Consider the following 72,089-nt stretch of genomic DNA (forward strand, 5'->3'; position numbering starts at 1 on the left):
ACACACCACATGGCCAGATAAGGTTGTAAAATGTTAAAATGACATTTCCTGGTGAATGCATTTGTCTTGGTTGAAAGCAATTCAAAAGTGCAAAAACGCATCAAAAACGTTACGTGTGAACATAGCCCAAGGTGTGGAGGAGTATTTTTGTTTTTGCTTATCTATTTTGCCTTATATACAAGTCATTACCCTGGAAAGAATGTTCCTTAACATATTTCCCAGGAAAATCCATTTTGTTTTTGTTTTTGTATGTTTTATTGTGAGTCCATAAAAGTGGCGTAATACTCTGACCACTTTGCTGACAGCAGTGAACTGGGAGTCAGACATGCTTCCAGGGGTCTTCCCCATGCTGTCCCCATGTCATTTGAGCACTGTTCCCATCGATTTGGCCAATTTTTAGGCCCTTTGCAGACCGCCGGGGGGAGCCGCCTGAAAAATGCTTGAGTTTCCCATAGATTTACATTGGGCTCGTTGCTTGGGTCGAGCACCCGAGTATTCCAATGTGCTCGACCCGAATGGGGGGAGCATTGAATATTTCTGTTCCTTTTGTTCTGTAACCTACACCCCGAAGCCATACGCTACCAGAACCAGGCCTCCAGTCAGTCTGTATAAAACCCGACTTGTGGTGGGAGCTAACAATCTTTCTTGGGTTATTGTGGAGTTACCAGTGACCGTACGGGGTATATACATATATTCCATGTGTTGGGATTCAGAGGTGTTTATATCATACGTGCACTGTTAGTTTTCCAATAACTGGCAGCTGTGAGCTGTTTGCTCAAGAGATCACAGCGGATGACCTACCCGGGCTGCGATAAACTTGACACACTCCAAAATACCTCACCCACCTGTACACCCCATAATACCTCCCCCACATGTGCACCCCATAATACCTCCCCCACATGTACACCATAATACCTCACCCACATGTACACTCCATAATACATCATCTACATGTACACCCCATAATACCTCACCCACATGTACACTTCATAATACCTCCCCCATGTGTACACCCCATAATACCTCACCCACATGTACACCCCATATTACCTCCCCAACATGTACACCCCATAATACCTCTCCCACGTGTGCACCCCATAATACATTATCTACATGTGCCATCTGTTTGCCATCCGGTATGAATAAAGAAAAAATGAAATTACAAAGCTTCCCCTATAATTTCAATATTAAGCACGTACAGCACACGGATGGCACACAGCACACTAATGCCATCCATGTGCTGTACATGTTTTTCACATACCCATAGACCTGTATTTGCCCTTGTCATTTGTGCTGCCTGAAAAAAATGGACATATGCAGCATAGGTTATATTGGGTACGTTTGGATATCAAACTTACCGGAAACACGTGCACGTGAAGGAGGCCTTAAAGAGTTTTTTCACCCCTTTTTCAAAAAGAGGGAATGTCCTCTTGTAAAATACAGAAAGAAGCATTACTTACCTCTCTGAACCTCCACTGCCTCCAGCTGGACTGGAAGTAATGGCATCTCATCCAATAAGGCCACTGAGTGGCTGAAGGACTGACGGAACAAGATGCCATCACTTCTGTTCCAGGGAAAACCACTGGCGGTGGCGCTGGAGCTACAGGGTTCTTTTTTTTTTTTTTGCAGTGAGCCCTTCCTTCTGGCCACTTTTCAAAGATGGATATAAAACACCTTTAAACCATAGAGCAAGCATTTTTTGGCAGCACAGTGGCTCAGTGGTCAGCACTGCAGCCTTGCAGCGCTGGGGTCCTGGGTTCAAATCCCACCAAGGTCAACTTCTGCAAGGAGTTTGTATGTTCTCCCCATGTTTTTGTGGGTTTTCTCTTGGTTCTTTGTTTTCCTCCAGTATTCCAAAGACATACTCATAGGGAATCTAGATTGTGAGCCTCAATGGGGACAGTGATGATGTCTGTAAAGTACTGTGGAATTAATGGTGCTATATAAGTAAACATAATACATACATTGTTTCTGATGGTCTTCACCAAAAATCTACATCTCCCAGCCTTGTAACCTGACCGGCACTGATGCTATGCCCATGGATGGATACAACTTTAGTTCCAGCAAATGTTTATAAGTCAGTCGATTGTTTCTTTAAGTTAATTTCAAACTGCTAGATGAGCCAAGCCATGTTCCTTGAGAGCATTTAGGGTTCATCTGGACCTCCTTTCATGGTTCACCGATGCCCATCCACCATTACAAATAGTAAAAAAAAATTGCAATTACAGGATACAATAATGAAGTATGAGCGATACATCTCATCTGATGTTGTTTGGATTTCTTAAATCCCTTTATTTGAACAGCTGGAAAAGGTATTGCTAATATGTTGGAGAGGTGAGCCAAGTTATAGACATTAACTTCAGAGAGGAGAGGATAGCGGGCATGATAAAGTATTGGTTTTGGGCACTATTCACCTGATAAATATATAGTGAGCACATTGGGCACTGGCGAGTGTTTATGTATGCGTGAGCCGGCTCATGTGCAGACTACATTATGCAAGACTTTGATTGCTCCTTCAGGATGTGGCTTTATGATGGATGAGGTTAGCTTTGGAAAATGTAAACAGCTGGGCTACTAGGAGCAAGCAAGCCGTAAACTTTTTAGAGGAAGCCAAGCCAAAGGTTCAACTTTGGCTCATGCAGAAAACACTCCGGGCAAGCGTGCACTAGAGTGCGGAGATCTGGAAACCTTTATGTGTTAAGCATGTGTGAAGGCGTGTAAACAAGAGCAAGGAATATATCTTCTTCTGGACACTGCAGAACTTTTTTTTCTCTTAAATTGTAATGACCCAATCTATCAACATTAAAGTATAAACCATCTGTGAGGCAAACACATTGGCTCAAGACAAGACTTTTATGGCTAGAGGAGTAATATGAGATTCGAAAAACAGGATCACTCGTTTGTCAATCAGTAATTTCTCCCGAGTCCCCCATACATATATATATATATGCTGGATTGAGCCGAGCGTGCATGTGTTTGCAATGGGGACTGAGAGCAGAGGAACCCTCTGCCAGGAAAGAAAAAGTATCATAAGTTGCATAGAAAAAAATGTGAAATTCCTCCCCTTCCACCAAAATCATCTGTCTTGGCAAAGCCGTGAGGTCGCCAAATCTATTCTGTTATTCCCACCAAGGATCCGTGCTTTGTTTCCCTCACCTTGGTCCTCTAGACTTTCTTGTGCTCCAAATCGGGCTTGGCAAGTAGCTCGGTGTGCTTCCAATATGTTGTATTTCCTAGGCCTATATAAGGCCTCCCAAGACACACACCAGTGTCTTGGTATTAAGATTTACTAATAACTGTTTTAGTTGTCTGTGCACAGTACCTATCAGGACTTTACCTGTTTGTCTGCCACATCCAGTAAACCTGCTACCTCTCAGTGGTCTCCAGGACTTCACCTGTTTGTCTGTTGCTTCCAGTAAACCTGCTACCTCTCAGTGGTCTCCAGGACTTCACCTGTTTGTCTGTTGCTTCCAGTAAACCTGCTACCTCTCTGTGGTCTCCAGGACTGCACCTGTTTGTCTGTTGCTTCCAGTAAACCTGCTACCTCTCAGTGGTCTGCAGGATTTCACCTATTTGTCTGCAGCTTCCAGTAAAATTGCTACCTCTCAGTGGTCTCCAGGACTTCACCTGTTTGCCTGCGGTTTCCAGTAACCGGCTACCTGTCAGTAGTTTCCAGAACCTCACACATTTATCTGTGGCTTCCAGTAAGCCTGCTGCCTCTCAGTGATCTCCAGGACTTCACCTTTGTCTGCGGCTTCCAGTAAACCTTTCCACCTCTCAGTAGTCTCCAGGACTTCACCTGTTTGTCTGCAGCTTCCAGTAAACCCACTACCTGTCAATGGTCTCCACGACTTCCCCTGTTTGCCTGCGGTTTCCAGTAACTGGCTACCTGTCAGTGGTTTCCTGAATTTCAAATGTTTGTCTGTGTCTTCCAGTAAACTTGCGACCTGTCAGTGGTTTCCGGGACTTCACCTGTTTGTCTGTGGCTTCCAGTAAACCCGTTACCTGTCAATGGTTTCCAGGACTTCACCTGTTTGTCTGTGGCTTCCAGTAACCCCGCTACCTGTCAATGGTTTCCAGGACTTCACCTGTTTGTCTGTGGCTTCCAGTAACCACGCTACCTGTCAATGGTTTCCAGGACTTCACCTGTTTGTCTGTGGCTTCCAGTAAACCCGCTACCTGTCAATGGTTTCCAGGACTTCACCTGTTTGTCTGTGGCTTCTAGTAACCCCGCTACCTGTCAATGGTTTCCAGGACTTCACCTGTTTGTCTGTGGCTTCCAGTAACCTCGCTACCTGTTAATGGTTTCCAGGACTTCACCTGTTTGTCTGTAGCTTCCAGTAACCTCGCTACCTGTTAATGGTTTCCAGGACTTCACCTGTTTGTGTGTAGCTTCCAGTAACCCCACTACCTGTCAATGGTTTCCAGGACTTCACCTATTTGTCTGTGGCTTCTAGTAACCCCGCTACCTGTCAATGGTTTCCAAGACTTCTCCTGTTTGTCTGTGGCTTCCAGTAACCCCGCTACCTGTTAATGATTTCCAGGACTTCACCTGTTTGTGGCTTCCAGTAATCCCACTACTTGTTAATGGTTTCCAGGACTTCACCTGTTTGTCTGTGGCTTCCAGTAACCCTACTACCTGTGAGTGGTTTCCTGAATTTCACATGTTTGCCTGTGGCTTCCAGTAAACCTGCTTCATGTCTGCCTGCGAATTCCAGGATGTCTCCTTTCTGCTTGTGGCTTCCAGGACTTTATTAAGACTTTTGTTTGCTTTGCTATGTTTTTGCCTGTGACTTCCAGAATGCACCTGCCAACTGCACTTAAATCCATGTGAACACCCAGACCTTGGGCTTAGAAGATCCACCTTACCCAGTGAGCCCGCATTATGTAACACCCCAATTCTAGTCTGCTAGTGGGGACTGCTAATCCCACTAAAATTAGAGCAAATCAGCAATACCTGACAGCAAAACCCAGTCACTCAGCCATCCAAGATGATAAGATGCCCATAAAAGCCCGGCAATTTAAGGGGAATGTATCACTCATAGTATTTGTAATAATTAAAACCAGTCATTACTTCTTTTCTTTCTAATCTGTTCTTATTTAATTATTGTAGATTTTTTTATTTGATTTTCTTTGCACAGTTATGGGTATGGCCATCTTGCCTGACTTTCTGTTTACAGCCTTTTCAGATATGCTTTCCAGCAGCCACAATGACCATAGACAGCAATAGACAGGGCTGTGACTCAATGACTTCTATGGGACAGTGTTATGGGCATGCTCTGTGATCTATGCAGAGGTCATTTTAGAGGAGGGGGAGGTGGTAAATGCTGGATTCTGTGATATCTACTGCACTGTATCACTGTATATATGGGTGTTATCTGTTTTTTTAATCCTGCCTGTGACGATAATGAGACTGCTGAAAAGTGATCTCTGCAGATCAGGAAGCATCAGCTGAGTATTAGACTTATTGGTCAGAGTGAAAATTGCTAAATATAGTATTTCACTGTCATGATATTGGTGACCTATTCTTAGGTTAGATTATCAATATCGAATCGGTGAGGGTCCGACCCTTGGTACCCCCACCAATCAGCTCTTCCAAACTCCTGTGGCGCCTGGTTCTAAACAAATACAGCAACAAAGCTCCGTCAACTGCTTATTAGCCACAGCTGAGTCCTCCAGAACGACTCCTATTCATGTGATAATTGAACCTAAAGTATCATGTTCCTGTTGAAATAAATGCAACAAGCTACCGACTTATTATATGTTGGAGGAGTTACAATGCAGTGCCAGCAGATGGCGATGTTGTATCTGTTGATGCTTAATAATATGTTGGGTATCTAACTGTTTCTCTTGTTTAAACTGACACTCCCTGGTATAGCAGCCATCTTAGGCTAAGCCTTGTTTGTCCTCTCCGTTGATGATTTGTCTAGTTCCTGTATGTCACAAGTAAACTCTGGTTTGTCCCACAAATGTCTTATTGCTGTTACTTCTGCTGAAGTCGAAGAAATCATATGGAAGTTGAATGGTGTAATTCCAAACTACAACTCATCTGGCAAAATTTAAGCCCTTATATGGCTCGATGGAGGGAAAAAATTATCTATTTTGAAAAACGAGGAAGTAAAAACAAAAAATGGAGGTTATATACTTAGTACTTCTTTGATAAAATATCCTGGTTGCAACACCGTATATTAATTCTAAAAATGATTGCATTACTATAACATCTTTTTTATTACATTTTCTGTTTCAAAACGTGTATAAATAATTCACGCCAGTAAAAAATAGCCACAACCAGAAGATAAATATGTGTCATTCATCCCTTTCTTGAGGGATGGTTTCTCGGAAATGATTAGGGTGGATCCTCAAGAATTTTGTTGGAAACGCTTAATTTCCACATAGGTCAGATCTTCCACTCCGAAGAGTTAAATGTGCCTGTGATTTCAGCTCATACCCTCTAGGTGGCGCACCAGGCCTGGCAGAAATGGGCTGCGTTCCCCTATGCAGCAAAAAAAATAAAAAATAGACCATGAAAGGCTATCAAAGCAAACATTTGTAGCTCGCTCCACTTAATGTCACGCAGGTTTATTTAATTGTTGGCATAACTTCGTTAATGAATTCTGCCAAGATATTGTTTTAAAAGGTGCTTGCGGGAGTGAAAAAGGGGGGAGAGTCATGAATAATTGATGTGCTTTACAGTAAAGCTAGACAGATTGGGACATCTTGTATATTTTTCTTTACCTGTAGGACATTTCTATGCATTTCGATTACGAGCGCAGGTATCGAAAACCGCCTGAACTCCTAGAAGCTGAAACACCTACTGCTAAGGGCAAGGGTGACCGACTGCAGATAATACGGTGCTGAACTGCAGGTAATAAGCTTATTAAGGTTTCAGCAGATGTTACTGCTCCTGTATGCTAATGGCAACTTTATGAAGCATTTTCTTCCCCTTTGAGAGCAGCTGTGAATATGTAAAAAAAACCAGCTAATTCTTTATATCAAATGCAAATTAATACTAAAGTGGGTTACATTACAGCAGAATTATGCAGCAATTCATCACAATGCAGGACGCTAACCATAAAAGGTCCAGCCGCTTCTTTATTAGGTTGTTGCATAAAATATTGTGCCATTTGCTTGGTTGTTTAGGTGCAAGAAGGCATTGAAATTTGCATTTGCCATTTTTGCTGCCTTAAAGAGGTCGTCCACTACTAGGACAACCCCTTCTTGAACTAAATGTTTGGCCCCAATAAACTAAAACCTTTACTCACCTCCGTTGCCAGCTCCATTCCAGCGGTGTCGTCATTCGCGGTCCCGGAGCTTTGGTGCAGCGGAATGACATGTGGCCGGCGCCCAATCAGCGCTGGCATCGCTGTCCCCACCTTCGAACAAATCGAACATGAAGAGGAAGTCTGGGCCGCAGCTGATCCCTGGCTTCCTCTTCATGTTCATTTCGACAGGAGGTGGGGATAGTGATGCCAGCGCTGATTTGGCGCCAGGCACCAGTTGTCATTCCACCGCCCCGGGACCGCGAGTGTCGACTACGCTGGAACGGAGCCGCATCGGAGGTGAATGTAGGATTTTTTATTTTATCGGGGCCGAACATTTAGTTCAAGAAGAGGTTGTCCTAGTAGTGGACAACCCCTTTAAGGTATGCGCACATGACGTTCTTCTCTTTCACACTTCTGGACTTACTCCTTTTCTTTGTAGTTTTGGAAACCTGAATCATCTTTTTCTTCTTTCCGGACATTTTTTTAAAATCTATTAAAAGATGAAGAAGATATTTGCAAAAACGGTCAAAAAAGGTGCCCAGGCATATTCCGGATGTTTTCTGAGCCTTCCATTGATTTTTATTGTAAGATATGGATGGTCTGCCTAGTGGAAAACTCCTGAAGCAAAAATGGTCAAAAAGGTGCCTAGGCGTATTCCGGATGTTTTCTGAGCCTTCCATTGATTTTTATTGTAAGGTATGGATGGTCTTCCTAGTGGAAAACTCCTGAAGCAAAAACGGTCAAAAAGGTGCCCAGGCGTATTCCGGATGTTTTCTGGGCCTTCCATTGATTTTTATTGTAAGGTATGGATGGTCTTCCTAGTGGAAAACTCCTGAAGCAAAAACGGTCAAAAAGGTGCCTAGGCGTATTCCGGATGTTTTCTGAACCTTCCATTGATTTTTATTGTAAGGTGTTAGGCGTCAGTCTGTTGCTGGATTTGAAATGGGTCCAGAACCTTCTGTGGTCTCCTCAACGCCTAGCTGGTCCACGAGGTGTGCAGATTGTCTCCCAGGTATTTGTGCTTAGCAATGTTAAGCATAGGTTGCAGAGGGAGACAGGGCTTTTGGAGTCTAAGTCCAGGATTCGCCGCACTGAGCATGCCCATGACCTGGCGGATCGTGATTGGTGGTTTGGCACCCACCTGACCTGGCACCGCCTGATTGGTCCACGGGTGGCATCACCAATGGCGCGTCGGTGGGCAGGGCTTAGTCTTTAAAAGGCCCGCCCACAAACATGGCGGCGCGCTCTGATCATTGAGCAGTGATGCGGTTGTGTGGACGACTGTGTTCCACGAGTAGTTTCTGTCAGGCAGGCTAGTTCCATAGAGGCGGGTAGTTTCGTCTAGCAGTCTGGCTCAGCCAAAGGGGTCGCCTAACACCCCGAGCAGCCTGCAGACATCCTATCCACGACTATCGCCTGTCAGCCACGTGGAGTAGTACCCTTCAGTCCAGTAGCACGCCGGCTGGAGGCACGTGTACCCGTCGGCGTAGTCACACACGCATCCTAGCGCCGCCAGAGTAGTCCCTGTGCAGTAACAGGGCTACCGATAGTTTTCCGGTCGCACATCTCCTGTGCTGTCAATGGAGATTGAGCGAACCGCGATACCCGTTCCTGTGTGCAGTAACACGGAAGGGTTTATCATTTAAGTTGGTTGCTTTCCTTCTCACGCGGAAAGTGTTCGGCAGCAGTCCACCAGGCTTCATCGCGGACCCCGGGGTCGGTTGCATTCCATTATATTAAAGTTGTTTGCAACCGCCCTCCTAACAGTATCAGAGCGCCAGGGTCTTGCCGAACATGGCCGACAACCAGCAATTGCTGCAGTATATACAGCGAATTGAGGCCAGACTTAAATGTCTGGAGCAAGCTGTCCCGGTCGCTGATATCACTGCAGTAGCTACCCAGGCGGCTACTCTAGCAGCCAATATTATTAACTCGGCTGCGGTGAATACTGCAACTGACGCGCCCCCGGGCCTGTGCCGCGCTGCGTCGCGCACGCGGGAGCCCACCCGGAGCCGGATCTCTTGAGGGTTGTAGTCTCGTGGCGGTGATCTGGTCCGTGCCCAGGGAGTCAGACTAAGTGGCGCTGTATCAGCGGTAGATGATGGACGACTACGCCACCCGTTGAATGCAGCTATGGAGCTGCCGCTGCAGGGCAGACCGCTGAGGCCGGTGGAAGGATGGTGCAGCGTGGATGGTATAACCCCCAACGGGAGGGGTATGGCCTCAGGGCAGCCGACGTGGATGATGGGGGTAGCAGGAACCACTCAGAGACGATGCGGTGTAGTTCAGGGTCTTTACTGGTGACAAAGATAGACCCTCCCGGAGTACTGGCTAGCGGTTGGGGCCTGGTCAGTCCTTGAGCAGATGGGATCTCCCCTGGCCAGGCGGAGTTGTAGGCCTCCCAAACTAACGATACTCTTCTGGCTACCTTGCTAGAAGCGGGTAAAAGTAGCCCACGTCCCTGAGTGTACCGTGTGGTGCTCACCCGTATGGCCGGTGACTCGGGGCCTTCTAATGGCTTCCGCTCCACGACGGCGGTGCTGGTCCCATGCGTGTGACCGTGCCTTCGGGTTTCTTGGCCAGAGGACCTGAAATCCCCTGCCTGACGGATTCTGCTGCTGGGTAGGAGTTAGTCCCCACAGCCTCGGACTCCGGGTCCGGCAAGAAATCCTCTCAGTCAGGGCGAGCCCCGCAGCTGCCAGCCCCCGACTCCCTGCAACACCGCTCCCACAGAGCTCCTGCTGCTTCCTCCCACAGCTGCCTCTCTTCTCCGTCTCTGGCATGGCCCAGGAGCTGGGCCCAGCCGGAGCCACAGCTCCCTGTCAGCCCTCCTGGCCGAACTCTCCCCCCGAACTCTCTAACCCTGCCTCAGCCCCAGGTTTATATAGGGGAAGTTCTTCCCCTCCCAGGACTGGGCAGGAGGTGTGGCATGCACAGGATCCCTGACCAAGAGACCTCCCACCTGCTCTCAGACATAACATTGCCGTTACTGTGGAAACCAGACCCCTGGGGTGCCACACAACCACTGCAAGTGCTCCATTACCCCGGTTTACTCTCCCGGAAAAATTTTCTGGGGACAGTAAATTCTGCAGGGGTTTTATTAATGTATGCTCCATTCATTTGGAGATGATGGAGGCACGGTTCCCCTCCGAAAGAGCCAAAGTGGGATATGTCATCTCATTACTCTCTCACAGGGCTCTGGAGTGGGCTACTCCTCTATGGGAGCGGAAGGATCCGGTTGTAGTAAATGTGGGTCTTTTCCTTAAGACTCTAAAAAGTGTATTCCTAGGTCCTCTGGTCACGCATGATACGGCTCTTAAGCTTCTTGCGTTGATCCAGGGTTCGGCTACCGCCAGCCACTATGCCATCCAGTTCAGAACCCTAGCGGCTAAACTGGATTGGTCTGAGAGGTCGCTTATCCCGGTGTTCTGGAAGGGTCTGGCTGGGAATATTAAAGATGCTCTATCTACTAGAGAGATTCCAACCTCCCTGGAGGAGTTAATATCTCTCGCTGACCGTATAGATTTGCGTCATGCGGAACACAAGTTAGAGCTGGAGTTTGCCAGACTTCAGTATCAGTTGGCACCATCCTTCTCTAGACCCATTTCCAAACCCGAGACTCTCGACCCGGAGCCTGAGGCTATGGATATATCCCGGACTGATTCTAGTCCTTCTCGTTCCCGACCTGCACATCTCTTGGAGTACCCCGTAAATAAGGGTTCCAAGCAGTCAGGAGAATGAGTTGGTCTTACCACCGTTGGAGGAGGTGTATTAAATTCTGGGACTTCTTCCTCCAAATTATTATATAATGTGACATTGTCCTTTGGTACATCTGCAGTTTCTGCCAAGGCGTGGGAGGACTCTGGTGCTGATGGCAATTTTTTATCATCTACGTTTGCCCAGAAGCATGCCATCCCTATAGAGTTACTCTCAAGACCAATGAACATTAGTGTTGTCAATGGTTCACTCCTGGACGCGCAAATCACTCACCGGTCGATTCCCCTCACCATGTCATTTCCTCAGGGCCACCGGGAGGTCATCTCATTTCTTATCATTCCCGGTGGATTAGACGAGGTGTTATTGGGTCTCCCCTGGCCACGTTGTCATACTCCACACATTGACTGGAATACGGGGAGAATTTCTTCCTGGAGTGAGAATTGTGCGTCTCAGTGTATGGTCAAAGTCACCCGGAGGGTAGTCTCTGATCCCTCTACCGTTGTGGCTTCCGGTACAGATTCTTTGTCTGTCCCCAGGACCCGGGTCTTGTCAGACTATGTCGAAAAGAACTCTCAGGAAGAGAGGGTGGCTGCAGTGTCCTCTAACCCGGTTCCGTCAGGGAAGACGTTTGTTTCCCCTAATTTACAGAATATGGTGCTCTCCTGGGCTCATGCCCCCAAGATCGGAGCCCACCTGGGGGTCAAATGTACCACTAAGTCCCTTCAAAGGTCCTATTGGTGGCCCGGTGGCGCCAGGACGTCAAGTACTTTGTTCTCGCGTGTCCCGTCTGTGCGAGAGATAAATCTTTCCGCCAAAGTCCGGCGGGTCTTCCCCATCTGTCACCCGTGACGGACTCCACACATAGAGAGTCAGTTGTCACTTCTCGTTGTCCCGTATTCTACCCGGGCGACAGAGTGTGGCTCATGGCTCGCAATACTAAAGTACGCGGGGAGTCTGCTAAGTTTGCCCCCCCGCTTTAAAAAAGGGTATCCTGTACACCGGAGGGGTCACGGTTCTGTGAATCCTCTCTGTGATCCGGTGGACCACATTTTTGCCCCCTGGCTCATGGAGGAAAATGAGTGTCAAGTGGAGGGGGATAATGTTAGGTGTCAGTCTGTTGCTGGATTTGAAATGGGTCCAGAACCTTTTATGGTCTCCCATTTCACTCCAGCCAGGGTTGATGCTGCTCAGCATTGTCATCAGCCTCAACGCCTAGCTGGTCCACGAGGTGTGCAGATTGTCTCCCAGGTATTTGTGCCTAGCAATGTTAAGCATAGGTTGCAGAGGGAGACTGGGCTTTTGGAGTCTAAGTTCAGGATTCGCCGCACTGAGTATGCCCATGACGTGGCGGATCGTGATTGGTGGTTTGGCACCCACCTGACCCGGTGATCTGGCACTGCCTGATTGGTCCACGGGTGGCATCACCAATGGCGCGTCGGTGGGCAGGGCTTAGTCTTTAAAAGGCCCGCCCACAAACATGGCGGCGCGCTCTGATCATTGAGCAGTAATGCGGTTGTGTGGACGACTGTGTTCCACGAGTAGTTTCTGTCAGGCAGGCTAGTTCCATAGAGGCAGGTAGTTTCGTCTAGCAGTCTGGCTCAGCCAAAGGGGTCGCCTAACACCCCGAGCAGCCTGCAGACATCCTATCCACGGCTATCGCCTGTCAGCCACGTGGAGTAGTACCCTTCAGTCCAGTAGCACGCCGGCTGGAGGCACGTGTACCTGTCCGCGTAGTCACACACGTATCCTAGTGCCGCCAGAGTAGTCCCTGTGCAGTAACAGGGCTACCGATAGTTTTCCGGTCGCACATCTCCCGTGCTGTCAACGGAGATTGAGCGAACCGCGATATCCGTTCCTGTGTGCAGTAACACGGAAGGGTTTATCATTTAAGTTGGTTGCTTTCCTTCTCACGCGGAAAGTGTTCGGCAGCAGTCCACTAGGCTGCATCGCGGACCCCGGGGTCGGTTGCGTTCCATTATATTAAAGTTGTTTGCCACTGCCTTCCTAACAGTAAGATATGGATGGTCTTCCTAGTGGAAAACTCCTGAAGCAAAAACGGTCAAAAAGGTGCGGAGGAGTATTCCGGATGTTTTCTGGGCCTTCCATTGATTTTTATTGTAAGGTATGGATGGTCTGCCTAGTGGAAAACTCCTGAAACAAAAACGGTCAAAAAGGTGCAGAGGCGTATTCCGGATGTTTTCTGAGCCTTCCATTGATTTTTATTGTAAGGTGTTTTCATTTTTATTCAGGAGTTTTCCTGCTGGAAAACTCCTGAAGACTGACTCGCTCACTTCTTTATATCACTTGACATTTTTGGAAACCTGAAGTGATTAAAAGGTGCTCAAAAGCCGGAACTTATGAACAGACTATTTTACATAAAACTTAATAGGAAGATTCTTTTGAGGGCTTTCTGAATGCTTTTTCAAGCAGTTTGTGGAGTCAAAACCGCATGGAAAGAAAGGTTGTGTGAATATAGATTGGATTATACAGTATATGAGTGGATCTTTTTGAATTTGAATTTGACGGTTTTGTGGAATTTATCAAACAAATTAGATTTGCTGTGAAGGTTTTTTAATTGCTTGGAAAATACATGTGGGGGAGAGGAGAGAAAGAGAGGGGACCTCACTGTTTATAAGCGCTTACACTCTACAGGAGAGACTGTCCCATAAGGGTTGCCGTGACGTTGCGGGATGGCTTTTACATGATTTTGATCAAAATTATGTCAACTAAATACCCTTTCTTATTTATCATTATTTTTGCACTGTGCGATTTATCCATTTACTTCCAGTTATTTGGGTATTTTGCTTGTCTTTGGTTTTTCTCTTTCTAGTGGCCTTATGTGAACATACATTTACATTTTGCATGCACATCAATTTACGTTTCAGTTCACACTTCCAGGTTTTTTCTTTGTAGTTTAGTGTGCTTCAGTGCATATAAGGGTGTGGCCGCCCTTTGTCTGAGCTGAAAGATTCATTCTGCCTCTCAGGTCTATGCTTCTACTAGGGGTTCAATCTCTCTGCCCTTATCCATGTGTATGTCACTTGACAAACGGTAAGGTTTTAATATTAGAGTTAGGACTGTCCCATAAGGGTTGCCGTGACGTGGCGAGATGGCTTTTACATTATTTTGATCAAAATTATGTTAACTAAATACCCTTTATTATTTATCATTATTTTTGCACTGTGCGATTTATCCATTTACTTCCAGTTATTTGGGTGTTTTGCTTGTCTTTGGTTTTTCTCACTCTACAGGAGAGAGTAGACCCTGCTGACCATAAGAGCTTACATTCTACAGGAGAGGGAGAGAGGACCCCGCTGACTATAAGAGCTTACGCTCTACAGGAGAGAGAGAGGACCCTGCTGACCAGAAGAACTTACACTCTACAAGAGAGAGAGGAACCCGCTGACCATAAGAGCTTGTACTCTACAGGAGAGAGAGAGAGGACCCCGCTGACCATAAGAGCTTACACTCTACAGAAGAGAGAGAGAGGAACCCGCTGACCATAAGAGCTTACGCTCTACAAGAGAGAGAGGAACCCACTGACCATAAGAGCTTACGCTCTACAGGAGAGAGAGAGGACCCAGCTGACGATAAGAGCTTACGCTCTACAGGAGAGAGAGAGGACCCTGCTGACCATAAGAACTTACACTCTACAAGAGAGAGAGGAACCTGCTGACCATAAGAGCTTACACTCTACAGGAGAGAGAGAGGACCAAGCTGACCATAAGAGCTTACACTTTACAGAAGAGAGAGAGGACCCTGCTGACCATAAGAACCTGTACTCGACAGGAGAGATAGAGAGGACCTCGCTGACCATAAGAGCTTACACTCTACAGGAGAGAGAGAGGACCACACTGAGCATAAGAGCTTACACTCTACAGGAGAGAGAGAGGACCCCACTGACCATAAGAGCTTACACTCTATAAGAGAGAGAGAGGACCTCACTGATCTTAAGAGCTTACACTTTACAGGAGAGAGAGGACTCCACTGACCATAAGCGCTTACACTCTACAGGAGAGAGAGAGGACCCCACTGAGCATAAGAGCTTACACTCTACAGGAGAGAGAGAGGACCCCACTGAGCATAAGAGCTTACACTCTACAGGAGAGAGAGGACTCCACTGACCATAAGAGAACCGTGAATCGAATTTCCAAGTATTCAACTCAAACTCGATGCTTCGCAGATTGATATGCTCATCTCTACCGTAGATGCCACTCTGGGGATTGCAGGAACTGGCGTTATAGCCATTGTCATATGCTACTCAAAATTACAGGATCATGAGTCTTTGTGTTGGGGTAAAGGTCTCTATGCCTTAGATAGAAGAGCTGTCCATAGGCTTTGTCCAATATTGTAGCTCATTTGAAGGACAAATGGCCATGTGTAACATACTTGCCCTGCTGTGCTCCAGTCCATAATTTTGGGTAGTACCTGTGCAGTGTGCTCAGCCATCCCCACAGGCTCACTTGCATTTTCCTTGGCCAAATGGATCAGTTGGCTGATTTGTTAGCCAGGGAGCCTAGTTAGTGGACCAATGAGAGGACTGGCTCGGTGGTCATATGGCATGGCATTCCCCTCACCCTTTTTTCTTAAGGGTCATTCTAATCCTTATCATCAACCTATCAAAAGGACGGGTGATCGGTAGGGGTCCGACCAAAAGGACTCTTGTTGATCCTGAAAACGGAGCTCTGCAGAGCCCCATCTGAATGGACCAGTGGCCGAGCATTCACTCTTTTCTCTCCATTCATTCTGCTCCATTCCTGAGACTGCCATAAATACTGATAATAGCACTCGGCTTTTTCTGGCAGTCTCATAGAGCAAGAATGAAGTGATGGTGCATGCTTGACCACCGCTCCATTCATATGGCGCACACCAGAGCTCTGTTCTGGGGATAGATGAAGATCCCGGTAGTCAGGACCAACTGATCAGCAAGTTATCACCCGTCCCATTGATAGGTGATAACTTCTAAAGATGAATTAACCCTTTAAGTTTATTATGTACACAGCCCAGAGCCAGTTATTGTATTGTCTAATACCACCTTGTGTGCTGTTCTTGATTAATTGCGTTTTCTGACCTGGCTACTGTAAGATTACTGTTCTCAATTAACTCTTTGACTCCCCTGTTTGACCATTTGTTTGCCTGTTTTTTCTACCTGTCCTGGATCTCCTAGGTGAACCCAGGAGTGCGACTTACACATTCATCTTCTGCCAACAGCAATATTTGTAAGTATCAGCATCCTGGGGTGATGCACATCAAAAGCATGAAGTAAAGCACTGTTTTTATTTGCCAACATTTCTTGCAGTCAAGGAGGTCTTCAATTTTTAGGGAACCTCTTGAAATTTCAAGAGAATTTGGTTTAGCTCTAGTTGATATATTTTAAACTCAGGTTATGGTGTGATGTCTCACCTGGAGAGGTGAATCCACAAAGCCTTTGGTGCAGATGAGCAGTTCAGCAGTACAGCACGGACAGATGGCGTTGGTGCAGCAGGAGGGTCCAGCTGGAACAACAGAGGCAGATGTGGCAGGATAGGAGCAACAGCAACAAGTATGGCCGTGTTGTAGAGCAACTGACAAGAGTCTTTTTCAACAGTTTAAAAGTGGAATTTAATCTGAAGCACGGCCAGTGCAATTCAGGGATATTACAGCAAAAATCTTCATTACAGTACAGTTTAATGAAGCAGGCACAGTAATGTCAGTCTCTTCAGTAGCATAATTCAGCACAGATTACATCTCTTAGCAGCACACTTCTATGCATACACAACCACAGGCTTTTCCTTCACAAGGACTCAATAGTACACAGTGTAACATACCTGGCAGCGTCCTTGCATAGTGGTCCATCTCCCACTGTGCAAGAGCGCGCACTTGATCTCCAGTCCAGTCTGCTAGCCTGGCTTCCCTCCATGCTGTCTGCTTGCCTCTGTTTCTGCTGCTTAACGGCGGCGCCCGATCACTTCCTGCTTCTTGTAGCTGCTGCAGGCACACCCCTTGTGCGTCCACAGCCTATTGCTGTCTGTCACCTGGTATTTAACCCAGCTCCTCCCTGGAATCCATGCCTGAGCATTGTGTTCTGTCAGTTGGCATCTGGTTGCTGACATGCCATGTCCTGTCTATGTTTCCTGCCTATCGGTATCAGTTCCCGTGTCTGAATTGCGTCCTGTCTGTGCACTCTAGCCAGCTGTCTGTCTGCCTTCCTGAGGCTGTTTTTCCAGGCCTGTCTGCACACTCCTAGCCTGTTCGTCTCGCCCTCTGGGGGCCGCATACCCAGACTCGTTCCTGTATTTGTTGCAGTACAGTTCCTGTCTGAACTGTCTCCTAGCTTTCTACCTGTTTTGTCTTTATGTCCGTTTGTTCCCTTTTTCTGCAGTGTCTGAACCAGCACTTGGCTTTACCTAGGCTCGTTCCTGCATTTTGTTGCAGTAGCTGTTCTTGTCTGAACTGTCTCCTAGTTTCTTATCTGTTTTGCCTTTATGTCCATTTGCTCCCTTTTTCTGTAGTGTCTGAACCTGCACCTAACTACTTCTCGTTGTCGCTGTACTTCCGTTTGTGAGTTGGAGTCCTCTCGCTACTTCTTTGCAAGTATCTAGTGTGTATCTGGTTCTGCCTTTCTTTCTGTTCCGTGTGAACAGAGCCCTGTCCCCTTTGCTTTGTCTTTGTTTTCCTCTTCGGTGATTTATCTCAGCCCTGTCCACCGCGTCTGCGGTTTCGCTCTGCTCAGCCTTGTCTACCGCATCTGCGGTTTTGCTCTGCTCAGCCTTGTCCACCGCGTCTGCGGTTCTGCTCTGCTCAGCCTTGTCTACGGCGTCTGCGGTTCTGCTCTGCTCAGCCTTGTCTACCGCGTCTGCGGTTTTGCTCTGCTCAGCCTTGTCTACCGCGTCTGCGGTTCTGCTCTGCTCAACCTTGCCTACCGTGTCTGCGGTTTTGCTCTGCTCAGCCTTGTCCACCGCGTCTGCGGTTCTGCTCTGCTCAGCCTTGTCTACCGCGTCTGAGGTTCTGCTCTGCTCAGCCTTGTCTACCGCGTCTGCGGTTTTGCTCTGCTCAGCCTTGTCTACCGCGTCTGCAGTTTTGCTCTGCTGAGCCTTGTCCACCGCGTCTGCGGTTCTGCTCTGCTCAGCCTTGTCTACCGCGTCTGCGGTTCTGCTCTGCTCAGCCTTGTCTACCGCATCTGCGGTTCTGCTCTGCTCAGCCTTGTCCACCGTGTCTGCGGTTCTGCTCTGCTCAGCCTTGTCCACCGCGTCTGCGGTTTCGCTCTGCTCAGCCTTGTCTACCGCGTCTGCGGTTCTGCTCTGCTCAGCCCTGTCTACCCCGTCTGCGGTCTCGCTCTGCTCTGACCTTTTGTTCGCTGCTCCGGCAGTCTCGCTCTGCTCTGACCCTTTGCTCGCTGCTCCGGCAGTCTCGCTCTGCTCTGACCCTTTGCTCGCTGCTCCGGCAGTCTCGCTCTGCTCTGACCCTTTGCTCGCTGCTTCGGCAGTCTCGTCCTGCTCCTCTCTCGCTCACCGCTCCAGGCGGCCTTGTCCTGCTCTTCTCTCGTTCACTGCTCCAGGCGGCCTCATCTTGTTCTGCTCTTGCTCGCCGCTCTGGGCAGCCTCACTCTACTGTTTGTCCACCGCATCTGCGGTTCTGTTCCTGAGTCCCAGTCTGTACTGGGTCCTATCCACTCGGTGCTCCAACCTGTCGTACCTGCCAGTACCTCCCTGCCTGCATACCAGTCATGCTTACCAGCATCCGCCAGTCTGCATACCAGCCGTGTCTGCCTATACCCAGCAGTCTGTGTGCCAGCCTAACCTGCCTGTTCCTGTATTCCCCTGTGTGGGTCAACAGCCGTGTCCGGGTTCTGTCCTGGAGTAGCACCTGGTCCCTCTGCTCGGTTCCTCCTTGGTGCACTGGCGTCGTATGCCGTCGTGCGACCCTGGTCGGATCGGGTGGATACTTAGTTACGCCCCTCCAAGCACTCACTCTCCGGCACGGTCCAGTGGAATCACTACATATACACGCACACGCCACTCAGCCTGGGCGTGTGCATTACCGCATGCTCAGGCCATGGTTCCCGTTGAGCCCCACGGCCTTCACTCTCTGAGACCTTTTCCAGCGAATACGTGCATCTAGAAGAAATTTATTTATTTATTTATTTATTTTTGCTACTAGCTGAGTTCCTGGCGAATTTCGCATCCGTCCAGATGGAGCTTTCTGCACTCGTTCCTGCGGATCCGCCACGGTACTATGGGGATCCAAGACAGAGTCGTGCATTTGTGGAGCAATGCATGCTACACTTCAAGTTCTACCCTCTTTGTTTTCCCACCGATCGGGCTAAGGTGGGATTCATGATGTCTTACCTAGCGGGTGATGCCTTGAAATGGATCACCCCCCTATGGGATGCACAGGATCCTATCGTCCTGGACATAATGGCCTTCCTGGTGGCCTTTCTAATGGTCTTCAATGACCCTAATCCGGAGGCTCCTGCTGAAGCTTCACTTCCCAATAACCCGGTGCAGCCCCGATGTGTAATGTGTGTGGGTAGCGCACTAGTCCTCCTGCCCGAAGAGACTACTGCCCACCCAGAATCCACACAGGATGACTACGCTCTCCGGAATATTTCTCCCAACCTCAAGAGTCAGTCCAGACGTGCTAGGCGTAGAGGCAAGCCGTCACGCCAGGGTCTGTCCTCCCAAAGACCTCCTGATCCCAACCTTGAAGTCCCTGCTGAAGCTTCACTTCCCTGTATCCCGGAGCAGCCCCGACGGGTAATGTGCGTGGGTAGCGCACCAGTTCTCCTGCCCGAAGAGACTTCTGCCCACCTAGAATCCACACAGGAGGACTTCCTGCACCCGGTATCTGATGCTTCACCCACTTTAACCGGTGAGCCTGTCCAAGGCTACTCCGAAGCAGTGATTACCTCCGAGTCTGTGCATCTCTGCTACCTGGCGGAAGACCCCCTGTTGCCTCCTGAATCCTCCTGGATACCACCTGATGACAAATGGAGAGAGACTTCCCTACACCCGGTACCCGATACTTCTTCCGCTCCGTCCTGTGAGCCTGACAATGGGTACCTCAAAGTGATAGTTAATCCCGAGTCTCTACACCAATCCGACCAGGCGGAGGACCTCCAGTTGTCTCCAGAACCCTTCGGGGTGCTACCTGGTAGCGAATGGACAGAGTCTTCCCTATACTCTGTACCTGATATCTCGCCCGCTTCGTCCAGTGAGTCCGACCTTGTGTACTCCGAAGCAGAGGTTATCCCCGAGTCTCTACACCCCTACGACCAGGCGGAGGACCTCCAGTTGTCTCCTGAACCCTTCGGGGTGCTACCTGATAGCGAATGGACAGAGACTCTCCTATACTCGGTACCTGATACCTCGGCCGCTTCTTCCAGTGAGTCCGACCTAGTGTACTCCGAAGCAGAGGTTATCCCCGAGTCTCTACACCCCTCCGACCAGGCGGAGGACCTCCAATTATCTCCTGAACCCTTCAGGGTGCTACCTGATAGCAAATGGACAGGGACTCTCCTATACTCGGTACCTGATACCTCGCCCGCTTCTTCTAGCGAGTCCGAACTAGTGTACTCCGAAGCCGAGGTTACCCCCGAGTCTCTGCACTCTTCCAACCCGGCGGAGGACCCCCAGTTGTTTCCTGAATCCTCCGGGGTAGCACCAGATAACAAAGAGACAGTGACTTTTCTACACCTTGTACCTGATACCTCGCCCATTTCATCCTGTGAGCTTGACAAGATGTACCCCGAAGCAGAGGTTACCCCCGAGTCTCTGCACCCCTCCAACCCGGCGGAGGACTTCCAGTTGTCTCCTGAACCCTCTGGGGTGCTACCTGATAATAAGTGGAGAGAGACTTCCTTGTGTGCTGTTCCTGGTACTCCACCCGTTTCGTCTGTTGCTGAGGATGGCTGGATAGGAGGTAGCATCCTATTTACTCAGATGAGACCAGTTTTTCCTGTGGACAGTGGAAGTGATCTCCTTGAAGTGAAGGATTGGCCCTCGAATTCCCTGTGGAACATTCTGGCAGGCCTGAAGAAGAGGGGGCGTAAGGGGGGGGTGGTACTGTAACATACCTGGCAGCGTCCTTGCATAGTTGTCCATCTCCCACTGTGCAAGAGCGTGCACTTGATCTCCAGTCCAGTCTGCTAGCCTGGCTTCCCTCCATGCTGTCTGCTTGCCTCTGTTTCTGCTGCTTAAGGGCGGCGCCCGATCACTTCCTGCTTCTTGTAGCTGCTGCAGGCACACCCCTTGTGCGTCCTCAGCCTATTGCTGTCTGTCACCTGGTATTTAACCCAGCTTCTCCCTGGAATCCATGCCTGAGCATTGTGTTCTGTCAGTTGGCGTCTGGTCGCTGACATGCCAGGTCCCATCTATGTTTCCTGCCTATCGGTATCAGTTCCCGTGTCTGAACTGTGTCCTGTCTGTGCCCTCTAGCCAGCTGTCTGTCTGCCTTCCTGAGGCTGTATTTCCAGGCCTGTCTGCACACGCTCCTAGCCTGTTCATCTCGCTTTCTGGGGGCCGCATACCCAGACTTGTTCCTGTATTTGTTGCAGTACAGTTCCTGTCTGAACTGTCTCCTAGCTTTCTACCTGTTTTGTCTTTAAGTCCGTTTGTTCCCTTTTTCTGCAGTGTCTGAACCAGCACTTGGCTTTACCTAGGCTCGTTCCTGCATTTTGTTGCAGTAACTGTTCTTGTCTGAGCTGTCTCCTAGTTTCTTATCTGTTTTGCCTTTATGTCCGTTTGCTACCTTTTTCTGTAGTGTCTGAACCTGCACCTAACTCCTTCTCGTTGTCGCTGTACTTCCGTTTGTGAGTTGGAGTCCTCTCGCTACTTCTTTGCAAGTATCTAGTGTGTATCTGGTTCTGCCTTTCTTTCTGTTCCGTGTGAACAGAGCCCTGTCCCCTTTGCTTTGTCTTTGTTTTCCTCTTCGGCGATTTATCTCAGCCCCGTCCACCGCGTCTGCGGTTTCGCTCTGCTCAGCCTTGTCTACCGCGTCTGCGGTTTTGCTCTGCTCAGCCTTGTCCACCGCGTCTGTGGTTCTGCTCTGCTCAGCCTTGTCTACCGCGTCTGCGGTTCTGCTCTGCTCAGCCTTGTCTACCGCATCTGCGGTTTTGCTCTGCTCAGCCTTGTCCGCCGCGTCTGCGGTTCTGCTCTGCTCAGCCTTGTCCACCGCGTCTGCGGTTCTGCTCTGCTCAGCCTTGCCTACCGCGTCTGCGGTTTTGCTCTGCTCAGCCTTGTCCACCGCGTCTGCGGTTCTGCTCTGCTCAGCCTTGTCTACCGCGTCTGCGGTTCTGCTCTGCTCAGCCTTGTCCACCGCGTCTGCGGTTCTGCTCTGCTCAGCCTTGTCTACCGCGTCTGCGGTTTTGCTCTGCTCAGCCTTGTCCACTGCGTCTGCGGTTCTGCTCTGCTCAGCCTTGTCCACCGCGTCTGCGGTTCTGCTCTGTTCAGCCCTGTCTACCGCGTCTGCGGTCTCGCTCTGCTCTGACCTTTTGCTCGCTGCTCCGGCAGTCTCGCTCTGCTCTGACCCTTTGCTCGCTGCTCCGGCAGTCTCGCTCTGCTCTGACCCTTTGCTTACTGCTTCGGCAGTCTCGTCCTGCTCCTCTCTCGCTCACCGCTCCAGGCGGCCTTGTCCTGCTCTTCTCTCGCTCACTGCTCCAGGCGGCCTCGTCTTGTTCTGCTCTTGCTCGCCGCTCTGGGCGGCCTCACTCTACTGTCCACCGCATCTGCGGTTCTGTTCCTGAGTCCCAGTCTGTACTGGGTCCTATCCACTTGGTGCTCCAACCTGTCGTACCTGCCACTACCTCCCTGCCTGCATACCAGTTGTGCTTACCAGCATCCGCCAGTCTGCATACCAGCCGTACCTGCCTATACCCAGCAGTCTGTGTGCCAGCCTAACCTGCCTGTTCCTGTATTCCCCTGTGTGGGTCAACAGCCGTGTCCGGGGTCTGTCCTGGAGTAGCACCTGGTCCCTCTGCTCGGTTCCTCCTTGGTGCACTGGCGTCGTATGCCGTCGTGCGACCCTGGTCGGATCGGGCGGATACTTAGTTACGCCCCTCCAGGCATTCACTCTCCGGCACGGTCCAGTGGAATCACTACATATACACGCACATGCTACTCAGCCCGGGCGTGTGCATTACACACAGCATTCTTTATTCTGCATGGAGATGGAGGGGAGGAGGGTTTGATGAGATGATCCCTGTGACATGATTCCTTCCAGTTCATATCTTTCTGCTCGATAATACTCTGCACTGTTAGCTCAGGGAGTCTATCTGACTCATGTTTAGCTTCCCTCCTGACCTGAATTCTGTGTCACTTGCCTTCTGTGAGATACAGATCACATACCACCTTTCTCTTTGGCTCCAGCCAGACTACAATAGCAAGTTCCCCACAATCCCCCTGGGGCTCTGCTAAAACCCTCCCTGTCTCCTGTGACTGTGTTAACCCCTCTAGTTGTTGGATGCTTCTGAAGCACAACGCTTCTTCTGCATGTCACACATCCTTCTGCCTGAGATGTATGGCCTGAGAATCACCTGGCAGAAGTACATCAGGTTGCTGTGGCACCCTGACGCGCAAAGTAGCAGAGGAGGTGATGCATGCACCCAGCGTTGGATCTGGGAAAGGTAACATTTTCCAGATAGGTGGCACACAGCTGGTGATGGACACTGTTATGGCTTCCACATTGGGGCTCTGGAGCTTCAGATTACACCCCTGGTGCAGATAACGGAATTACAATGAACTCTAAAGATGCTAAAAAATAAGGTTTGAGCGTTTGCCAAACATTTATGGTGTAATTCCAGCAGCACAGGCACATGGAGAACGGTAAGTAATGGAAATGCCATTCCCTAGCCACAATGGCAGTTCCATACGGCACACTTTTAAGTCTGTTGTATGTGAATGGGCCATAAATGTGAAAATAATAGCGCCCTTCTAGACAGTCTGGATAATGCATTGCGGATCCCAAGCTGAAAAAAAAAATCCTCAAAGAGCTGAATAAGATGTTTTCTAAATCTGAATTGCTATTTAGGGGATTTGATATTTTCCACTAGCTTAGTGAAACACACAGACACCAGTTTCTCACAGATAATATTTCTCGTTGACCCTTGAAAGTAGAACTCCCTAGGAGTGCGCCGTTTCTGAGTGAGGCTCCGTAAGCCAAGTGCGATGTCGTTTTTCTGAGCATTAACCCAAAAGAGTGAACTGAGCCTTTGCCGAATTAATCTGGTTTTATTTAATCTCGTTTTATTTACTTTGCACATAAGGGAAACTGCACAGTGTGACAACGCAGACAGACGGGCAGGCGAGCGGGCAGGCACAGCTTACTGCATAGCAGAAACTAAAGTATTGCCAGATCAACAGGAAAGAGAATTATTCTACGTGTAGAGAAATGAGAAGAGACTTCCAGAGCTCTCACCATATACATGATTAATGTAAAGGATATTTCACATGCTTAAAATAGACCTCTGCCTAAATGTTTATTGCATGTTGGCAGCACAAGGCGCTTTTCAACTGCCTCTCACCTAGGAGTCTTTGGCGGAGGAGCACCATTTCTTTCCAGAGTTGCAGGGCAATAATAAAACTTCTTTATATCAAAAAATAATTGAAACAAGTTCCTTCTGGAATTTTTCCTGAATTTTTTAAAAATCTTTCTATTCTATTCCCGCTGCAGATATTTTTCATTTCTGCGTCACAACTAGTGTTGAGCGATACCTTCCGATATCAGGAAATATCGGATCGGATTGGATCGGGCCGATACTCAAAAAGTATCGGATATCGCCGATTCCGATACCGGAAACCAATGAAAGTCAATGGGACACAAATATCGGAATGAAAATAAACCCTTTCTTTCCTTGTAGGTTAATTCTACATGAAGGAAAACAACTAACAATAATGTAGAATGTATTGGGGGAGGTGGTTGCCCAAATCGATGGGAACAGTGCTCACAGTGAAACATGAAAAGCCGACAATTCAGCAGCGTCATACACCGGTACCCGACAATTTAGAACAGAAAGAATAAAGCTTCACACATAGATTAGATAGATAGAAACATGTCAGTCACATATATAATAAGTACAGTGACAGTGTTGCTTACTGTACTTGTCATTTAGTGTAAAGGATTTATTTAAAAAAATAATAGTGTTTTCATGCACCGTCTCTTTAAAAAAGCCGGCCGGCAATTCAGCAGCGGTACCCGACAATTTAGAACAGAAAGATAGAGCATCACACATAGATTAGATAGATAGAAACATGTCAGTCACATATATAAGAAGTACAGTGACAGTGTTGGTTACTGTACTTGTCATTTAGTGTTAAAATAAAGGATTTATTAAAAAAAAAATTGGCGTGGGGTTCCCCGTAATTTTTGTCTCTAGCGGAGGTTAAGCAGACGGCTGGGGCAGATGTTTGAAGCCTGGGAAGGGGGTAATACCCAGGCTACTAATATCAGCCCCCAGCTGAATACCTAGCCTTTACTAGCGATTAAAATGGGGGACCCCCAAAAAAAATGACGTGGGGTCCCCCCTATTTTAATAGCTAGCAAAGGCTAGGCAGACAGCTGGGGGCTGATATTAATAGCCCAGGAAGGGTGCCATGAATATTGGCCCCCTCCCAGGCTCGAAACACCAGCCGTCAGCCGTCCCAGAAATGGCGCATCCATAGGATGCGCCAATTCTGGCACTTAGCCTCGCTCTTCCCACTGCCCTGTAGCGGTGGCAGTGGGGTAATAGGGCTGGGGTTGATGTCAGCTTATAATGCCAGCTGACATCAAGCCCAGGTTAGTAATGGAGAGGCGTCTATAAGACACCCCCATTACTAACCCCATAGTCAAAGTTAAAAAAAAACACAAACACCCAGAATAAAATCCTTTAATTGAAATAAACACACAATTCTTTATTGTTCTAAATTAAACCATACTTACCGTCATGCCCATTCCAGCTGAAGCCAACGATCTCCTGCAATAAAAGAAAAATAATAAACCAACATCATCCTTACCTTTCGATGGTTCCCAGGACAGCTTCAGCTCTGCTACATCGAGATGACAGGCTGGACCGCAGCAGAAAGCTGCCATCCAGCCTGTCATCCCGCAGACACTGAGAAGCGCAGGCATGCTTGCGCTCCTCAGTGTCTGGCTGTGACGGCATCCAGATGAGCCGACAATGAACTCAGCTCACCTCATGCACGTCACTGACAGCGTGGGAGAATTCCCCTGCGCATGCGGTGAGCGTGAGAGAATTCTGCTGAAGCGCTGTGCGCAGGAGAATTTTCCCACGCTGTCAGTGACGTGCATGAGGTGAGCTGAGTTAATTGGACATGACCTCGGCTCATCTGGATGCCGTCACAGCCTGACACTGAGGAGCGCAAGCATGCCTGAGCTTCTCAGTGTCCGTGGGATGACAGGCTGGATGGCAGCTTTCTGCTGTGGTCCAGCCTGTCATCTCGATGTAGCAGAGCTGGAGCTGTCCTGGGAACCATCGAAAGGTAAGGATGATGTTGTTTTATTATTTTTCTTTTATTGCAGGAGATCGTTGGCTTCAGCTGGAATGGGCGTGATGGTAAGTATGGTTTAATTTAGAACAATAAAGAATTGTGTGTTTATTTCAATTAAAGGACTTTATTCTGGGTGTTGTGTTTTTTTTAAATACTTTACTAGAAATTCATGGCGGTCATGTTTAATATTGGCGTGACCCCATGAATTTCGGGCTTAGGGCCAGCTGATAATGCCAAGCTGGCCCTAACTCCTTTATTACCCAGTGAGCCACCGCACCAGGGCCCTGGATGAGTTGGGTACAGCGCCAGAAGATGGCGCTTCTATGAACGCGTCATTTTCCGGGGTGGCTGCGGACTGCAATTTGCAGCAGGGGGTGGGGGGGGGGCAGAAAGCTTGGGTCTCCCTGCGCTGTGGATTCCAGCCCCCAGCTGCCTAGTTGTACCTGGCTGGACACAAAAATAGGGCGAAGCCCCACGTATTTTTTTTTTTCATTATTTCATGAAATTCATGAAATAATTAAGAAAAAAGGGCTTCCCTATATTGTTGTGTCCGGCCAGGTACAAATAGGCAGCTGGTGGTTGGGGGCAGCCCGTTCCTGCCTGCTGTGCCTGACTGGACACAAATATAGTCCGAAGCCCCACGTCAATTTGTTTTTAATTATTTCATGAATTTCCTGAAATAATTTTAAAAAAATTGACGTGGGGCTTCGCACTAAATTTGTGTCCAGTCAGGTACAGCAGGCAGGAACGGGCTGCCCCCAACCACCAGCTGCCTATTTGTACCTGGCCAGATACAACAATATAGGGAAGCCCTTTTTTTTATTATTTCATGAAATAATTAAAAAAAAATTGAAGTGGGGCTTCGCACTATATTTGTGTCCAGCCAGGTACAGCAGGCAGGAACGGGCTGCCCCCAACCACTAGCTGCCTATTTGTACCTGGCCGGACACAACAATATAGGGAAGCCCTTTTTTTCTTAATTATTTCATGAATTTCATGAAATAATTAAAAAAAAAAATACGTGGGGCTTCGCCCTATTTTTGTGTCCAGCCAGGTACAACTAGGCTTTCTGGGCCCCCCCGCTGCAAATTGCAGTCCGCAGCCACCCCGGAAAATGGCGCGTTCATAGAAGCGCCATCTTCTGGCGCTGTACCCAACTCATCCAGGGCCCTGGTGCTGTGGCTCACTGGGTAATAAAGGGGTTAGGGCCAGCTTGGCATTATCAGCTGGCCCTAAGCCCGAAATTCATGGGGTCACGCCAATATTAGACATGACCGCCATGAATTTCTAGTAAAGTATTTAAAAAAAACACAACACCCAGAAAAAAGTCCTTTAATTAAAATAAACACACAATTCTTTATTGTTCTAAATTAAACCATACTTACCATCACGCCCATTCCAGCTGAAGCCAACGATCTCCTGCAATAAAAGAAAAATAATAAAGCAACATCATCCTTACCTTTCTATGGTTCCTAGGACAGCTCCAGCTCTGCTACATCGAGATGACAGGCTGGACCGCAGCAGAAAGCTGCCATCCAGCCTGTCATCCCGTGGACACTGAGAAGCGCAGGCATGCTTGCGCTCCTCAGTGTCAGGCTGTGACGGCATCCAGATGAGCCGAGGTCATGTCCAATGAACTCAGCTCACCTCATGCACGTCACTGACAGCGTGGGAAAATTCTCCTGCGCTCAGCGCTTCAGCAGGAGAATTCTCTCACGCTCACCGCATGCGCAGGAGAATTCTCCCACGCTGTCAGTGACGTGCATGAGGTGAGCTGAGTTAATTGTCGGCTCATCTGGATGCCGCCGTCACAGCCAGACACTGAGGAGTGCAAGCATGCCTGCGCTTCTTATTATATATGTTACTGACATGTTTCTATCTATCTAATCTATGTGTGAAGCTTTATTCTTTCTGTTCTAAATTGTCGGGTACCGGTGTATGCCGCTGCTGAATTGCCGGCTTTTCATGTTTCACTGTGAGCACTGTTCCCATCGATTTGGGCAAGCACCTCCCCGAATACATTCTACATTATTGTTAGTTGTTTTCCTTCATGTAGAATTAACCTACAAGGAAAGAAAGGGTTTATTTTCATTCCGATATTTGTGTCCCATTGACTTGCATTGGTTTCCGGTATCGGAATCGGCTATATCTGATACTTTTTGAGTATCGGCCCGATCCAATATTTCCTGATATCGGAAGGTATCACTCAACACTAGTCACAACTATTTAAATGTTTTCTATTTCGGAAAAATTACCTGGTGACTTTATTCTGTGGGACAGAATGAGTGTGTTGATCCCAAACTTTTATGTATTACTACTTTACTCATACTTTGCATTGACGAGCTTCAACAGCCCGAAACACCGTGTCTGCAAATTGAGATTCGGATTTGGCTTTTATTCCTAAATCATATTGCACGACTCGTTAAAGGGTTGATTGTCACTTGTGATAGTTGACTTTGTGGAACTTTCTCCCATCTCCCTACTGTATCTCTGTAGCTCAGCCACAGAAATCTTGGGGTTCTTCTTTACCTCTCTCACCAAGGCTCTTCTCCCACGGTTGCTCATTTTGGTTGGATGGCCAGGTCTAGGAAGACTTCTGGTGGCCCCAAGCTTCTTCCATTTAAGGATTATGGAGGCCACTGTGCTCTTAGGAATCTTTAGTAATACAGAAATTCTTTTGTAATCTTGGCCAGATCTGTGTCTTGCCACAATTCTGTCTCTGAGCTCCTTGGGCAGTTCCTTTGAGCTCAGGATTCTTATTTGGTCTAACATGCACTGTGAGCTGTGAGGTCTTATATAAACAGGTGTGTGCCTTTCCAAATCAAGTCCTATCAGTTTAAGTAAACACAGCTGGACTCCAATGAAGAAGTAGAACCATCTCAAGGAGGAAAATGGACAGCATGTGACTTAAATATGAGTGTCTGAGCAAAGGGTCTGAATACTTATGACCATATGATATTTCAGTTTTTCTTTTTTAATAAATTTGAAAACATTTCTACATTTCTGTTTTTTTCAGTCAAGATGGGGTGCAGAGTGTACTTTAATGAGAAAAAAATGAACTTTTTAGAATTTACCAAATGGCTGCAATGAAACAAAGAGTGAAAAATTTAAAGGGGTCTGAATACTTTCCGTACCCACTGTAAGTAGTGCAATGATATTTTAATACTCCAGATTCTAACAAATGTGGTGACACCAAATATGTTTCTTTTTTATTATTTAGGCTTTTTCATTTGATTTCTTTTTTTTAAATATTTTAAAATTATTTTTCAGACTTTTGTAATTTACATTTTTTAGCTCTTCGAGGGAGTTTGAGCTTGTAATCATTTGGTTGTAGGTAAAATACACTGCAATACTTATGTAGTAAATCCAAATGCCCTAGTCCATTTTTTCGTTGTATATTACAAAGGCAAACAAAGCGAACATGAAAGGTTAATACAAAAAAATTAAAGTTTATTTGTAATACAATGACACAGAAAAGTATTAAAAGCAAAGATGACTCACAGAAGAGGATCATACAAAATAGACATGTTCCAAAGTCATAGGGTGAACAAATAAAGTAGCACACTGTAACATTGAGTATATAGATGTGAAATATGAAATATGAATAGCATAACTGCTGTAAAAAATAGAAATAAATGAAAAATTTGTTGAAAAATTTTTTTAGCGCATGAAATATGAAGTATGGAAAATGAATAGCATTACTGCTGTAAATAAATGAGAAATCTTAGCGCATAAATTGGCCAATTCATGTGTACCTGACAGCCGCGGTAAGGCGTTTCTCGATGTCAGGACCTACCAATGTGAATACCTCTCTAAGAGACCTCCGTCTGCTTATGTGTGGGAAAGACAGATCCTGATGCATTTAAAACCACCTGCGGCATGGGGGTGGGGGTGGAGTGCTCAGTCAACGCTAAATCTAGTAACAAAGAAAATGACGGCACTTCCACTACAAAAACTAGGTGTGAACAGGTGCTTACTAAGAGCAGCTACCTCCATATATAATGAACAAATAAAGTAGCACACTGTAACACTGAGTATATAGATGTGAAATATGAAATATGAATAGCATAACTGCTGTAAAAAATAGAAATAAATGAAACATTTTTTTGAAAATTTTTTTTAGCGCATGAAATATGAAGTATGGAAAATGAATAGCATTACTGCTGTAAATAAATGAGAAATCTTAGCGCATAAATTGGCCAATTCATGTGTACCTGACAGCCGCGGTAAGGCGTTTCTCGATGTCAGGACCTACCAATGTGAATACCTCTCTAAGAGACCTCCGTCTGCTTATGTGTGGGAAAGACAGATCCTGATGCATTTAAAACCACCTGCGGCATGTGGGTGGGGGTGGAGTGCTCAGTCAACGCTAAATCTAGTAACAAAGAAAATGACGGCACTTCCACTACAAAAACTAGGTGTGAACAGGTGCTTACTAAGAGCAGCTACCTCCATATATAATGAACAAATAAAGTAGCACACTGTAACACTGAGTATATAGATGTGAAATATGAAATATGAATAGCATAACTGCTGTAAAAAATAGAAATAAATGAAAAATTTTTTTGAAAAATTTTTTTAGCGCATGAAATATGAAGTATGGAAAATGAATAGCATTACTGCTGTAAATAAATGAGAAATCTTAGCGCATAAATTGGCCAATTCATGTGTACCTGACAGCCGCGATAAGGCGTTTCTCGATATCAGGACCTACCAATGTGAATACCTCTCTAAGAGACCTCCGTCTGCTTATGTGTGGGAAAGACAGATCCTGATGCATTTAAAACCACCTGCGGCATGGGGGTGGGAGTGGAGTGCTCAGTCAACGCTAAATCTAGTAACAAAGAAAATGACGGCACTTCCACTACAAAAACTAGGTGTGAACAGGTGCTTACTAAGAGCAGCTACCTCCATATATAATGAACAAATAAAGTAGCACACTGTAACACTGAGTATATAGATGTGAAATATGAAATATGAATAGCATAACTGCTGTAAAAAATAGAAATAAATGAAAAATTTTTTTGAAAATTTTTTTTAGCGCATGAAATATGAAGTATGGAAAATGAATAGCATTACTGCTGTAAATAAATGAGAAATCTTAGCGCATAAATTGGCCAATTCATGTGTACCTGACAGCCGCGGTAAGGCGTTTCTCGATGTCAGGACCTACCAATGTGAATACCTCTCTAAGAGACCTCCGTCTGCTTATGTGTGGGAAAGACAGATCCTGATGCATTTAAAACCACCTGCGGCATGGGGGTGGGGGTGGAGTGCTCAGTCAACGCTAAATCTAGTAACAAAGAAAATGACGGCACTTCCACTACAAAAACTAGGTGTGAACAGGTGCTTACTAAGAGCAGCTACCTCCATATATAATGAACAAATAAAGTAGCACACTGTAACACTGAGTATATAGATGTGAAATATGAAATATGAATAGCATAACTGCTGTAAAAAATAGAAATAAATGAAAAATTTTTTTGAAAAATTTTTTTTTAGCGCATGAAATATGAAGTATGGAAAATGAATAGCATTACTGCTGTAAATAAATGAGAAATCTTAGCGCATAAATTGGCCAATTCATGTGTACCTGACAGCCGCGGTAAGGCGTTTCTCGATGTCAGGACCTACCAATGTGAATACCTCTCTAAGAGACCTCCGTCTGCTTATGTGTGGGAAAGACAGATCCTGATGCATTTAAAACCACCTGCGGCATGTGGGTGGGGGTGGAGTGCTCAGTCAACGCTAAATCTAGTAACAAAGAAAATGACGGCACTTCCACTACAAAAACTAGGTGTGAACAGGTGCTTACTAAGAGCAACTACCTCCATATATAATGAACAAATAAAGTAGCACACTGTAACACTGAGTATATAGATGTGAAATATGAAATATGAATAGCATAACTGCTGTAAAAAATAGAAATAAATGAAAAATTTTTTTGAAAAATTTTTTTTTTAGCGCATGAAATATGAAGTATGGAAAATGAATAGCATTACTGCTGTAAATAAATGAGAAATCTTAGCGCATAAATTGGCCAATTCATGTGTACCTGACAGCCGCGGTAAGGCGTTTCTCGATGTCAGGACCTACCAATGTGAATACCTCTCTAAGAGACCTCCGTCTGCTTATGTGTGGGAAAGACAGATCCTGATGCATTTAAAACCACCTGCGGCATGTGGGTGGGGGTGGAGTGCTCAGTCAACGCTAAATCTAGTAACAAAGAAAATGACGGCACTTCCACTACAAAAACTAGGTGTGAACAGGTGCTTACTAAGAGCAGCTACCTTCATATATAATGAACAAATAAAGTAGCACACTGTAACACTGAGTATATAGATGTGAAATATGAAATATGAATAGCATAACTGCTGTAAAAAATAGAAATAAATGAAAAATTTTTTTGAAAATTTTTTTTAGCGCATGAAATATGAAGTATGGAAAATGAATAGCATTACTGCTGTAAATAAATGAGAAATCTTAGCACATAAATTTGCCAATTCATGTGTACCTGACAGCCGCGATAAGGCGTTTCTCGATGTCAGGACCTACCAATGTGAATACCTCTCTAAGAGACCTCCGTCTGCTTATGTGTGGGAAAGACAGATCCTGATGCATTTAAAACCACCTGCGGCATGGGGGTGGGGGTGGAGTGCTCAGTCAACGCTAAATCTAGTAACAAAGAAAATGACGGCACTTCCACTACAAAAACTAGGTGTGAACAGGTGCTTACTAAGAGCAGCTACCTCCATATATAATGAACAAATAAAGTAGCACACTGTAACACTGAGTATATAGATGTGAAATATGAAATATGAATAGCATAACTGCTGTAAAAAATAGAAATAAATGAAACATTTTTTTGAAAATTTTTTTTAGCGCATGAAATATGAAGTATGGAAAATGAATAGCATTACTGCTGTAAATAAATGAGAAATCTTAGCGCATAAATTGGCCAATTCATGTGTACCTGACAGCCGCGGTAAGGCGTTTCTCGATGTCAGGACCTACCAATGTGAATACCTCTCTAAGAGACCTCCGTCTGCTTATGTGTGGGAAAGACAGATCCTGATGCATTTAAAACCACCTGCGGCATGTGGGTGGGGGTGGAGTGCTCAGTCAACGCTAAATCTAGTAACAAAGAAAATGACGGCACTTCCACTACAAAAACTAGGTGTGAACAGGTGCTTACTAAGAGCAGCTACCTCCATATATAATGAACAAATAAAGTAGCACACTGTAACACTGAGTATATAGATGTGAAATATGAAATATGAATAGCATAACTGCTGTAAAAAATAGAAATAAATGAAAAATTTTTTTGAAAAATTTTTTTAGCGCATGAAATATGAAGTATGGAAAATGAATAGCATTACTGCTGTAAATAAATGAGAAATCTTAGCGCATAAATTGGCCAATTCATGTGTACCTGACAGCCGCGATAAGGCGTTTCTCGATGTCAGGACCTACCAATGTGAATACCTCTCTAAGAGACCTCCGTCTGCTTATGTGTGGGAAAGACAGATCCTGATGCATTTAAAACCACCTGCGGCATGGGGGTGGGGGTGGAGTGCTCAGTCAACGCTAAATCTAGTAACAAAGAAAATGACGGCACTTCCACTACAAAAACTAGGTGTGAACAGGTGCTTACTAAGAGCAGCTACCTCCATATATAATGAACAAATAAAGTAGCACACTGTAACACTGAGTATATAGATGTGAAATATGAAATATGAATAGCATAACTGCTGTAAAAAATAGAAATAAATGAAAAATTTTTTTGAAAAATTTTTTTTTAGCGCATGAAATATGAAGTATGGAAAATGAATAGCATTACTGCTGTAAATAAATGAGAAATCTTAGCGCATAAATTGGCCAATTCATGTGTACCTGACAGCCGCGGTAAGGCGTTTCTCGATGTCAGGACCTACCAATGTGAATACCTCTCTAAGAGACCTCCGTCTGCTTATGTGTGGGAAAGACAGATCCTGATGCATTTAAAACCACCTGCGGCATGTGGGTGGGGGTGGAGTGCTCAGTCAACGCTAAATCTAGTAACAAAGAAAATGACGGCACTTCCACTACAAAAACTAGGTGTGAACAGGTGCTTACTAAGAGCAACTACCTCCATATATAATGAACAAATAAAGTAGCACACTGTAACACTGAGTATATAGATGTGAAATATGAAATATGAATAGCATAACTGCTGTAAAAAATAGAAATAAATGAAAAATTTTTTTGAAAATTTTTTTTAGCGCATGAAATATGAAGTATGGAAAATGAATAGCATTACTGCTGTAAATAAATGAGAAATCTTAGCGCATAAATTGGCCAATTCATGTGTACCTGACAGCCGCGGTAAGGCGTTTCTCGATGTCAGGACCTACCAATGTGAATACCTCTCTAAGAGACCTCCGTCTGCTTATGTGTGGGAAAGACAGATCCTGATGCATTTAAAACCACCTGCGGCATGGGGGTGGGGGTGGAGTGCTCAGTCAACGCTAAATCTAGTAACAAAGAAAATGACGGCACTTCCACTACAAAAACTAGGTGTGAACAGGTGCTTACTAAGAGCAGCTACCTCCATATATAATGAACAAATAAAGTAGCACACTGTAACACTGAGTATATAGATGTGAAATATGAAATATGAATAGCATAACTGCTGTAAAAAATAGAAATAAATGAAAAATTGTTTTTGAAAATTTTTTTTAGCGCATGAAATATGAAGTATGGAAAATGAATAGCATTACTGCTGTAAATAAATGAGAAATCTTAGCGCATAAATTGGCCAATTCATGTGTACCTGACAGCCGCGGTAAGGCGTTTCTCGATGTCAGGACCTACCAATGTGAATACCTCTCTAAGAGACCTCCGTCTGCTTATGTGTGGGAAAGACAGATCCTGATGCATTTAAAACCACCTGCGGCATGGGGGTGGGGGTGGAGTGCTCAGTCAACGCTAAATCTAGTAACAAAGAAAATGACGGCACTTCCACTACAAAAACTAGGTGTGAACAGGTGCTTACTAAGAGCAGCTACCTCCATATATAATGAACAAATAAAGTAGCACACTGTAACACTGAGTATATAGATGTGAAATATGAAATATGAATAGCATAACTGCTGTAAAAAATAGAAATAAATGAAAAATTTTTTTGAAAAATTTTTTTTTTAGCGCATGAAATATGAAGTATGGAAAATGAATAGCATTACTGCTGTAAATAAATGAGAAATCTTAGCGCATAAATTGGCCAATTCATGTGTACCTGATAGCCGCGGTAAGGCGTTTCTCGATGTCAGGACCTACCAATGTGAATACCTCTCTAAGAGACCTCCGTCTGCTTATGTGTGGGAAAGACAGATCCTGATGCATTTAAAACCACCTGCGGCATGGGGGTCGGGGTGGAGTGCTCAGTCAACGCTAAATCTAGTAACAAAGAAAATGACGGCACTTCCACTACAAAAACTAGGTGTGAACAGGTGCTTACTAAGAGCAGCTACCTCCATATATAATGAACAAATAAAGTAGCACACTGTAACACTGAGTATATAGATGTGAAATATGAAATATGAATAGCATAACTGCTGTAAAAAATTGAAATAAATGAAACATTTTTTTGAAAAATTTTTTTAGCGCATGAAATATGAAGTATGGAAAATGAATAGCATTACTGCTGTAAATAAATGAGAAATCTTAGCGCATAAATTGGCCAATTCATGTGTACCTGACAGCCGCGGTAAGGCGTTTCTCGATGTCAGGACCTACCAATGTGAATACCTCTCTAAGAGACCTCCGTCTGCTTATGTGTGGGAAAGACAGATCCTGATGCATTTAAAACCACCTGCGGCATGTGGGTGGGGGTGGAGTGCTCAGTCAACGCTAAATCTAGTAACAAAGAAAATGACGGCACTTCCACTACAAAAACTAGGTGTGAACAGGTGCTTACTAAGAGCAGCTACCTCCATATATAATGAACAAATAAAGTAGCACACTGTAACACTGAGTATATAGATGTGAAATATGAAATATGAATAGCATAACTGCTGTAAAAAATAGAAATAAATGAAAAATTGTTTTTGAAAATTTTTTTTAGCGCATGAAATATGAAGTATGGAAAATGAATAGCATTACTGCTGTAAATAAATGAGAAATCTTAGCGCATAAATTGGCCAATTCATGTGTACCTGACAGCCGCGGTAAGGCGTTTCTCGATGTCAGGACCTACCAATGTGAATACCTCTCTAAGAGACCTCCGTCTGCTTATGTGTGGGAAAGACAGATCCTGATGCATTTAAAACCACCTGCGGCATGGGGGTGGGGGTGGAGTGCTCAGTCAACGCTAAATCTAGTAACAAAGAAAATGACGGCACTTCCACTACAAAAACTAGGTGTGAACAGGTGCTTACTAAGAGCAGCTACCTCCATATATAATGAACAAATAAAGTAGCACACTGTAACACTGAGTATATAGATGTGAAATATGAAATATGAATAGCATAACTGCTGTAAAAAATAGAAATAAATGAAAAATTTTTTTGAAAATTTTTTTTAGCGCATGAAATATGAAGTATGGAAAATGAATAGCATTACTGCTGTAAATAAATGAGAAATCTTAGCGCATAAATTTGCCAATTCATGTGTACCTGATAGCCGCGATAAGGCGTTTCTCGATGTCAGGACCTACCAATGTGAATACCTCTCTAAGAGACCTCCGTCTGCTTATGTGTGGGAAAGACAGATCCTGATGCATTTAAAACCACCTGCGGCATGGGGGTGGGGGTGGAGTGCTCAGTCAACGCTAAATCTAGTAACAAAGAAAATGACGGCACTTCCACTACAAAAACTAGGTGTGAACAGGTGCTTACTAAGAGCAGCTACCTCCATATATAATGAACAAATAAAGTAGCACACTGTAACACTGAGTATATAGATGTGAAATATGAAATATGAATAGCATAACTGCTGTAAAAAATAGAAATAAATGAAAAATTGTTTTTGAAAATTTTTTTTAGCGCATGAAATATGAAGTATGGAAAATTAATAGCATTACTGCTGTAAATAAATGAGAAATCTTAGCGCATAAATTGGCCAATTCATGTGTACCTGACAGCCGCGGTAAGGCGTTTCTCGATGTCAGGACCTACCAATGTGAATACCTCTCTAAGAGACCTCCGTCTGCTTATGTGTGGGAAAGACAGATCCTGATGCATTTAAAACCACCTGCGGCATGGGGGTGGGGGTGGAGTGCTCAGTCAACGCTAAATCTAGTAACAAAGAAAATGACGGCACTTCCACTACAAAAACTAGGTGTGAACAGGTGCTTACTAAGAGCAGCTACCTCCATATATAATGAACAAATAAAGTAGCACACTGTAACACTGAGTATATAGATGTGAAATATGAAATATGAATAGCATAACTGCTGTAAAAAATAGAAATAAATGAAAAATTTTTTTGAAAAATTTTTTTTTTAGCGCATGAAATATGAAGTATGGAAAATGAATAGCATTACTGCTGTAAATAAATGAGAAATCTTAGCGCATAAATTGGCCAATTCATGTGTACCTGATAGCCGCGGTAAGGCGTTTCTCGATGTCAGGACCTACCAATGTGAATACCTCTCTAAGAGACCTCCGTCTGCTTATGTGTGGGAAAGACAGATCCTGATGCATTTAAAACCACCTGCGGCATGGGGGTCGGGGTGGAGTGCTCAGTCAACGCTAAATCTAGTAACAAAGAAAATGACGGCACTTCCACTACAAAAACTAGGTGTGAACAGGTGCTTACTAAGAGCAGCTACCTCCATATATAATGAACAAATAAAGTAGCACACTGTAACACTGAGTATATAGATGTGAAATATGAAATATGAATAGCATAACTGCTGTAAAAAATTGAAATAAATGAAACATTTTTTTGAAAAATTTTTTTAGCGCATGAAATATGAAGTATGGAAAATGAATAGCATTACTGCTGTAAATAAATGAGAAATCTTAGCGCATAAATTGGCCAATTCATGTGTACCTGACAGCCGCGGTAAGGCGTTTCTCGATGTCAGGACCTACCAATGTGAATACCTCTCTAAGAGACCTCCGTCTGCTTATGTGTGGGAAAGACAGATCCTGATGCATTTAAAACCACCTGCGGCATGTGGGTGGGGGTGGAGTGCTCAGTCAACGCTAAATCTAGTAACAAAGAAAATGACGGCACTTCCACTACAAAAACTAGGTGTGAACAGGTGCTTACTAAGAGCAGCTACCTCCATATATAATGAACAAATAAAGTAGCACACTGTAACACTGAGTATATAGATGTGAAATATGAAATATGAATAGCATAACTGCTGTAAAAAATAGAAATAAATGAAAAATTTTTTTGAAAATTTTTTTTAGCGCATGAAATATGAAGTATGGAAAATGAATAGCATTACTGCTGTAAATAAATGAGAAATCTTAGCGCATAAATTTGCCAATTCATGTGTACCTGACAGCCGCGATAAGGCGTTTCTCGATGTCAGGACCTACCAATGTGAATACCTCTCTAAGAGACCTCCGTCTGCTTATGTGTGGGAAAGACAGATCCTGATGCATTTAAAACCACCTGCGGCATGGGGGTGGGGGTGGAGTGCTCAGTCAACGCTAAATCTAGTAACAAAGAAAATGACGGCACTTCCACTACAAAAACTAGGTGTGAACAGGTGCTTACTAAGAGCAGCTACCTCCATATATAATGAACAAATAAAGTAGCACACTGTAACACTGAGTATATAGATGTGAAATATGAAATATGAATAGCATAACTGCTGTAAAAAATAGAAATAAATGAAAAATTGTTTTTGAAAAATTTTTTTAGCGCATGAAATATGAAGTATGGAAAATGAATAGCATTACTGCTGTAAATAAATGAGAAATCTTAGCGCATAAATTGGCCAATTCATGTGTACCTGACAGCCGCGGTAAGGCGTTTCTCGATGTCAGGACCTACCAATGTGAATACCTCTCTAAGAGACCTCCGTCTGCTTAGGTGTGGGAAAGACAGATCCTGATGCATTTAAAACCACCTGCGGCATGGGGGTGGGGGTGGAGTGCTCAGTCAACGCTAAATCTAGTAACAAAGAAAATTACGGCACTTCCACTACAAAAACTAGGTGTGAACAGGTGCTTACTAAGAGCAGCTACCTCCATATATAATGAACAAATAAAGTAGCACACTGTAACACTGAGTATATAGATGTGAAATATGAAATATGAATAGCATAACTGCTGTAAAAAATAGAAATAAATGAAACATTTTTTTGAAAATTTTTTTTAGCGCATGAAATATGAAGTATGGAAAATGAATAGCATTACTGCTGTAAATAAATGAGAAATCTTAGCGCATAAATTGGCCAATTCATGTGTACCTGACAGCCGCGGTAAGGCGTTTCTCGATGTCAGGACCTACCAATGTGAATACCTCTCTAAGAGACCTCCGTCTGCTTATGTGTGGGAAAGACAGATCCTGATGCATTTAAAACCACCTGCGGCATGGGGGTGGGGGTGGAGTGCTCAGTCAACGCTAAATCTAGTAACAAAGAAAATGACGGCACTTCCACTACAAAAACTAGGTGTGAACAGGTGCTTACTAAGAGCAGCTACCTCCATATATAATGAACAAATAAAGTAGCACACTGTAACACTGAGTATATAGATGTGAAATATGAAATATGAATAGCATAACTGCTGTAAAAAATAGAAATAAATGAAAAATTTTTTTGAAAAATTTTTTTTTTAGCGCATGAAATATGAAGTATGGAAAATGAATAGCATTACTGCTGTAAATAAATGAGAAATCTTAGCGCATAAATTGGCCAATTCATGTGTACCTGATAGCCGCGGTAAGGCGTTTCTCGATGTCAGGACCTACCAATGTGAATACCTCTCTAAGAGACCTCCGTCTGCTTATGTGTGGGAAAGACAGATCCTGATGCATTTAAAACCACCTGCGGCATGGGGGTGGGGGTGGAGTGCTCAGTCAATGCTAAATCTAGTAACAAAGAAAATGACGGCACTTCCACTACAAAAACTAGGTGTGAACAGGTGCTTACTAAGAGCAGCTACCTCCATATATAATGAACAAATAAAGTAGCACACTGTAACACTGAGTATATAGATGTGAAATATGAAATATGAATAGCATAACTGCTGTAAAAAATTGAAATAAATGAAACATTTTTTTGAAAAATTTTTTTAGCGCATGAAATATGAAGTATGGAAAATGAATAGCATTACTGCTGTAAATAAATGAGAAATCTTAGCGCATAAATTGGCCAATTCATGTGTACCTGACAGCCGCGGTAAGGCGTTTCTCGATGTCAGGACCTACCAATGTGAATACCTCTCTAAGAGACCTCCGTCTGCTTATGTGTGGGAAAGACAGATCCTGATGCATTTAAAACCACCTGCGGCATGTGGGTGGGGGTGGAGTGCTCAGTCAACGCTAAATCTAGTAACAAAGAAAATGACGGCACTTCCACTACAAAAACTAGGTGTGAACAGGTGCTTACTAAGAGCAGCTACCTCCATATATAATGAACAAATAAAGTAGCACACTGTAACACTGAGTATATAGATGTGAAATATGAAATATGAATAGCATAACTGCTGTAAAAAATAGAAATAAATGAAAAATTTTTTTGAAAATTTTTTTTAGCGCATGAAATATGAAGTATGGAAAATGAATAGCATTACTGCTGTAAATAAATGAGAAATCTTAGCGCATAAATTTGCCAATTCATGTGTACCTGACAGCCGCGATAAGGCGTTTCTCGATGTCAGGACCTACCAATGTGAATACCTCTCTAAGAGACCTCCGTCTGCTTATGTGTGGGAAAGACAGATCCTGATGCATTTAAAACCACCTGCGGCATGGGGGTGGGGGTGGAGTGCTCAGTCAACGCTAAATCTAGTAACAAAGAAAATGACGGCACTTCCACTACAAAAACTAGGTGTGAACAGGTGCTTACTAAGAGCAGCTACCTCCATATATAATGAACAAATAAAGTAGCACACTGTAACACTGAGTATATAGATGTGAAATATGAAATATGAATAGCATAACTGCTGTAAAAAATAGAAATAAATGAAAAATTGTTTTTGAAAAATTTTTTTAGCGCATGAAATATGAAGTATGGAAAATGAATAGCATTACTGCTGTAAATAAATGAGAAATCTTAGCGCATAAATTGGCCAATTCATGTGTACCTGACAGCCGCGGTAAGGCGTTTCTCGATGTCAGGACCTACCAATGTGAATACCTCTCTAAGAGACCTCCGTCTGCTTAGGTGTGGGAAAGACAGATCCTGATGCATTTAAAACCACCTGCGGCATGGGGGTGGGGGTGGAGTGCTCAGTCAACGCTAAATCTAGTAACAAAGAAAATGACGGCACTTCCACTACAAAAACTAGGTGTGAACAGGTGCTTACTAAGAGCAGCTACCTCCATATATAATGAACAAATAAAGTAGCACACTGTAACACTGAGTATATAGATGTGAAATATGAAATATGAATAGCATAACTGCTGTAAAAAATAGAAATAAATGAAACATTTTTTTGAAAATTTTTTTTAGCGCATGAAATATGAAGTATGGAAAATGAATAGCATTACTGCTGTAAATAAATGAGAAATCTTAGCGCATAAATTGGCCAATTCATGTGTACCTGACAGCCGCGGTAAGGCGTTTCTCGATGTCAGGACCTACCAATGTGAATACCTCTCTAAGAGACCTCCGTCTGCTTATGTGTGGGAAAGACAGATCCTGATGCATTTAAAACCACCTGCGGCATGGGGGTGGGGGTGGAGTGCTCAGTCAACGCTAAATCTAGTAACAAAGAAAATGACGGCACTTCCACTACAAAAACTAGGTGTGAACAGGTGCTTACTAAGAGCAGCTACCTCCATATATAATGAACAAATAAAGTAGCACACTGTAACACTGAGTATATAGATGTGAAATATGAAATATGAATAGCATAACTGCTGTAAAAAATAGAAATAAATGAAAAATTTTTTTGAAAAATTTTTTTTTTAGCGCATGAAATATGAAGTATGGAAAATGAATAGCATTACTGCTGTAAATAAATGAGAAATCTTAGCGCATAAATTGGCCAATTCATGTGTACCTGATAGCCGCGGTAAGGCGTTTCTCGATGTCAGGACCTACCAATGTGAATACCTCTCTAAGAGACCTCCGTCTGCTTATGTGTGGGAAAGACAGATCCTGATGCATTTAAAACCACCTGCGGCATGGGGGTGGGGGTGGAGTGCTCAGTCAATGCTAAATCTAGTAACAAAGAAAATGACGGCACTTCCACTACAAAAACTAGGTGTGAACAGGTGCTTACTAAGAGCAGCTACCTCCATATATAATGAACAAATAAAGTAGCACACTGTAACACTGAGTATATAGATGTGAAATATGAAATATGAATAGCATAACTGCTGTAAAAAATAGAAATAAATGAAAAATTTTTTTGAAAAATTTTTTTTTTAGCGCATGAAATATGAAGTATGGAAAATGAATAGCATTACTGCTGTAAATAAATGAGAAATCTTAGCGCATAAATTGGCCAATTCATGTGTACCTGACAGCCGCGGTAAGGCGTTTCTCGATGTCAGGACCTACCAATGTGAATACCTCTCTAAGAGACCTCCGTCTGCTTATGTGTGGGAAAGACAGATCCTGATGCATTTAAAACCACCTGCGGCATGTGGGTGGGGGTGGAGTGCTCAGTCAACGCTAAATCTAGTAACAAAGAAAATGACGGCACTTCCACTACAAAAACTAGGTGTGAACAGGTGCTTACTAAGAGCAGCTACCTCCATATATAATGAACAAATAAAGTAGCACACTGTAACACTGAGTATATAGATGTGAAATATGAAATATGAATAGCATAACTGCTGTAAAAAATAGAAATAAATGAAAAATGTTTTTGAAAATTTTTTTTAGCGCATGAAATATGAAGTATGGAAAATGAATAGCATTACTGCTGTAAATAAATGAGAAATCTTAGCGCATAAATTGGCCAATTCATGTGTACCTGACAGCCGCGGTAAGGCGTTTCTCGATGTCAGGACCTACCAATGTGAATACCTCTCTAAGAGACCTCCGTCTGCTTATGTGTGGGAAAGACAGATCCTGATGCATTTAAAACCACCTGCGGCATGGGGGTGGGGGTGGAGTGCTCAGTCAACGCTAAATCTAGTAACAAAGAAAATGACGGCACTTCCACTACAAAAACTAGGTGTGAACAGGTGCTTACTAAGAGCAGCTACCTCCATATATAATGAACAAATAAAGTAGCACACTGTAACACTGAGTATATAGATGTGAAATATGAAATATGAATAGCATAACTGCTGTAAAAAATAGAAATAAATGAAAAATTTTTTTGAAAAATTTTTTTTTTAGCGCATGAAATATGAAGTATGGAAAATGAATAGCATTACTGCTGTAAATAAATGAGAAATCTTAGCGCATAAATTGGCCAATTCATGTGTACCTGACAGCCGCGGTATGGCGTTTCTCGATGTCAGGACCTACCAATGTGAATACCTCTCTAAGAGACCTCCGTCTGCTTATGTGTGGGAAAGACAGATCCTGATGCATTTAAAACCACCTGCGGCATGGGGGTGGGGGTGGAGTGCTCAGTCAACGCTAAATCTAGTAACAAAGAAAATGACGGCACTTCCACTACAAAAACTAGGTGTGAACAGGTGCTTACTAAGAGCAGCTACCTCCATATATAATGAACAAATAAAGTAGCACACTGTAACACTGAGTATATAGATGTGAAATATGAAATATGAATAGCATAACTGCTGTAAAAAATAGAAATAAATGAAAAATTTTTTTGAAATTTTTTTTTTTTTAGCGCATGAAATATGAAGTATGGAAAATGAATAGCATTACTGCTGTAAATAATGAGAAATCTTAGCGCATAAATTGGCCAATTCATGTGTACCTGACAGCCGCGGTAAGGCGTTTCTCGATGTCAGGACCTACCAATGTGAATACCTCTCTAAGAGACCTCCGTCTGCTTATGTGTGGGAAAGACAGATCCTGATGCATTTAAAACCACCTGCGGCATGGGGGTGGGGGTGGAGTGCTCAGTCAACGCTAAATCTAGTAACAAAGAAAATGACGTAACTTCCACTACAAAAACTAGGTGTGAACAGGTGCTTACTAAGAGCAGCTACCTCCATATATAATGAACAAATAAAGTAGCACACTGTAACACTGAGTATATAGATGTGAAATATGAAATATGAATAGCATAACTGCTGTAAAAAATAGAAATAAATGAAAAATTTTTTTGAAAATTTTTTTTTAGCGCATGAAATATGAAGTATGGAAAATGAATAGCTTTACTGCAGCACCTGTTCACACCTAGTTTTTGTAGTGGAAGTGCCGTCATTTTCTTTGTTACTAGATTTAGCGTTGACTGAGCACTCCACCCCCACCCCCATGCCGCAGGTGGTTTTAAATGCATCAGGATCTGTCTTTCCCACACATAAGCAGACGGAGGTCTCTTAGAGAGGTATTCACATTGGTAGGTCCTGACATCGAGAAACGCCTTACCGCGGCTGTCAGGTACACATGAATTGGCCAATTTATGCGCTAAGATTTCTCATTTATTTACAGCAGTAATGCTATTCATTTTCCATACTTCATATTTCATGCGCTAAAAAAAATTTTCAAAAAATTTTTTCATTTATTTCTATTTTTTACAGCAGTTATGCTATTCATATTTCATATTTCACATCTATATACTCAGTGTTACAGTGTGCTACTTTATTTGTTCATTATATATGGAGGTAGCTGCTCTTAGTAAGCACCTGTTCACACCTAGTTTTTGTAGTGGAAGTGCCGTCATTTTCTTTGTTACTAGATTTAGCGTTGACTGAGCACTCCACCCCCACCCCCATGCCGCAGGTGGTTTTAAATGCATCAGGATCTGTCTTTCCCACACATAAGCAGACGGAGGTCTCTTAGAGAGGTATTCACATTGGTAGGTCCTGACATCGAGAAACGCCTTACCGCGGCTGTCAGGTACACATGAATTGGCCAATTTATGCGCTAAGATTTCTCATTTATTTACAGCAGTAATGCTATTCATTTTCCATACTTCATATTTCATGCGCTAAAAAAAATTTTCAAAAAAATTTTTCATTTATTTCTATTTTTTACAGCAGTTATGCTATTCATATTTCATATTTCACATCTATATACTCAGTGTTACAGTGTGCTACTTTATTTGTTCATTATATATGGAGGTAGCTGCTCTTAGTAAGCACCTGTTCACACCTAGTTTTTGTAGTGGAAGTGCCTTCATTTTCTTTGTTACCAAAGTCATAGGGGACATAGATGGTATGGTAACACATATATAGCATTAATATGGAGCAAACTTAAAAAAAAAGCACAGGGTCAGAATACAAAGCCGAAGTCAGGAGAAGAGAGATCAGGTAGGGTGATTATACAAGCCGGGTCGGTAACAGGATGGTGAGAACAATAGAACACCTTGACAGAGCACTGGAGCAAACAGCAACTAGAAGCAAAGCTCAGGCAAGGAGTGGAGGGAGGAGCTCCCTAACATATCCCTTGCTGGCTGAGAATAGGCAAGGGAAGCAGAACTTTGCAGGATACAGCAGGGTTAAATTCCTCCAGAGTCTGGTCTCGCCTCCTTATAGCCTGGTGGAGACAGCAGAAAGATGCATCTGTGCTGGAGTGCTGAAAGAAGCAACCCAGTGAGATAGCCTGACACGAGGAGAAGCAGAGCGGTGACCGCAGTGAGTAGGACGGCGCTGAGAACACCTCTGGTAACCTTAGTTCACAGCCTTCAGGTGTTCCAGCAGCTGGAAACTCCAGTAACCTTAAAGTCTCCCTTAAAGGCTACCTTAGGGTTTATGGGCCTCACAGCTGCTGGGAGACCCGGTGGCTGTGAAATCTGGTAACCTAATGGGCCTCAGTTCAGTTCACCACAACCACTGCTGATTTTCACGAGGGCAGTGCAAGTGCTGGACTGATGAGCGCTGGAGTGCTGAGTGCCAGACTCTCAGTCGTTCATTAGTCCGACATTTGTGATGCCCTCACGAAAACCGGCCGCTGTGAGCTGAGGTGACATCAGTAAGGTCACCTCAGTTCGCAGCTGCTCTGCTCTCGTGAGAACTGAACGCTGTGAACTAAGATAACCTTACTGACGTCACCTTGGTTCACATCAGCTGGGTCTCGCAGAGCACAGCATTGACCTGGATTGTTATCATTATTATTTTTTTAATAAATATGGGAAAGAGGGAAGTTGTTGGGAATTTTTTTTCAAACAAAGATTTTTTTCTGTGTATTTTTTTCAAATAAAGATTTTTTTTCTGTGTGTTTTCTTCTTTCTATTTACTGAGTAAGTAACCAAGGGCTTAATGTCAGTCGACATTACACAGCTGATATCAACCCCAAAACCATTACCCCGATTGCCAATGCACCAGGGCAATCGGGAAGAGCCGAGGCTAAGCCCCAGAATTGGCACATCTAATTGATGCACCATTTCTGGGGTGGCTGGTCTTAATAGGTGGGAAGGGGCCAATATCCATGGCCCTTCCCTACCTATTAATATCAGCGCCATATGAATGGAGCGGTGGTCAAGCATGCACCATCGCTTCATTCTTGCTCTATGAGACTGCCAGAAAAAACCGAGTGCTATAATCAGTGTTTACGGCAGTCTCAGGAATGGAGCAGAATGAATGGAGAGAAAGGAGTGAATGCTCGGCCACTGGTCCATTCAGATGGGGCTCTGCAGAACTCCATTTTAAGGATCGACGAGAGTCCCTATGGTCGGATCTCTACTGATCAGCAAGTTATCATCTGTCCTATTGATAGGTTGATAACGTGTATTTGGTTCTGCCTATACAGCTTCTTTGTATTTGAAATAGATAGATATGGATAGATATAGATATTCAAATAAATCATTTATTTATTATGCTTTGCTTATATAGCGCTATCATATTCCGCAGCTCTTTAGATTCATTATCAACGCTGTCCCCATTGGGGCTCACAATCTACATTCCCTATCAGTATGTCTTTGTGTGAGGAAAATAGAGAACCCGGAGGAAACCCACGCAAACACAGGAGAACATACAAACTCCTTGTAGATGTTGTCCTTGGTGGGGTTGGAACCCAGGACGCCAGAGCTGCAAAGCTGCAGTGCTAACCACTGAGTCACCGTGCTGTCCATAGATAGATAGATAGATATGAAATAGATAAATAGATAGATGATAGATAGATGATAGATAGATAATAGATAGATAGATAGATAATAGATAGATAATAGATAGATTATAGATAGATAATAGATAAATAGATATATAGATAGATGATAGATAATATATAGATAGATAATAGATAGATGATAGATAGATAGATAGATAGATAATAGATGATAGATAGATAATAGATAAATGGATAGATAGATGATAGATAGATAATAGATAGATGATAGATAAATGGATAGATGGATAATAGATAAATGATAGATAAATGGATAGATAGATAATAGATAGATAGATAGATAATAGATAAATGGATAGATAGATAATAGATAAATGGATAGATAGATAATAGATAGATAATAGATAGAAAATAGATAAATGGATAGATAATAGATAGATGATAGATAGATAGATAATATATAGATAGATAATAGATAAATGGATATATATATAATATATATATATATATAGATAAATGGATAGATAGATAGATAGATAGATAATAGATAGATAATAGATAAATGGATAGATAGATAGACAGATAATAGATAGATAATAGATAAATGGATAGATAGATAGATAGATAGATAGATAGATAATAGATAAATGGATAGATAGATAATAGATAAATGGATAGATAGATAATAGATAGATAATAGATAAATGGATAGATAGATAGATAGATAGATAGATAGATAATAGATAAATGGATAGATAGATAGGGATAGATAGATAAATGGATAGACATATAGATAATAGATAATAGATAGATAGATAGATAATAGATGATATATAAATGGATAGATTGATAGATAGATAATAGATGATAGATAAATGGATAGACATAGATAATAGATAGATAGGAGGTAGATGGGACAGATAGATAATAGATTATAGAGATAGGTAGATTGATAGATAGATAGATAGATAGATAAAGATGAAAAGAGGCAGCACTCCATTAATAAGAGAAAAGTGTGGACTTTATTAGCTCATGTGGTGACATTTTGGTCCTTTCACAGAACCTTTCTCTAGCCTGTGATGGGACCGAAACGTCGCCACATGAGCTAATAAAGTCCACACTTTTCTCTTATTAATGGAGTGCTGCCTCTTTTCATCTTTATATTGTATATTTGACGGATTATGGGATTGTTAGTCCAGAATGCTTGCACCGTCAGTTTTTTTTTTTTTTTTAATTTTAGCATTTTTTTTTGCATCTTGTGCTACTTCATTTTTCTCTATTGTTTGAGAAAGATTGAGATAGGTAGATAGAGGTGTAATAAATAGATAAATAGACAGATAACACCTGTGTGTAAATGGCCTTATAACACTTTACAGATTTCTGTCTGATGAGAATTGTCAGGTTATGGATTCTCCTTAATAAATAACTTTGGATTCTGTGACTCTCCATTCTGATTGTCTTCATAACTTTTAATGCCACTAAACTTTCCATTCTTTATCCATGATCTATAATCCGAGGAGCTGCAGCCTCTTGATCGATGTTACCATACATTTTTATCAAAGCTTTTTAATTATATTTCCCCAAAAGACAGTCTAATCAAGGAAGGGGAGCATTACAGAGTTAATGGTTTCTTTCTTTAATTTTTTCTTTTTTTAGGTATGTGTGAGTGTGGAGCATATTTAACAGATGACTGTTCTTCCAGTAAACGAAATTAAATGGATAGTTTTAATTAAATTTAGATTAGTTGGTGTATGATTCGGCTGGAAAGGCCACTGGAGACCTCTGCTGCCACTTAAAATCTAGTGTGACGATTAGTGACATCTACATTTATTATACTATTTTCTGCACTTTGCTGAATTTATTATGTGCTCCGTGAAGCCATTTAGATTTAATTTCCCCACCTTTCGAGGGAACAACTTATGTCTTGAAAACTGTAGAAATTATTTAAAGAGGGCGTCTCAAGAAAGACATTGGTGTCTGATCAATGGGATCCAACCACTCTGACTCCCGCTGATCATTAGAATGTAGAGCCACTTGCACCCCATTACTTTTTCTCCACCATGCTTTTGACGCGCCCCCTGGGCCAGTGTTGTTAGGGATACCCGGAGCCGGATCAGATGGGGGTTGTAGTCTCCGAGTGGCTGTGACCCGGTCCGTGCCCAGGGTGTCAAACTCAGTGTGTGGCAGTCCTTACAGATGTTATTAGTGTTCTTTTATGTCGACTACGCCACCCATTGAATTGCGGTCAATACGGCCGCCGCTGCAGCAGGGTCCACTGAGGCTGATGATGTGAGTGCAGCTTAGGTAGTATAACCCCCAACGGGAGGGGTATAGCCTCAGGGGGTCAGTTGCAGAGGATGGGGGTTGTGGTGGTGCAGCGGGGATGGAAATGAGACTCAGAGTCGGGCTGTGCAGTTCAGGGTTTGTTTACTTACTGCAGTTGTTCTGGTCACTCCGGCCTTAAGTGACCACCCGAGCCGTGCTGCGTCCACCAGGTCCTGGACTCGGCCAACCCCCAGGTGATTCTGGAGCGTGGTCCTGAGCTCCCTTTCTGTCCTGTCCTCTTCTCTGGCCTTCCCCACCAGGGATCCACCTATGTCCGGCTCCCTCGGGCCTCTTGGTGGTAAACCCTTGTCTCTGGGTTCCCTGACCCTATTCCTGGTCTGCCTTCCGGGTGGATTTAGTGGGTGATCGTGGCAGATCGGTCCTGCCCACGACCTCCGGTTCCTGGCTAAGGTGTGCTGTAGCCTCTGCCAGCTTGGGATCCGGTACCCTGTTGCCAACTCTTCACCCTCTGGTCTAATTTGGGCTCTTGGAGTTCCTTCTTTCTCCCCCTCTGGGTCTTTCTTTCTCCTCTCTCTCTCTGGGCCTTGGAGCTGCTCTTCTCCTCTGCTCTGACAGACTGACCTCACTCTGCAAAAGACTGACCTCACTCTGCAAAAGACTGACCTCACTCTGCAAAAGACCCTGTCCTAAGATGGTGCCCACCTTATATACTCCCTCTATGTATGAGCTCAGGTGACCAGCACCCAATGAGCTCCTAGCTTTACCCAGGCTGCTCCCCCTATCTGCCCCTACACTACTGGGATGTTCCACCCCCCTCCCACTCCAGCCAGGAACAGACACTGTTGTACCTGCACATTTCTCTAGTGGGAGTACCATCGGTCTGTTCCTCGGAAATGGGATGTGTGTAGTGCATGCAGCTAACTGAGCTCAGTTCCACACTCCATCCTTACCCGGGAGTGGAATATCACACCTCTGGGTTGAGGTGCAATACCCCTGTAGCAGCCGAATCCTCAGGGTGCTACATTCCCCCCTGGTAAATCACAGCACGTCCTCGGGCTGCAAGATATAAACATCCACAAACATACATTTTTTTTCATAAACATAAACATAGAAAACATGTAAAACATCATCAGCAGCAATAAACTTTTCATATAAACATTCTTGTTTCTGGTTCCTCCGGTCACGGTGCAACTTGTGACCGGGTAAAGTGCGACAGTCTCTTGAAGAAACACGGTTTCCTATAAAACCGGTAGGGGGCGCTTTAGGAAGCGCAACTATATACAAGGGAATATGGCCGCTCTCAGTCCTCGGCCAGGTATTAGGGAGGATTGACCGCTCTCAGTCCTCGGTCAGTGGGAATAGGGACACACGGGGTTAACAGTTCACTCTTGTCCCAACGGGGACTATAATAGCAGCAACAGTTTTTGGTACCCTTACGGGTAACTATATACAGTCTCTTCACTACCGTACTCAACGACGGCGTCCTCCTGCTCTTTCTTGTTGGTCAGTTTCAGTTTCAGACCCGTCCGGGTCCTCTTGCTCCTCCTCACACCGCAGCTCCTCCTCCAGCGGGGGCGAGGTCCTCTTTACAGGCTTCGGAGCCGGAATCAGGGGCTCGTCTAGGGGTCTTGCTCTCTGGAGTTCCAGCTGAATGTACTCCTGGGGCCATATGAAGGGCTGCCCATCCGGGCACGTATGCTGGGCAAATAGATTTTCACCCAGGTGCGGCACTCTAGATGTTGAGGGCGCGTTGATGGTAGTGGCGCCCGGGTCGACCAGGCCTTGCGACCAGGCTTGGGGCACCCTAAAGGCAAAGGGCACCGTAAGAACGGCGGCGCCCGTGGTTACTCGGCCTTGCGACCAGGCCGGTGGCTCCGCGGAGGTAGGGGGCGCTGTTGGTATTGCGGCGCCCGGAGGTACTAGGCCTTGCGACCAGGCCGATGGTACTTCCTGCTTGGCCACGCTCGGGGTCGAGGCGTGTGACGTCACAGGGGTCGCGGCTTCCGTTTGAGGCCTAGTCTGCGGCGGTGACGTTGCAGCGACGGGCACGGCAGGGGGTACTTCGGGCTCTGCGACGGGGAGCTGGGGCAGGCACGCGGTTTCCCGGCTCGGGGTAGTGACGTCCCCTTTACCTGCCTCCATTCGTTCGGCTCCCTTCTTGGCGCCGTCTCCGGCCTTCAGTCCTCCTGCGCCATCCTCAGAGGCGGTCTGTCTCCTCGTCTCGGGTGGCGTGCTCCGCTGACGAGTCTCGGTCTGCTGGGCCATCTCTCGGCTCCACTCCGCCAACGTCTCTCGTTGCACCCGGGCCATCCTCCGTGCGAGGCCCTCCAGCGCGGTCTGTGCACACTCCCGGTCTCTGGGGAGCTGTGCTAGGATCTCCAGCAGGCCTTCTGGAGTGGCGACCTGCAACAGGCTCCTGACCACTGGGTCGGTGCTGCCTGACTCTCCCTCCAGACGTCTTGTCTCCGGGTGCGCTCTCTCCAGACTGCTCCAGGCGACACCCATCTTTGTTCTCTTGTTCTGTCTCCGCCCCCATCGAGGGTGGTCCCGGGGCAGCTTCAGTTCCAGGGGCAGTTCTCTTACGCTGATGGACACTTCCAGCATCACAGTCTCTGTTGGTGGGCGCGGTTTCCGCTTTTGGCGCCATTCTTCGACCTGGCCCACGATGGGAGGTGGCCTTTTGCCACCCTCTGGCACGCCCATAATGGCGTCCGCTCTTCCAAGGCGGGAAATCTTTGGAAATGGCGGGAATCGTCTCCCAGTGGCGGGAAACTCCATGGATGGCGGGAAAAAGCTGCAAATGGCGGACAACCGGCGGGAAACGACCTGTGATGGGGTCCGTTGGCGGGGACCCTCCGGAACCGGCGGGAGACTTCTTTTTGAGGTAACGGTGAACTTTTCTTCAGGCACGCAGTACCCGGTTGTTGCGGGCACGTTATCCTGCCGACTACGCCAAAGTTGACGCGCCCCCTGGGCCAGTGTTGTTAGGGATACCCGGAGCCGGATCAGATGGGGGTTGTAGTCTCCGAGTGGCTGTGACCCGGTCCGTGCCCAGGGTGTCAAACTCAGTGTGTGGCAGTCCTTACAGATGTTATTAGTGTTCTTTTATGTCGACTACGCCACCCGTTGAATTGCGGTCAATACGGCCGCCGCTGCAGCAGGGTCCACTGAGGCTGATGATGTGAGTGCAGCTTAGGTAGTATAACCCCCAACGGGAGGGGTATAGCCTCAGGGGGTCAGTTGCAGAGGATGGGGGTTGTGGTGGTGCAGCGGGGATGGAAATGAGACTCAGAGTCGGGCTGTGCAGTTCAGGGTTTGTTTACTTACTGCAGTTGTTCTGGTCACTCCGGCCTTAAGTGACCACCCGAGCCGTGCTGCGTCCACCAGGTCCTGGACTCGGCCAACCCCCAGGTGATTCTGGAGCGTGGTCCTGAGCTCCCTTTCTGTCCTGTCCTCTTCTCTGGCCTTCCCCACCAGGGATCCACCTATGTCCGGCTCCCTCGGGCCTCTTGGTGGTAAACCCTTGTCTCTGGGTTCCCTGACCCTATTCCTGGTCTGCCTTCCGGGTGGATTTAGTGGGTGATCGTGGCAGATCGGTCCTGCCCACGACCTCCGGTTCCTGGCTAAGGTGTGCTGTAGCCTCTGCCAGCTTGGGATCCGGTACCCTGTTGCCAACTCTTCACCCTCTGGTCTAATTTGGGCTCTTGGAGTTCCTTCTTTCTCCCCCTCTGGGTCTTTCTTTCTCCTCTCTCTCTCTGGGCCTTGGAGCTGCTCTTCTCCTCTGCTCTGACAGACTGACCTCACTCTGCAAAAGACTGACCTCACTCTGCAAAAGACTGACCTCACTCTGCAAAAGACCCTGTCCTAAGATGGTGCCCACCTTATATACTCCCTCTATGTATGAGCTCAGGTGACCAGCACCCAATGAGCTCCTAGCTTTACCCAGGCTGCTCCCCCTATCTGCCCCTACACTACTGGGATGTTCCACCCCCCTCCCACTCCAGCCAGGAACAGACACTGTTGTACCTGCACATTTCTCTAGTGGGAGTACCATCGGTCTGTTCCTCGGAAATGGGATGTGTGTAGTGCATGCAGCTAACTGAGCTCAGTTCCACACTCCATCCTTACCCGGGAGTGGAATATCACACCTCTGGGTTGAGGTGCAATACCCCTGTAGCAGCCGAATCCTCAGGGTGCTACACTTTTTTTTTGGGAGGACACATGGTCGGTCTACTAAAGTCTTTGAAAAAGGGTTAGCTGAGTTGGAAGGAGATATAGAAGCTCGCCACTTTCCTAGTGCCACTGCCACTTTGTTTTAGAGATAATGGTCACAATAGTTTTACAGTCCCACTGATTGTACATTATTAGCTTGATTGAAGCATAGACATAAATTTTTGTAAGAATCGAGGATCTTTCGAAACAATGGACTAGAGGAGCAACAAGCGACTCCAACTGGGCTACATCATCTTACGTGCCAATAGTTCAGACAGTTCCAAGGGGTACTGGTTCTACTTTTGGAGAACTCCAGATGGTGTGTTCTCTAGGGTGTTAAACAGGACAGATATTCAAGTTATCTCTTCTTCAAGAGGTAAAAAGCTGACTTTGGTAGTAGCTACCCTATAAGTCAATATCCAACTCTTTAATGAACCTTGCCAAATGAGTTAAAATATTTAAACAAACTAGAGTCTTCTCCGAAAGGAAAAGACATTCATCTGCAGACAGCTGTTGTGGGATTTTTGCCTCTCTTCAGTGCTAAACAGAGTACTGGTTGGATGGGTGAGAGGTGTCTGGATTCCACAGGGATACTGCGACAGACAGGGGGCAGATGATCGCGGCGTCTGGTTACCCGAACTCCTGCACTGGTTAGAACTTCTTCACCATCATACTAAACAGTGCAGGTTTTCTTTGCTCTGGCATTGCTAGGGTTTATCAGTTCAGGTGATCTCCTGGAGCTCTCCATCCTAGATTGCTTCAGCTGTTCTGTGTTGGACACTGCCCTCTGGTATATATGTTTGCCACTGGCACTTGAGAATTGCCAGTGATAGTTTATTCTGCCTGGTTTAGAGTTGGAAGCGTTTTTCGGTGTTTGGAGTTGGCGGTTGGAGAGTTGTTCTGGAGATTTCTGCAGGGAGTTTGTTTGCTTGCTCATCCTCATCATCTCCTATTTGGTTTCCCCTACCTTACCCTCCCCCTGTGTTTCATTCTTTTGTTTGGAGAGTGTATTTTGTATGATTGCAGTTTTCATTTATCCCTGTCTGTCTTCCCTTGTCTGTCTTCCCTTGTCTGTTTGTTTAGTGTTATTCTATACACTTCGACCTTACACCTTTCTGGGTGGGGGACGGAACAGATGAGGGTAAGTCAGGAGCATGGCAAGGCATGTGACCCTTGCGTCTCCACTTTCCAGGGTAATCTGGGGGACAGGAATAGACTAGGGCAGCGCTTTTGGAGCCAGTGGTCAGCAATAAATATTGGGATTTGGAAGTGTACTTCTCCACCTCTGAATAAACTAATTCTAGCCGATCTCCTGTTGTAATTACCTGATTCCTGTGGGGTGTCACTACTTCAATGGAGGTTGAAGTGTCAGCTCCCTCTCACTTCCCCATTTATAATTAGTTTCTTTCTTCTCCAGTTATAATTAAGCTCTTTCTCACTTCCCCAGCTATAATTAATCCCATATTCTCAATGTGAGGGTGATATGTCCCGTCTCCGGAGATGTATTTATGGATTTTAATTTCTTCTCTACGACAAAGTACTTTTATCCCAGGTCTAATCGGCGACTGCCACTCCGTTCATTCCCTGTGGAGCTTCTGGAAAAACTTAGCTCAACACTCGGCAGCCCTATTGGGAAGGAATGGAGCTTGGGTGGAGCATGCACACTTCCGCTCCATTCTAACAAACAGGGATAAAAGTTCTCTATTCTGCTAATTAATGCAGGCCCCAGCTGTCGGACCCCCACTTAACAACAAGTTATTACCTGTCATTGATTGATGATAACTTATTTTCACCAGAGAACCCATTTAGTGTCACGCTGATTCATATGTGTCATGCTACATGGGCTCCATTTCAACCAACATCACCTAGAGCATTGTTCCCCAACTCTCGTCCTGAAGAGCCACCAAGAGGTCTTGCTTTCAGGATTTCCTTAGTATTGCTCAGGAGATAATTGTATCACCTGAACAGGCAAGAATTCCATCACCTGTGCAATACTAAGGAGATCCTGAAAACGTGACCTGTTGGTGGTTCTTGAGGATCGGAGTTGAGGAACACCAGCCTAGAGGAACAGATAGGTACACACTATGTATGTATATAGCCAGCAGGTGTATAATAGTGGTCCAAAGTTACAGAATGTCCCATGTCCAGCATCTTGCAAGTCCCAAGGATGGCACTTTATTGAAATTCTTATATATATTATTTAGCTGACCTCAAGAGATGGCAGAATGTGGCCAAACTTTGGTTCAGTTATATTATTTACAGCTTAATATCCGATGAAGCCAAAGTACCAGCTAGCTAAATATTCATTGTAGGACAAGCCTTGGGGCATCATCTCTCCTCTATGCCAAGCTTCGTGTTAGCATCCCATTTGCAAGTTAATTGTGAATATTGTTAATGATCTTGTAACAGTTGGACTCTACTGATGCGGAGACCTTCTAATGCGTATTCATTAGATAATTATTGATGTAACTTTCTGTTTCCGTTGTCTGGTCAGTGACAAGTCAATAAAGTGCACGTATATTGGCCCGAATGCCTTGGAAAGAAATGTCTAGTAAGTTTTCTTCTTGGTGTATATGTTGTAATCTAGTAGTTTATCATTTAGGTTTATATAAAGTGACAAGGAAAACTTTCTTCCAATTGTTTCTGAACTTTGTGTAAATCCCAAATAAAGAGAACTTTAGTAAACATGTAACACTTTTTATCACCTATATTAAATAATACTGTACTTTATAAAACTTTGTACAACTTAATTTCCACTTTTTATAATATGTCATCTTAGGTCAAACATTCTACACTGATTCATTTCTTCAAGGGAATCTGTCAGCAGGTTTTTACTATGTTATATGAGAGCAGTATGATGTAGGGGAAGAGACCCTGACTCTAGCGATGTGTCACTTACTGGGCTGCTTGCAACAGTTTTGATAAAATCATTGTTTTCTCTGCTGACATAGCAGTTCTCTGAATGCTAAACCCTGTATATCCCCGGCTGCTTTCTGTGTTCGCTGTGCATAGGCAGAAAGCTGCCAACCAGTGATGGGGAGTGTAGTTATATAGAGCTCATGAATATGAAGGCTACATGGCAGCAGATTTACTAGTCCTATAGTGATTAATCTGCTATTTTTTAGAAACAACAATACACAGCCCAGTAAGTGACACATTGCTGGAATCAGAGTCTCAGCCCCAACATTATGCTAGTGTAACGTAATGTGGGGCGGTAGCCGTGAGCAAGGTACTTGTCTCTTACACACACCCTGAAACGTTACATGAAAGTGGAAGTCCTGGCTGGGTGTGTGAGGACTTGTGCTGTGAGGGCGCTACGCCCGTGAAGACCAGGACCAGATGTTTCATAGTTCAATGAGGGAGACCACCAGTCAAATATAAACTTTTTACTGAACGGGAACTTGGTAGGGAAAAATATATACAGGAGATAGTGGGCACACAGTCTTATGAACATTTCTTTTACAACACAAAGTATTTAAGACACAGTTTCCTTCCATTGTTTCTCTATTGTTCTCCTTTCCTCTTTTCTCTATCTACTTTGTCCTCAATATCCACAGTTTCTCACTACTTCACCACAACCCAGCTCGACTCTAGTCCTGTTTAGCAAGAGTCCTTAACTCGACCTGAAGTTCCACATCTTCTCTCCCCTTAGGGAAGCTATGGTGCCAGTATGGCCGGTACTTATCTTCTCTAGTGCTGACAATCTGAAACTCCCACCCTGCAAAATCTATTCATACTTGATCCTATCCAGGCCCGTTTCCTTCAGGAGCTATAAACGCTGGGCCTTTCCGCTAGGCGTCCTTTCCCAGGACCCATCTCTGATCGATCATTCTTTCTCTCAGTCATTTCTGCTCCGGATCTCGCTATCTCTTTCATTCGATCTCCTCTTACTTTAGGGACACCCAAGAATGTGTCACTGCTCACAATGGACCTTAGGTCCTTTCTCTATGCACTCCACGCCCTATCTGATGTTTTAGAAGGTATAATAATGCTACTCACTGGGAGCGGGATGAGGTATTACAGGAAAAAATTCTATTTTAGAGATTCTATTTAAAAGTCTGGCTAGTTTATTTAATTCCTTATAAACTGCATCACAGGAAAACTTAAATACATCCCTTGTCTGGCATAAAGTGAAACATAAAATAAAGAGTCCATATAACAGTGAGGGTTCATCCACTTGGGTTATAGTCCAGCTTCTCAGGCCTTTAGCAAAGGCACACCGTCCAGGAGGTCTGCACACCTCCACAGACAGACTATCTGTGAGAGAAACAGGTTCCAATTTACAATGTGAACCACACCCAAGGGTGGAGATATGGTGAGAAGCTGTCCTGTCCTCTCTTTAGCTGCTCACATGAAACCCGGCCTGTCATGGCCGATTAACCCCTCTTAGTACTATGTGTAATAGAGAATTACTCCAGGTTTGCATCACAAAAGACATCCACCTCTGTGATATATATCTCCCATCCACAATGTGTCCGGCAACCATCTTAGAAAAGAAACAGTCTCTGTGCATTGCACTTTCCCCTGCCACTATGGGCTAGTCCCAAACATTAACTCTTTCTTACCCTATTCACAATTCACATTACAAATCACCATCACAATAATGCATGACATTATACAAACTACCCTTTACATTATACACAGCACTAATGTCTTCAAGGGAGAACAGGGCAATATGTCCATCTTCTGACACTGCTCTCAGATTAACTAGTAAAAACCTGCTGACATATTCCCTTTAATATGTTTTTATAGCAGTTGGAGCTGCAATATGGTATTACATAGCTCCAACTATATAGCAAAAGTTTAAAAAGGGTCTTACAAAATAGGAAAACTAGTCTAAAGGGAGCAAATGTCATTAAATGAGCTATACTCATTTTCTAAATTCCTGTCCGCTTCAGTGCTCTGATATTCAATAAAAAGAGCATAATACCCTTTATAAAGTACCCTTATTGGGTGCAATAAACTAGGTTCTCTCTTTTGGTGACTGCAGATAGCGAAGAGGTTTTGATTTGTCTTCTTAGATAAACCTGTAGAGAAGAACGATTTTGGTGCACATACCAGTCTCATGTCCAGTAACTATCGTGATTCTTATACTTTCTAAATTGCTATCCACTCTTTTTAAGTGGATATATCCTCCCTATCAATCTAATGCTGGAACTTGCTTTCCTTGATTTCCCAGATTGGTCCGACTGTTTGAGAACACTTCAAAACTACTCTTTTAAGATTTACACCCTTTTGTGTACTTTACAGTGCTTCATCCTCTTTAAAGCTGCTATCCAAGCTTGGGGTTCAAGTCTGCAGTCACTCTATATGACTGCAGACTTGTGAATCCTCACTGTGCACGCTGTGCTCACTGGCATGAACGGAAGCGGTGTGACTGAAAGTATGGGATTTGCATATATGTGTCACGTGCCAAATAGACATGTGAGACTAGTCGAAATGTGCCTGGATTATGCAAATCACATTTACAGTTATTTGTCCACCTTCTCCTGCAGCTGGCACCAGAGAATCCTGACAGCGGGTATAGTGCGCGCTGTGAGGATTCATAAGTCTGCAATCACATTACCTGGACGACCCCCTTAAGTTATGTTGAAAAATTTTATTTTTTCACATCAAGAGGATGGCCAAAAGCGTTTGAGGTCCTAAACAATAATATACAAGTGTATTTTGGTCTACTTGTGCTAAAAAAAGATGCAAGATCTCTATAGTTTTGCAATAATATTTCTAATTTCTAGGTTAAACATTGCAGATCTAGAGAGACAAACTTATTCTTCACCCAAACATCAGTTTACTATTTAGTCGTGGTCCTGTTAACTCTTACCACAACTATTTAGTTGTGTACCACCCTTTCTCTTACCGCATGTTTGGCCCTATAAAAGTGATGTGGTCTCCCGAGTGTGATCTGTTAACAAATAACTCCAAGTCTTAACTCTTTTAACCTGGCCTTGCATTCACCCATGTTACATTTCTGCCCCCTTTTTTTTCGCAGGTGATACAGTAGAACTATAATTTGGCAGCAGTCTATTTGTTTTGAATTCCAAAAAGCTAAACTTGGCTTTGTACGTTGGCACCAAGATACAATGTTATAAGGAAGAAAAATAAACCTTGAAAATATAAAAACACACAAGAAACTCTGGAGAGGTGTAGGAGAGAGGCCGACACTTGTAAATAATGTTTGATGAAAATGCCAGAGGACTCAGAAATCGACAGAATGTACCAAACTATTGTTATTGTTTGTTTAACTTAGCAGCGTATTATAATGTGTGACCCACTGGGGGATCAAAGACCCTGCCATGGACTGAAATTAACAGGAGACTTGAAGTTAAATATGTGCTTGATAAACTGTCTGCTGAAGAATTGACAGCCAGAAGCAAGGCCAAAATACATGTACAGAGCAGCATTGTTCTTATGAATGCAGAACTCATGGACCAGTCGGTAAGCTGGAGATGATTGCGGGATTTTGACTTTGAAAGGCAAATTGAGGCACGATGCAAGTGAGTTTTAATTTTGTTTTTAGTTTCCGCCTTCATTTGTACAAATGCACCTTGATTATTGATAATAGGAGAATTGTGGAATTCTGCATTGGAGGTGGAGAAAATATCTATTGTTTTACTCTGTGATACCGCAATAAATACTGTTCAAGACATGAAAAAGAAAAGGTAGAGGTATTGAAAGTAAGCATCACAGGGATGCCCTGAAATTAAACAGATTCCTTACTTCCCTACTTGGGCGCCAGTTATATCTTTACAGGATGCCTGCAGTGTAGAGGACTGTGCAAATACATTTCTACTAACATAGACCTGTGCAGCCTATATAGTTACACTCTGCAGTGCACCAGTGTTACACACTTGTCCCGGGTATCCCGGTCTCCATTCCCTTCCCCTGGCTTGACACTGTAATTGGGATAAACAGATCCTAAGCGAGTGTTTTTCTGCGCTTGTACTCTAGCAGGTGGCGAATGGAGTCTCCTTGTATATTCAGAGGCAGGTAGAAAGTGTGTCTTACTGCCTCCCAAAATTGAAGCCAGTTGGCAGGAATTTCCCTGCACCCAGAGAAGCGAAAATGATGAGTCCATCTTCTGATTGCTGTAAAGACTTAAAAGGTGACCTTTTATACTATTCATTTTAATAGGTGATAAGGTGCAGTATCTGGCTGCAACCACTAAGCAATGTATGGGGCCTCTGTATTCCACCCTATACATGGTTTATGTCTGGCAATAACCACTGCAAATAACAACTGATCGGTTGGGGTGCTGGGTGTCAGTTTCCCAACTATCTGATGTTGATGACATTTCCCGAGGATAAGTGATCAATATATACAGTGTTGGCACCCTTGAAATTGTTACAGAAAATGAAGTATTTCTCCTAGAAAATTATTGCAATTACACATGTTTTGTTATACACACGTTTATTTCCTCTGTGTGTATTGGAACAACACAAAAAAACAGAAAAAATGGCAAATTGGACATCATTTCATACAAAACCCCAAAAATGGGAAGGACAAAATTGTTGCCACCTTTCCAAAAATTGTGAGTAAACATGAGTAAGCATGTGACACTCTTTCAAACGCACCTGTGGCAAGTAACAGGTGTGGGCAATATGAAAATCCCAGATAAGAAGGGGAGAAGTTGACTTAGTCTTTGCATTGTGTGTCTGTGTGTGCCACACTAAGCACAGAGAACAGAAAGAGGAGAAGAGAACTGTTTGAGGATTTGATAACCAAAATTGTTGAAAAATATCAACAATCTCAAGGTTACAAGTCGGTCTCCATAGATCTTGTTGTCCTTTGTCCACAGTGCACAATATAATCAAGCAGTTTACAACCCATGAAACTGTAGCTAATCTCCCTGGATGTTAATGGCAGAGAAAAATTGATGAAAGGTTGCAAGTCAGGATAGTACGGATGGTGGATAAGCAGCCCCTATCAAGTTCCAAAGAAATTCAAGCTGTTCTGCAGGCTCAGGGTGCATCAGTGTCAGCACATTCTATCCATTGACATTTTTAATGAAATTAAACGCTATGATAGGAGACCCAAAAGAACCCCACTGCTGACACAGAGACAAAGAAAGCTAGACTGCAGCTTGCCAAAATGTACATGAATAAGCCAAAATCCTTCTGGGAAAGCATCTCGTGGACAGGTGAGACCAAGATAGTGATTTTTGGTAAACCACATAACTCTACTGTTTACAAAAATGGGGAGATGCCTACAAAGAAAAGAACACACTACCTATAGTCAAATATGGTGGAGGTTTAAAGATGTTTTGGGGTTGTTTGCGTCCTAGGTCATGGGTTTTCCAGCAGGACAATGACCCCAAACATCCTTCAAGAAGCCCTCAGAAATGGATGGAAACAAAGCGCTGGAGAGTTCTGAAGGGGCCAACAATGAGTCCGGATTCAAATCCCTTTGAACACTTGAGAGAGATCTTAAAATTGTTTTTGGGAGAAAGCACCCTTTAAATATGAGAGACCTGGAGCAGTTTGCAAAAGAAGAGTGGTCCGAAATTTCCCGTTGAGAGGTGTAAGAAGCTTGTTAATGGTTATAGGAAGTGATTGATTGCAGTTACTTATTCCAAAGGGCGTGCAACAAAATATTAAGTTGAGGGTGCCAACAATTTTGTCCGGCCCATTTTTGGGGTTTTGTTTGAAATGATGTTTAATTTGCCTTTTTTTCTTTTTTTTGTGTTGTTCCAATACACACAAAGGAAATAAATATGAGTATAACAAAACTTGTGTAATTGCAATAATTTTCTAGGAGAAATACTTAATTTTCTAGAACAATTTCAAGGGTGCCAACACTTTCGGCCATGACTGTAAGTCCCAGACAACACTTTTAAGGAGGATCTATTACTTATGCAAAAAAATTTGAGTTATATTCTTTGCAAAAATCCCTGAGCTTCCCTAATTCTGCCAGTTTTTTTTTTTCGTTTTGCGCTGTGTTGCTCCATTGCTGAGATATTCATATTTCTTATTTTCGCAGCACATCATGTTGAATCTTTGCTTGTAGTCCAAATGGGCATTTCTTCAGAGTTTTTTCTGGTCGCTTTCACCTCTCCCTCCCAGATGCTGCCAGTCCCAGCCTAGCAGTCTCAGATTCTGCCATTCTGGGCTAGGAGTGGTGAATGCCCACAGAGAATATTCTGAAGATACGTACAGCTGGATTGCAAGCAGAGATTTCACATTCTGCACTCCAAAAGCAATAAATATGAATATCTCCGGAATGGAGCGACGCAGCATAAAATGGAAAAAAGCGGCGGAGTTACAAGGAATTAAACTCTTTTTTTTTTTTTTACGATTAACAGATCCTATTTAAGGTGAAAAAACTTTTTAAAGACTGTTCAAGTATTGCATCTGTAGGGGCTGTAACGGGGCGGGTGGTGCAACCACTGTGCCGTGGTGCAAGGGGAGACCGGAGGGACGTGACTAGGTGCCTCATCAAATCCGACCTTAGATCTACAGCGGCTTATTGACTCCATGATCTAAGGAGGAACAAGGAAAGTGGACAAGGTGCTACTTTGGTACTGACCTGGGATGGTTGGCAACTGACCCCTAAGGACAGGAGGCGGGAACAGGCAAGCACGGCTGATGCACTGGCAGACTGGCTTGGCTGATAGGCAGGCGGACACGGCTGATAGGCAGGTGGGCACGGCTGTTAGACAGGCAGGTGGGCACGGCTGATAGGCAGGTGGGCACGACTGTTAGACAGGCAGGCGGGCACGGCTGTTAGACAAGCAGGTGGGCATGGCTGGTAGACAGGTATGCGGGCACATGCACTGAGACCTGAGAACTAAACAGAGAGTTACAAACAAACCAACTAAGTTGCAAAGCACCTCCATGTTGGAGGAGGTGCCTTAAATAGTTAGAGTCCTCAGGCCATTGGCCAGGGACACTTTAGGATGGTGCGCACGCGGTCCCTGTAAGAGGAGGGGAGCGCGCACGTGCCCTAAGCACAGCGTCCAGGGATCTGCACGCTGTGCGCACACCCCAGGCAGTGTCAGTGACTCGCCCCCTGGGCCGTGGGGTACCCGGAACCGGGCTTCTGCATGATGCTGGGGGTAGTAGTGGCAACCCGATCCCATGGCTCAGGGTGGTCAGACCAAATAGTGGCAGTCTATTTATTAGTGTTTTGTGAAAGTTCGACTACGCCACCCGTGGATTGCGGTCAGGGATAACCGCCGCTGCAAGGCAGACCCCTGAGGCTGGTGTTGGTGTGCAGCACAGGGGTAGGATAACTCCCCACGGGAAGAGTGTAGCCTCAGGGCAGTGTAGGTGGATGCTGGGGGTGAGAGTGCAGGCCGCAATAGTAAGAGTTCAGAGTCCGCTTCAAAACAGTCCAGGGTCTTTATTGTAGGTATTATTAATGACCCAACAGTGGTACCGGTTAGGAATGGGCCTGGGTGTCTGAGAGCATTCGGGCGAGCCCCACTGGTCAGGGTGAGTGTGTAGGCCTACCGTTCTCTCTATGCTCTTTCTGACTATCCCCCTCTCCGTGGTGTAATAGCCCACGTCTCTGAGCTGGCCGTGTACTTCTCGCCTGTATGGCTTGCGACTCGGGCCTTGGGTACCTTTTGCTTTCTCCTTGCTGTACTGGTCCCTCTGTGTGGCGGAGCCTCCAGGCTTCTTAGGCCAAGGGACCTGAAATCCCTCGCGGGTTGGTTCTCTGCTGCTGGGCTTATAACCCTGACAGCCTCGGACCCCAATGTCCGGTTGTGTGATTCTCTCAGCCAAGACCGGCTCTCGTCGCCTCTGTCCCTGGCTCGCAGTCTCTCCTCTGCCTCACGGACTCCTCAGCTGCTGCTGACCTGTCTCTCTTCTCTGAGAGTCCTTCTGGTCACTTCAGAAGTGGGTTCTGGTCTCTCCAACCCTGCCCCAGTTCCAGCTTTTATAGGGCAGCCAGCTCCTCCTACTGGCCTGTGACAGGAGGTGCTGCATGCTAATAGTCCCTAACCAGGGAACCTCCCTCCTGCTCTCAGACACAGATTATTGTTTGTGGCATCCAGGCCTGGGGTGACACATCAGCGTGGAGAGAGGACGCCGTATCGGGACCCTCCGGCCAGGAGCAGTGGCGGTAAGAGGGTCGGCGTCTGCCGGGGAATGAGAGTAGGAGTCAGAGACGCCAGCACTACAGGGGCGCAGTCATACAGCCGTATAACACAGATGACGATCGCATCGCAATGCTTGGACTGGTCGGCAGCTCTCCAGATTCTAGCGTGACAGTATGTATTTCTATGCAGCTGTCACGTTCAAGTCATGAGAGCTGACGGCCAGTCCATGCATTGCGATGCAATTGTTGTCCGTGTTACATGGCCGTCTGAATGCTCTCTTAATGAGTACCTCTCTGCTTATGTGCCTCATTGAAGTGTAACCATTATGATTGAATACATCTTCTGAGTCACATTTCAGCTGGTTTGAAAGATATTTTGAATGTGACTCCACAAACTTCTTCAGTACCAACCACAACCAGTGGTTGACATAAAAAGTGCATATCATTGGTCTGGACTATTGAATACACCACTGTCAATACTGGTCAGGTTACACCTTTGTGGCCTCTTTACATTCTTAAGACAAACCTTTTGAAAAAAGTTCAGCTGTGACTGGACATCCCCTTCAAGTCTGAACTGTACTGTGTCCAGTTCTGGGCACCACATTTTAAAAAACATATTGAAAAACTGGAGCAAATTCAGAGAAAAGCTGCTAGGATGGTGAGCACACTGCAAACTATGTCCTACTAAGAACAGTTGAAGGATCTTGGAATGTTTACCTTGCAAAAGAGAAGAGGAGACTTAATAGCTGTCTACAAATATCTGAAGGGCTGTCACAGTGTAGAGGGATCATCCTTATTCTCATTTGCACATGGAAACACGAGAAGCAATGGGATTTAACTGAAAGGGAGAAGATCCAGATTGGATATTAGAAAAAAACTTTTTGACAGTGAGGGTGATCAATGAGGGGAACAGTCGGCCACGAGAGGTGGTGAGTTCTCCTTCAATGGACGTCTTCAAACAGAGGCTGGACAGACATCTGTCTGAGATGGTTCAGTGAATCCTGCATTGAGCAGGGGGTTGGACACGATGACCTTGGAGATCCCTTCCAATTCTAACATTCTAGGATTCTATGAGTTTCACTATACAAGAATGATAGTTTTTTCATAGTATGTTGTATAGGGAATTATGTGTTTGGTTATGCCTGTACAACAGCTAAAGAAAGAAGACAGCAGGAATGATGTATTCTGCAGCTGATACATTTTCGTACATGTGTGAAATAAGCTTTAGCACTGCAGTTAACCTGCATCTATCTACATGACTCAGTTTGTTATGGCTAATGCGATATCAATATACCAGAGCTACTAAAGAAATAATTGTATTGATGAAATAATCATCTGGTCCTGAGCATGCTTTAATTGGCTAGATTAAATATCTCTTCAGTGCATTGACCGGCTAGTTGCCAAAGAGGTTTGCTTTGCCTTGACCGGTAGGGTGTTACAATTTTTGGCTTTTAGTCCCACTCTTCTTCAGTAAGAAAAAAATGAAAATGTAGTATCACATATCATTGGCAGACATAGGATTACATGGCCCCATGAGCATTAAAGGTCATAGACCCCTTACCAAAAACTACACCTAGAGGAAATGCTTGACTTTTTTCCAAAAGTGATGATACATTGCTCTTATTTTGCGAATAAAGGGGGCACAGTGCCTCTTTAAATTTTTCTTGCACTAGGTTTTCAACCCCTATGTTTTCAGGATGGGTGGGGGTCTATCACTTTATGACACGGCGAAATACCTTTATGTTAAATGGTTGATGAGCACTTACTACTTACATTTCTTGTTATCTGCAAAACCTAAGTGTAAACTTCTATCACTAACCAAAGACTTCTTTTTCAAGTCAGCACCCATGACTTTTAATTTGCCCCTATTAAATAGTTTTCTCCTGAAAGGAATCTCACTAGTGACACCTATAAGAGGTAGCTACCTTGTAGGTCAATACCTAACCCTTCTGTAAAGAGATGAACATACTGGCCAAGTTCCCCCTTGAAGACATGTGTATTAACATAATGTGTCTTGATGTGTAATGTGTATTGTGACATGTGTTATTAGTGATAGTGTAACGGGTCTGGGAGGTGGAACCTCTGAGCTACGATACAAAGGGGCAGTCCTTGTAAGGAAGCGGGTGGCTCCCAGGGTAGGCGGGCAGGTAGTCACGGCAAGTGACGGGGACAGTCTCTGGGTAGAAGGGCAGGAGGACACGGCAAGTGACGGGGACAGTCTCTGGGTAGAAGGGCAGGAGATCACGGCAAGTGACGGGGACAGTCTCTTGACAGGCGTGTGGTCACGGCAAGTGACGGCGAAGCCTCCAGATAGGCTAGCAGGCGGGTAGCAGGTGGACGCTCCCAGGTGAGCGGGCAAGAGTCTCTGGACAGGCAGGTGGTCACAGCAAGTGATGGCTAAGTCTCCAGGTAGACTAGCAGGCCGGTATCAGGTGGACGCTCCCAGGTGAGCGTGCAAGAGTCTCTGGACAGGCAGGTGGTCTCAGCAGGTGACGGCAGAGCCTCCAGGTAGGCTAGCAGGCAGGTAGCAGGTGGACGCTCCCAGGTGAGCGGGTAAGAGTCTCTGGACAGGCAGGTGGTCACAGCGCGTGACGGCAGAGCCTCCAGGTAGGCTAGCAGGCAGGTAGCAGGCGGACGCTCCCAGGTGAGCGGGTAAGAGTCTCTGGACAGGCAGGTGGTCACAGCACGTGATGGCAGAGCCTCCAGGTAGGCTAGCAGGCAGGTAGCAGGCGGACGCTCCCAGGTGAGTGGGTAAGAGTCTCTGGACAGGCAGGTGGTCACAGCGCATGATGGCAGAGCCTCCAGGTAGGCTAGCAGGCAGGTAGCAGGCGGACGCTCCCAGGTGAGCGGGTAAGAGTCTCTGGACAGGCAGGTGGTCACAGCACGTGACGGCAGAGCCTCCAGGTAGGCTAGCAGGCAGGTAGCAGGCGGACGCTCCCAGGTGAGCAGGTAAGAGTCTCTGGACAGGCAGGTGGTCACAGCACGTGACGGCAGAGCCTCAAGGTAGGCTAGCAGGCAGGTAGCAGATGAGTGCTCCCAGGTGAGCGGGCAATCAGATCCATTGACAGACTGGCAGGGCTGGTAGGCAGACTGTCGGACCGCAGGAATGCAAGTAGATAGACAAGTATCAGGCAGGTATCAAGCAGGAATCTGGCAGGTAACTGATAACGGGACCTGAGGGCTGAAGCAGAGTGATAGACTATGCATCAACATTGCTCGGGCACCTCCATTTTGGAGGAGGTGCCTTATATATGGTGAGGTCCTCCGGCCATTGGCCGGGGACTCCTTAGGACGGCGCGCGCGGCCCCTTTAAGAGAGGGGGAGCGCGCGCGCACCCTAAGCACAGTGGCCGGGAAGCAGCGCGCGCTGCCAGCAGAGCGGGAGGAAGACGCCGGGCACGGAGCGGAGAGGTGAGGGGAACAGCGTCCCTGCCTAGCAGGAGGCAGGGACGCCGACGCTACAGTACCTCCCCCTTTAGGCCCCCCCTTTTTTAGGCCAGAGAGAAATTTATCAAGGATGAGAGGGGCATGGATGTTCTCCCGGGGCTCCCACGTTCTCTCCTCAGGACCAAACCCCTTCCAATCCACTAGAAAAAAGGTCTTTCCTCTTACCCTTTTGGTGGCCAGAATGTTCTCTACCTCAAACTCGTTTTCAGCGGAAACCGGAGCAGGAGGCGTACCTGTAGACTTGGAAAAAGAGTTAAGTACCACGGGTTTGAGGAGAGATACATGGAAGGAGTTAGGGATCCGCAAGTTGGCCAGGAGTTTCAATTTATAGGCCACTGGGTTGATTTGTTTGATAACTTCCAGTGGACCGATGAACCGAGGCCCTAACTTGCAGGAAGGAATCTTGAGCCGGACATACTTGGACGAGAGCCAGACTTTATCTCCAGGACGGAATTGTGGAGGATCCAGGCGTTTTTTGTCAGCGTGTCTTTTCATCCGCTCAGACGACTGAAGGAGTGCGGATCGGGAACTCTCCCAAATGGAGGAGAATTCGCTAACGAGAGATTCCGCAGCCGGATTGTCCACCGAGGTGGAGACGGGAAATGGGATCCGAGGATGCTGACCGAAGACTACAAAAAACGGGGATTTGGAGGAAGATTCGCTCTCGTGATTATTGTAAGACAACTCGGCCCATGGTAGGAGATCCACCCAGTCCGAATGGTGGGCATTAACGAAGTGCCGGAGGTAACTGGTCAGGATCTGATTGATCCGCTCCACTTGACCATTGGACTGTGGGTGGTAAGCGGAGGAGAAGTTCAGGGTGACGTCCAGCAGCTTACATGTGGCTCTCCAGAAGCGTGAGGTGAACTGAACCCCACGATCCGACACGATGTGGAGGGGCAGGCCATGGAGACGGAAGATGTGGCGGATAAAGTCTTTAGCCAGCTCGGGTGCAGACGGGAGGCCCGGCAGGGGAATGAAGTGAGCCATCTTGGAAAAGCGGTCAGCGACCACCCAAATGACCGTACAACCGGCAGAGACAGGGAGATCCGTTATAAAGTCCATAGCTATATGCTGCCACGGGGCAGCAGGTACTGGAAGAGGAAAGAGGCGACCGGCTGGCAGATGTCTCGGAACCTTGTTGCGGGCGCAGGACACACAGGCTGAAACAAAGTCTATTACGTCCTTGTGCAGGGTAGGCCACCAGTAATGCCGGGCAATAAGCTGGAGGGTCTTTTTCTGACCGGCGTGGCCAGCTAGCTTAGACGAGTGACCCCAGTGTAGGATCTTCTTCCGATCAGGTACTGTTACGAACGTCTTACCGGGAGGGAGACGATTTAGATTCACGGGGGCCACCTGCATTACTCTGGCGGGATCAATGATGTGCTTAGGCTCCTCCTCTAGATCAGACACCAGGAAGGATCGGGACAAGGCGTCAGCTTTGATGTTTTTGTCTGCCGGGCAAAAATGAAGAACGAAATCAAAGCGGGCAAAAAACAAGGACCACTGGGCTTGGCGCGGGTTAAGTCTCTGGGCGCTCTGAAGGTAAGCCAAGTTCTTGTGGTCCGTGTAAATAATTACCGGGTGAAGAGCCCCCTCGAGCAGGTAACGCCACTCCTCCAGTGCCAGCTTAATGGCCAATAACTCTCGGTCTCCTATAGAATAATTGCGCTCAGAAGGGGAGAAGAGTTTGGAGAAGAAGCCGCAAGTTACCATTCTTCCGGAAGACGACATTTGGGTAAGTACCGCTCCGGCTCCAGAGGAGGAGGCGTCCACTTCCAGGAAGAATTGTTTGTTGCCGTCCGGACGATGCAGCACAGGGGCGGAAGAGAAAGCCTGTTTTAAGGAAAGAAAGGCTTCCTCTGCTTCGGGCGGCCATTCTCTGGGATTAGTGCCCTTACGGGTGAGCGCAGAGATTGGGGCAGTCCGGGAAGAGAAGTGCGGTATGAAGAGGCGGTAGTAGTTGGCGAAGCCCAGGAACCGCTGAATAGCCTTCAACCCCTCTGGTCGGGGCCACTTCTGGATGGCAGACAGTTTCTCAGGATCCATTCGTAGGCCGGTCTGAGAGATTATGTAGCCCAGAAATGGAAGCGAGGTCTGCTCAAAGAGGCACTTCTCATATTTAGCGTAGAGGTGGTTCTGCCTGAGCCTGAGCAGGACCTGACGAACGTCCCTCCGGTGAGTGAGAAGATCCGGAGAGAAGACCAAGATGTCGTCCAGGTACACCACCACGCAGGAGTAGAGAAGGTCACGGAAGATGTCATTGACCAACTCTTGAAAGACGGCGGGAGCGTTACAGAGACCGAAGGGCATTACCAGGTATTCATAGTGGCCGTCCCGGGTGTTGAATGCCGTCTTCCATTCATCCCCCTGACGGATATGGACCAGGTTATACGCCCCACGGAGGTCCAGCTTGGTGAAGATTCTAGCCCCCCTCAGACGGTCAAATAATTCCGGAATGAGCGGAAGGGGGTATTTATTCTTCACCGTGATCTGGTTAAGGCCTCTATAGTCTATACAGGGACGGAGTGAGCCGTCCTTCTTTTTGACAAAGAAGAAGCCTGCTCCCGCCGGGGAGGTCGATATCCGGATAAATCCCTGGGCCAGATTCTCCTCAATATATTCAGACATGGACCGGGTCTCAGCAGCGGACAAAGGGTAAATACGCCCACGGGGAGGAGTAGCGCCGGGCATCAGGTCGATTGGGCAGTCGTACGGTCTATGAGGGGGTAATGTCTCTGCCTCCTTTTTATTAAAGACGTCCGCATAAGACCAATAGGGAACCGGAAGACCAGGTAGATTGGCTGGGGTAGGAGAAGGACGGACAGGATGGACGGGAACTAAACAAGTCTTATGGCAGTCCTGTCCCCAGTGAAGGACTTCTCCGGTCTGCCAATCAAGCATGGGTGCATGTTTCTGAAGCCAAGGTATGCCTAGCAAGAGCGCGTGAGAGAGTCCAGGCAGAACATGAAAGAAGATGCTCTCAGAGTGCAGCATTCCCACCTGTAGGGTTATGGATTCGGTGATGAGTTGGATGGGATGTGGTAAGAGGCCCCCATCTACGGCAGCGACAGACAAGGGTACAGCTAGAGGTTTGGTGGGAATGCGGTATTTCTCTACCAGGGACTGAGAAATGAGATTTCCGGCAGCTCCAGAGTCAAGTTGGGCTAGTTCAAAATAACGGTTCTCCCCGCAGATGATAGAGACCGACAGCAACAGAGATGGAGGGGGTTTACTCTTGTCTAGGACGACCTCTCTGAGCGATCCTAGACACAGGCGTTTCCCGACCTCTCCGGGCAGGAACGGATCCGGTGCTCCTTACTGCCACAGTAGAAGCAGCTCCCCTCGGCTCGGCGTAACTCTTGACGGGTCTTGACCATCTTGGTCTGGT

General features: G+C 45.3%; 1 long non-coding RNA gene across 1 annotated transcript; it reads left to right on the plus strand.

Annotated features, from left to right (window-relative positions):
- Positions 1–6,710: 6,710 nt before the first annotated feature.
- On the plus strand, positions 6,711–60,630 carry LOC141174649 (uncharacterized). The gene is made up of 4 exons (XR_012252931.1): positions 6,711–6,865; positions 16,147–16,198; positions 29,460–29,582; positions 60,202–60,630. It is a non-coding gene; the product is annotated as an uncharacterized lncRNA (long non-coding RNA).
- The last annotated feature ends 11,459 nt before the right edge of the window (positions 60,631–72,089 follow it).

This window comes from Phyllobates terribilis, unplaced genomic scaffold (assembly GCF_046119375.1).
Source record: "Phyllobates terribilis strain yellow unplaced genomic scaffold, ASM4611937v1 Scaffold_13__5_contigs__length_258822181, whole genome shotgun sequence".
NCBI classification, from domain to species: domain Eukaryota; kingdom Metazoa; phylum Chordata; class Amphibia; order Anura; family Dendrobatidae; genus Phyllobates; species Phyllobates terribilis.